The sequence below is a fragment of the Lutjanus erythropterus genome, chromosome 14 (genome assembly GCF_056507025.1).
Source record: "Lutjanus erythropterus isolate fLutEry1 chromosome 14, fLutEry1.hap2, whole genome shotgun sequence".
In the NCBI taxonomy this organism is placed as follows: Eukaryota; Metazoa; Chordata; class Actinopteri; order Lutjaniformes; family Lutjanidae; genus Lutjanus; species Lutjanus erythropterus.
Window position 1 is genome coordinate 33,426,582 of NC_139330.1, and position 60,948 is coordinate 33,487,529.

The 60,948-nt window shown below is 39.2% G+C and overlaps 2 protein-coding genes and 1 pseudogene across 2 annotated transcripts; 1 reads left to right on the top strand and 2 right to left on the bottom strand.

Moving 5' to 3' along the window:
* Nucleotides 1-18,343: 18,343 nt before the first annotated feature.
* LOC146315791 (G-protein coupled receptor 4-like) lies at nucleotides 18,344-20,275 on the bottom strand. The gene is made up of 3 exons (XM_084736213.1): nucleotides 20,054-20,275; nucleotides 19,266-19,450; nucleotides 18,344-19,156 (listed from the first exon to the last, which is right to left on the bottom strand). Exons 1-3 carry the CDS (start codon nucleotides 20,273-20,275, stop codon nucleotides 18,652-18,654), a joined length of 912 nt encoding a protein of 303 aa, XP_084592339.1. The 3' UTR covers nucleotides 18,344-18,651.
* Nucleotides 20,276-31,453: 11,178 nt separating this feature from the next.
* On the top strand, nucleotides 31,454-48,629 carry LOC146315792 (uncharacterized; annotated as a pseudogene).
* A 1,465-nt stretch (nucleotides 48,630-50,094) lies between these two features.
* LOC146315793 (G-protein coupled receptor 68-like) lies at nucleotides 50,095-54,885 on the bottom strand. The gene is made up of 3 exons (XM_084736087.1): nucleotides 54,680-54,885; nucleotides 50,856-51,043; nucleotides 50,095-50,746 (listed from the first exon to the last, which is right to left on the bottom strand). The coding sequence occupies exons 1-3, from the start codon at nucleotides 54,872-54,874 to the stop codon at nucleotides 50,233-50,235; spliced, it is 897 nt and encodes a 298-aa protein (XP_084592213.1). The 5' UTR covers nucleotides 54,875-54,885; the 3' UTR covers nucleotides 50,095-50,232.
* Between the last annotated feature and the right edge of the window lie 6,063 nt (nucleotides 54,886-60,948).

The following is a 60,948-nucleotide window of genomic DNA, read 5'->3' on the forward strand; positions in this document are numbered from 1 at the left end:
TGATGCACACACTCTACCAACTGAGCTATAGAGACGCCCAGTCATGTTTAAATTCTTTTATCCATTGTTTCTTATCACTTTAAGCTGCATATTACATATAATAACACATTTACAAACACTGAATACTAAGCAACCAAGATATGACCCAGGTCAAAAGACAAGGACATAACAGACACAAGTCATCTTGCTTTTATTTGCATTTTTCAATTTATTTTTCAAGTGTCAGGCAAAGGTAAAAAAAATGTTTGCAAAATGTTACTAAAGAACAGACTGGCTGTAGTGTATGGCAAGGCGTTTTAACATTAATAGCTAGGCTGGACAGTGGGTGAGAGGCGGGGTTCACTCTGAACAAGTCGCCAGTTCATCGCAGGGCTGACACACAGAGACAGACACACACTCACACTCACATTCACACCTACGGGTAATTTAGAGTCACCAATTAACCTAAAATGCATGTCTTTGGACTGTGGGAGGAAGCCGGAGCACCCGGAGAGAACCCACGCAGACACGGGGAGAACATGTGAACATGCACACCACCGTGCTGCCCGTAATTCAGTTTCGATTAGTCAAAACTGAATTACATATACCTTTTGTTGTCAACTGTCCTTTGACTGGTCAGAATGAGAATATAGTCAAAATGAAGTTGTTGATGATATAATGTTAATTCCGGATAGTGAAGCTGAGCCATTAAATGTTAAAACGGTTTGCCATATGTGGAATTGTTACTGGGGAAGACAATTTTTCAATTTAGGAGATTCTCTGTCATCAGAGATTATGGAAACATTCAGTACATACAAATAATGGAAAAAATCTTGATCATGATCTGCAAGTCACAAATGTGGTGCTGGTGGTGGACAAGTCAGGATTTCCAGAAAGGAAACCAATGTCTTGCCCTGCTCTTTCTGCACACATCTGCATCGAGTTCATCAGCCACAAGTCTGATTTTAGAAGCGCACTCTTCTGGAGTGTCATTAATGGACAGGCTTTCTCTCTGGACGACCTGGTCTTGATGAACATTTTTCATCTCCTCGGCTACTTTTTGAAGAGCTTCATGCTTTTGTTTCATGTCTCCTTGTCTATCATGCAGCTTCTTAAGGTCCTTGATTTCTTGTGTCAGGGCCATATTTTGCTTTCTCATAAATATGCCTTCATGGTTTTTGACATCATATTTATGTTTGAGGTCTTTCAGAGTGTTTCTGAGCTCCTGAGCCTGCTGCTGAAGAGCCTCAGTCTTTTGTTTACTGGCTTCTTGTCCATCACACAGCTTCTTGGTCAGGTCCTTGACTACGTTTTCCAGGTCCTTGTTTTGTTGTTTCATAGACAGAATTTCTTTAACCTTGACATCATAGTTATGTTGGAGGTCTTGCACAATGGATGTGAGCTCCACAACCTGCTGTTGAAGAGCCTCATTCTGTAGTTTACTGGCCTCTTGATCATCACACAACTTATTGGTAAGGTCTTTGTTTTGTTGTTCCAGGGCCTTGTTTTGTTCTTTCATAGACATAATTTCTTGTTTCGTGACATTATTGTAGAGTCTGAGTTCTTCCGCAATGCTTTTGAGTTCCCGAGCTTCTTCTTGAATAGCTTTGTCTTTCATTTTCATGGCATTTTGTTCATCACTCAACTTCTTGTTTACCTCCTCAAGTTCTTTTTCCAGGGCCTCATGCCGTTGCTTCATAGACTTGTTTATCTGCTTCAACACATTATAGTTGTGCTGAAAGTCTTTGAGGTCTTGCAGAACATTTAGTTCCACGGTGGTGATTTGTTGTATCACAGATGTGGCTTTTTGGGTCATTGCAGTATGGCTGTTTTCAGATTCTTGCAGAATATTTTTCATTTTCTGAGCTGCTTCTTGAAGAACTTCAGTCTTTTGTCTACTGGTCTCTTCTGCATGACAAATCCTTTTCTTCATCTCCTCAAGTTCTTGTTTCAGGGCCCTGTTTTGTTGGGTAATAGTCTCATTGTCATGATTGGTTGTTTGATATTTGTCCTGCATGACACGACGCTCTTGTGCATTCAGCTCTGTCTGACATTTCAGACTTTCATTTAGCTGCTGAACTTGCTTCTGCAGAAGGTCTTTTTCTTGCTCCATGGCCTCTATTTTACGGAACAAGGACTTCTTCTCGGTTTCCAGGCCCCCATTTTCCGTGCGCAGGGAGTGCAGACTTACATTTAGCTGCTGAACTTGCTTCTGCAGAAAGTATTTTTTTTGCTCCATGGGCTCTATTTTACGGTGCAAGGTCTTCTTCTCTGTTTCCAGGCCCCCATTTTCCATGCGCAGAGAGTGGTTTTCACTGCGCAGGGTGTCAACCTCCTGCTGGAGTTCCTCTTTTTGACGGCGAAAGGCTTCATTCTCTATTTGAAGAGCTCTTTTGGACATATTCTTAGAGCGGTAGACTTGTTGGCGAAGTCTCTCAATGTCTTTGAGGTAGCCCTCACTTTGTCTGGTGAGGTCGCTGTTTAACATGTAGAGGACACTGAGCTCGTTGTTGAGGGCTGCAATTGTGTCCTGTGACTCCTGCTCACTCATTTTTTAGCTTTCTGTCAATCCAAAAAGTCTGTATCAAAGTAAAACTGTGTTGTGTGTCTTACACGGTATATTCTCAGATGTATTACCTCGTTATGTCTCAACCCTACTTATTCTGCACTACTGGAAGACTGATGGATTCTGTGCCCCCTTACAAACTAAAAGTGATGATGTCATAGAATGCAGTGATGTCATCACAGACATCAAAAGCAATGTGTCATGCCCCCATGCAAATTCAGTATGATGTCATAGAATGCAGTGATGTCATCACAGACATCAAAGGCATTTTTTGTCATTTGCATATAACAATATGCAAATGAGTTGCTCTGTTCAAAGCTGATTAAATTTTTTATTTATTTATTTATTTATTCATATAATTTCATTATTCTCAAAAAGGATGAAACAAGTTGTAGCAGTTAACAACTTTTATGCTTAAATAATGAAAATAAATCTGTGTAGCTGAGACTGAAGAGCAGTTAGCTAATGGAAATGACAATTAGATTAGCAAAAAAAAAAAAAAAAACTCCAAAAATCATCTCCAAAACACCAAACATGCACAAAATTAATGAGGTCAATAATTGTAAAAATAAAATTGAGAAAATTCAACTGACATTCTACATGAATTATAAAAGGAGCAAATGAAACCATTCAGGTAGCCTGTAAAAATAAAATACACTGTCCAGACTGCCTTAAAATTTTAAGTTGACTGAACTTTAAAAGACAAGTTGAAATAATTTTGTAATGATTCAAAACAAAATCAAATATGCTGATCATGTTTCTGCAGAAATGTAATTTAATGAGTTAATTAAACTAAACAGTGCATTCATTCAACTCATCATTTCAAGTCAAAAGACTTCAGCTCAAGTTTATGAGTTTTGACGTGTTCTGACTGTAAAAACATACGCAATGTTAAGTTTAAAAAACTTGAACAAATAAAATTGAATATGGAATATTTATGTTTAGTTAATGAGAAAAGATTAGTTGATTTGTATAAGATTTTTTTTTACAGTGTATAGCGTTTTGACATTCACATGGTAAAAGTGTTAGATGTAGTTTCATTTTTTAAAATACATTTTGATGCTCATGGCACCATTGATAATTACTGCTCTGAGTCCAAAGCATCATCAGAATCTTTTGCCCTACAAGGAGCTGCAACAGGTGACATAAAGCAGATGTGTGATAAAGCGGGACAAACCACTGACCCCACCCCCGTCTCCCATCTAGGCCTATCACTATCCTCAAAACCGAGGACAGGCAGCACACCTCTGGACTCATGTCTCAACACGTGGCCTGTCTGAGATCCCCACTGTGTTTTCTACCTCTTTCCTGACCGTGGCGTCATCAGCTCTAAGGATGGTACCCAGACTCTCTGTCTCTATCAAAGGTAACGGTGGGACCCCAACTCCACCCTGTCTTATCAGGAACCATTAAGATAAGGCAAGAATGTGCAGAAGTACTGTAAGTCAAGTCAAACCTCCTTCAGGCTCATTTCCTCTGACAGTTTGACTTCCCATCCCATAAAAAAAGGACAGAACATACAAGTATAAGCAAACAATGTCCACTTAGGTTTTTCAGTGAGATGCTGAGCAAGGCTTGAACATACCAGAACACTTTGAAGTGATGTTGTTCTGTGAGGTGATGTTCAAGTAGAAATCTTCCATTCTTCAAAGTGAAACCTGTTTGAGAGATCAGGTTCAGTTCACACAAAACAACCTGTAGCATATTCACAATCATATGACAAAAGTGTCTTTTAAGTTTTTATTTCAGTTTCCATTGTTATTATAATATTTGTGATATCTGTTAATAATATTGACTGCAATAATTCAGTGTCAGATGGAACAACAAGTTGTGGTGATGTATACAGATATTTTTATGTGCTGATGTGAGTTCATTACTGCAGCTACAGAACAGTCAGTTTCATTAAAAGATTAGTTTTGATTGTTTCAAGTGATTTTGTATGGATCACAACAACAGACATAATAATAATAATAATAATAATAATGACAAATGTTGAGTCTGTGCCAAGATGTTTTTGAGATATTTGCTAAAAAAATAGACATGTATGAATATGGAAATGACATCAGAGGAACAGTCATGACGGTGGGAAAGAATTATTAAAAACATTTAGAGTTTATATGTTGTGTATTATTATATATTATTTATTACTCTCATTTTCAGCTCTATATTTTCACTCTGTGATGCCACTTGAGTAGGTTTGCATGACTCACTACTTACAATTCTTATTTCCTACTAAACTGTTCATGTCCTGTCTCATGTTCCTCCTTCATTCATTTCTTACCTCATTTGATTTAATTCTAAACAGTATTTAAGTTTTTGTTTTTTTTGTTTCTGCCAAACACATTATACATTAGAAAATAGTTGGAGATGCTCCTGTGGCTCAGTTAGTGGAGTGTGTCCCCCGTGTGCTGGGACTGTCTGTCCTCTGCAGTAGCCAGTGGTTGGACCCCTGCCTGTGGTTCTGTGCAAGCCTATTGGGAAATGCTCCACTTGTTTCAGTCATTTAATGTCATGTTTAATCTTCATGTAGATTGTTTAGGACATTTTATCCAAACATCTGTATATTTGATCTTTTGTCTACAGATTGTGCACTCTTCATTGTTGATGTTTATTCTGACAGAACTTTGGAGAAAAAAAACAAAAACATTTTAGCATTTATGACAATGTTGCAGAGATCTTTGCTGCATGTCATTCATCTCTCTGTGTCTCATGTCCTGTCTGTCTCTACTGTCTCCTGTCAATAAAGACTAAAAACTAACTACAACTTGAAGTTATTGTGTTGTGTTTAGAAGTGAGTGAGAAACAATGATTCATGTTTTCATTTCACTAAAACATCATGAAGTGACTGTAACCTGTCTTATGTTCCACAACTCCTGCTGGAGACTTTTCATCAATGATCACTTTGTCACAACACACAAAACTCTTTTGTATATCTCAGCTGTCATCATGTAAACATCTCTATAAATTACTCTTATTGTTGGATCACAACAACAGACATAATAATAATAATGACAAATGATGACTCTGTGCCAAGATGTTTTTGAGATATTTGCTAAAACTAGATATTCCAACATTTCCTTGAAGTCACTGAGTGTCATGATACCTGCCTGAATAGAGGTGGAGTTCACAGTCCACCTGCTATCACCATATTGTCCACTTGGAGATTTCAACCTGTGTCTTTATGGCTGCAGGACATATCTTTAGACCACTAGCCCATCAGGACAACACAGCTGTCCTGACATCAGCTGACACCAAACATGAACTTAGTTCTACATACAATTCACAAAGTGCTGCACCGAAGTAGACAGTGAATCATTTAATGATGTCTTAAACACTTAAACATGATCAAATATTCTGCTGGTGATCAGTAACATGCTGAGTTATATCGGCCTCTTATTGCCTGAGGAGAAGAGAAAGAGTTTCACATGGAATTCACCCAAACAGGCTGAGACCTAAACGAACCAGGTGAAGACACTTTCCTGGCGTCCTCTCTGACTCCGCCCACTGACTGCTGAGCCAGGAAGAAGCTCACAAGCAGAAAATCAGAGAGGGACGAGACAAAACTTTAAACATTCACACAAAATCTCCTGAAAATAAGAATTGTTGTATCTTCATAACCTTGAAATGAGTCCGCCCTCTTCCATGAAGGCCGCCATGTTGTACCGCCATGTTTCTGCAGCTGTCATGACATAGTGATGTTTAAGTTTTTTGTTTTTTTTTGTTTTTTTTTTTTAAAGATTATTTTTTGGCTTTTTTGCCTTTATTGTGATAGGACAGCTGAAGATATGACAGGAAATGGGGCAGAGAGAGAAGGGGATGACTCACAGTAAATGGGCTGCAGGCAGCAATCAAACCTGACAGACCTCAATACATGATGCACACACTCTACCAACTGAGCTATAGGGACGCCCAGTCATGTTTACATTCTTTTGTCCATTGTTTCTTATCACTTTAAGCTGCATATTACATATAAGAACACATTTACAAACACTGAATACTAAGCAACCAAGATATGACCCAGGTCTAAAGACAAGGAAATAACAGACACAAGTCATCTTGCTTTTATTTGCATTTTTCAATTTATTTTTCAAGTGTCAGGCAAAGGCAAAAAAATGTTTGCAAAATGTTACTAAAGAACAGACTGGCTGTAGTGTATGGCAAGGCGTTTTAACATTAATATCTAGGCTGGACAGTGGGTGAGAGGCGGGGTTCATGCTGAACAAACCGCCAGTTCATCGCAGGGCTGACACATAGAGACAGACACACACTCACACTCACATTCACACCTACGGGTAATTTAGAGTCACCAATTAACCTAAAATGCATGTTTTTGGACTGTGGGAGGAAGCCGGAGCACCCGGAGAGAACCCACGCAGACACGGGGAGAACATGTGAACATGCACACCACCGTGCTGCCCGTAATTCAGTTTCGATTAGTCAAAACTGAATTACGTATACCTTTTGTTGTCAACTGTCCTTTGACTGGTCAGAATGAGAATATAGTCAAAATGAAGTTGTTGATGTCTATAATGTTAATTCTGGATAGTGAAGCTGAGCCATTAAATGTTAAAACAGTTTGCCATATGTGGAATTGTTACTGGGGAAGACAATTTTTCAATTTAGGAGATTCTCTGTCATCAGAGATTATGGAAACATTCAGTACATACAAATAATGGAAAAAATCTTGATCATGATCTGCAAGTCACAAATGTGGTGCTGGTGGTGGACAAGTCAGGATTTCCAGAAAGGAAACCAATGTCTTGCCCTGCTCTTTTTGCACACATCTGCATCGAGTTCATCAGCCACAAGTCTGATTTTAGAAGCGGACTCTTCTGGAGTGTCATTAATGGACAGGCTTTCTCTCTGGACGACCTGGTCTTGATGAACATTTTCCATCTCCTCGGCTACTTTTTGAAGAGCTTCATGCTTTTGTTTCATGTCTCCTTGTCTATCATGCAGCTTCTTAAGGTCCTTGATTTCTTGTGTCAGGGCCATATTTTGCTTTCTCATAAATATGCCTTCATGGTTTTTGACATCATATTTATGTTTGAGGTCTTTCAGAGTGTTTCTGAGCTCCTGAGCCTGCTGCTGAAGAGCCTCAGTCTCTCGTTTACTGGCCTCTTGTCCATCACACAGCTTCTTGGTCAGGTCCTTGACTACGTCTTCCAGGTCCTTGTTTTGTTGTTTCATAGACAGAATTTCTTTAACCTTGACATCATAGTTATGTTGGAGGTCTTGCACAATGGATGTGAGCTCCACAACCTGCTGTTGAAGAGCCTCATTCTGTAGTTTACTGGCCTCTTGATCATCACACAACTTATTGGTAAGGTCTTTGTTTTGTTGTTCCAGGGCCTTGTTTTGTTCTTTCATAGACATAATTTCTTGTTTCGTGACATTATTGTAGAGTCTGAGTTCTTCCACAATGCTTTTGAGTTCCCGAGCTTCTTCTTGAATAGCTTTGTCTTTCATTTTCATGGCATTTTGTTCATCACTCAACTTCTTGTTTACCTCCTCAAGTTCTTTTTCCAGGGCCTCATGCCGTTGCTTCATAGACTTGTTTATCTGCTTCAACACATTATAGTTGTGTTGAAAGTCTTTGAGGTCTTGCAGAACATTTAGTTCCACGGTGGTGATTTGTTGTATCACAGATGTGGCTTTTTGGGTCATTGCAGTATGGCTGTTTTCAGATTCTTGCAGAATATTTTTCATTTTCTGAGCTGCTTCTTGAAGAACTTCAGTCTTTTGTCTACTGGTCTCTTCTGCATGACAAATCCTTTTCTTCATCTCCTCAAGTTCTTGTTTCAGGGCCCTGTTTTGTTGGGTAATAGTCTCATTGTCATGATTGGTTGTTTGATATTTGTCCTGCATGACACGACGCTCTTGTGCATTCAGCTCTGTCTGACATTTCAGACTTTCATTTAGCTGCTGAACTTGCTTCTGCAGAAGGTCTTTTTCTTGCTCCATGGCCTCTATTTTACGGAACAAGGACTTCTTCTCGGTTTCCAGGCCCCCATTTTCCGTGCGCAGGGAGTGCAGACTTACATTTAGCTGCTGAACTTGCTTCTGCAGAAAGTATTTTTTTTGCTCCATGGGCTCTATTTTACGGTGCAAGGTCTTCTTCTCTGTTTCCAGGCCCCCATTTTCCATGCGCAGAGAGTGGTTTTCACTGCGCAGGGTGTCAACCTCCTGCTGGAGTTCCTCTTTTTGACGGCGAAAGGCTTCATTCTCTATTTGAAGAGCTCTTTTGGACATATTCTTAGAGCGGTAGACTTGTTGGCGAAGTCTCTCAATGTCTTTGAGGTAGCCCTCACTTTGTCTGGTGAGGTCGCTGTTTAACATGTAGAGGACACTGAGCTCGTTGTTGAGGGCTGTAATTGTGTCCTGTGACTCCTGCTCACTCATTTTTTTAGCTTTCTGTCAATCCAAAAAGTCTGTATCAAAGTAAAACTGTGTTGTGTGTCTTACACGGTATATTCTCAGATGTATTACGTCGTTATGTCTCAACCCTACTTATTCTGCACTACTGGAAGACTGATGGATTCTGTGCCCCCTTACAAACTAAAAGTGATGATGTCATAGAATGCAGTGATGTCATCACAGACATCAAAAGCAATGTGTCATGCCCCCATGCAAATTCAGTATGATGTCATAGAATGCAGTGATGTCATCACAGACATCAAAGGCATTTTTTGTCATTTGCATATAACAATATGCAAATGAGTTGCTCTGTTCAAAGCTGATTAAATTTTTTATTTATTTATTTATTTATTCATATAATGTCATTATTCTCAAAAAGGATGAAACAAGTTGTAGCAGTTAACAACTTTTATGCTTAAATAATGAAAATAAATCTGTTTAGCTGAGACTGAAGAGCAATTAGCTAATGGAAATGACAATTAGATTAGCAAAAAGAAAAAAAACCCCTCCAAAAATCATCTCCAAAACACCAAACATGCACAAAATTAATGAGGTCAATAATTGTAAAAATAAAATTGAGAAAATTCAACTGACATTCTACATGAATTATAAAAGGAGCAAATGAAACCATTCAGGTAGCCTGTAAAAATAAAATACACTGTCCAGACTGCCTTAAAATTTTAAGTTGACTGAACTTTAAAAGACAAGTTGAAATAATTTTGTAATGATTCAAAACAAAGTCAAATATGCTGATCATGTTTCTGCAGAAATGTAATTTAATGAGTTAATTAAACTAAACAGTGCATTCATTCAACTCATCATTTCAAGTCAAAAGACTTCAGCTCAAGTTTATGAGTTTTGACGTGTTCTGACTGTAAAAACATCAGCAATGTTAAGTTTAAAAAACTTGAGCAAATAAAATTGAATATTGAATATTTATGTTTAGTTAATGAGAAAAGATTAGTTGATTCGTGTAAGATTTCTTTTTTTTTTTTTTTACAGTGTATAGCGTTTTGACATTCACATGGTAAAAGTGTTAGATGTAGTTTCATTTTTTAAAATACATTTTGATGCTCATGGCACCATTGATAATTACTGCTCTGAGTCCAAAGCATCATCAGAATCTTTTGCCCTACAAGGAGCTGCAACAGATGACATAAAGCAGATGCGTGATAAAGCGGGACAAACCACTGACCCCACCCCCGTCTCCCATCTAGGCCTATCACTATCCTCAAAACCGAGGACAGGCAGCACACCTCTGGACTCATCTCTCAACACGTGGCCTGTCTGAGATCCCCACTGTGTTTTCTACCTCTTTCCTGACCGTGGCGTCATCAGCTCTATGGATGGTACCCAGACTCTCTGTCTCTATCAAAGGTAACGGTGGGACCCCAACTCCTCTCTGTCTTGTCAGGAACCATTAAGATAAGGCAAGAATGTGCAGAAGTACTGTAAGTCAAGTCAAACCTCCTTCAGGCTCATTTCCTCTGACAGTTTGACTTCCCATCCCATAAAAAAAGGACAGAACATACAAGTATAAGCAAACACTGTCCACGTAGGTTTTTCAGTGAGATGCTGAGCAAGGCTTGAACATACCAGAACACTTTGAAGTGATGTTGTTCTGTGAGGTGATGTTCAAGTAGAAATCTTCCATTCTTCAAAGTGAAACCTGTTTGAGAGATCAGGTTCAGTTCACACAAAACAACCTGTAGCATATTCACAATCATATGACAAAAGTGTCTTTTAAGTTTTTATTTCAGTTTCCATTGTTATTATAATATTTGTGATATCTGTTAATAATATTGACTGCAATAATTCAGTGTCAGATGGAACAACAAGTTGTGGTGATGTATACAGATATTTTTATGTGCTGATGTGAGTTCATTACTGCAGCTACAGAACAGTCAGTTTCATTAAAAGGTTAGTTTTGATTGTTTCAAGTGATTTTGTATGGATCACAACAACAGACATAATAATAATAATAATAATAATGACAAATGTTGAGTCTGTGCCAAGATGTTTTTGAGATATTTGCTAAAAGAAATAGACATGTATGAAAAATGACATCAGAGAAACAGTCAGGACTGGCGGGAAAGAATTATTAAAAAACATTTAGAGTTTATATGTTGTATATTATTGTATATTATTTATTACTCTCAATTTCAGCTCTATATTTTCACTCTGTGATGCCACTTGAGTAGGTTTGCATGAGTCACTACTTACAATTCTTATTTCCTACTAAACTGTTCATGTCCTGTCTCATGTTCCTCCTTCATTCATTTCTTACCTCATTTGATTTAATTCTAAACAGTATTTAAGTTTTTGTTTTTTTTGTTTCTGCCAAACACATTATACATTAGAAAATAGTTGGAGATGCTCCTGTGGCTCAGTTAGTGGAGTGTGTCCCCCATGTGCTGGGCATCAGTCTGCTTTGTTCTGCCATCTTGCAGCACCACCATTGGTGGAACTGTGTGTCTGTCTCTACTGTCTCCTGTCAATAAAGACTAAAAACTACAACTTGAAGTTATTGTGTTGTGTTTAGAAGTGAGTGAGAAACAATGATTCATGTTTTCATTTCACTAAAACATCATGAAGTGACTGTAACCTGTCTTATGTTCCACAACTCCTGCTGGAGACTTTTCATCAATGATCACTTTGTCACAACACACAAAACTCTTTTGTATATCTCAGCTGTCATCATGTAAACATCTCTATAAATTACTCTTATTGTTGGATCACAACAACAGACATAATAATAATAATGACAAATGATGACTCTGTGCCAAGATGTTTTTGAGATATTTGCTAAAACTAGATATTCCAACATTTCCTTGAAGTCACTGAGTGTCATGATACCTGCCTGAATAGAGGTGGAGTTCACAGTCCACCTGCTAACACCATATTGTCCACTTGGAGATTTCAACCTGTGTCTTTATGGCTGCAGGACATATCTTTAGACCACTAGCCCATCAGGACAACACAGCTGTCCTGACATCAGCTGACACCAAACATGAACTTAGTTCTACATACAATTCACAAAGTGCTGCACCGAAGTAGACAGTGAATCATTTAATGATGTCTTAAACACTTAAACATGATCAAATATTCTGCTGGTGATCAGTAACATGCTGAGTTATATCGGCCTCTTATTGCCTGAGGAGAAGAGAAAGAGTTTCACATGGAATTCACCCAAACAGGCTGAGACCTAAACGAACCAGGTGAAGACACTTTCCTGGCGTCCTCTCTGACTCCGCCCACTGACTGCTGAGCCAGGAAGAAGCTCACAAGCAGAAAATCAGAGAGGGACGTGACAAAACTTTAAAACTTCACACAAAATCTCCTGAAAATAAGAATTGTTGTATCTTCATAACCTTGAAATGAGTCCGCCCTCTTCCATGAGGGCCGCCATGTTGTACCGCCATGTTTCTGCAGCTGTCATGACATAGTGATGTTTAAGTTTTTTTTTTTGTTTTTTTTGTTTTTTTAAAGATTATTTTTTGGCTTTTTTGCCTTTATTGTGATAGGACAGCTGAAGATATGACAGGAAATGGGGCAGCGAGTGAGGGGATGACTCACAGTAAATGGGCTGCAGGCAGCAATCAAACCTGACAGACCTCAATACATGATGCACACACTCTACCAACTGAGCTATAGGGACGCCCAGTCATGTTTAAATTCGTTTGTCCATTGTTTCTTATCACTTTAAGCTGCATATTACATATAAGAACACATTTACAAACACTGAATACTAAGCAACCAAGATATGACCCAGGTCAAAAGACAAGGAAATAACAGACACAAGTCATCTTGCTTTTATTTGCATTTTTCAATTTATTTTTCAAGTGTCAGGCAAAGGTAAAAAAATGTTTGCAAAATGTTACTAAAGAACAGACTGGCTGTAGTGTATGGCAAGGCGTTTTAACATTAATATCTAGGCTGGACAGTGGGTGAGAGGCGGGGTTCACGCTGAACAAGTCGCCAGTTCATCGCAGGACTGACACAGAGACAGACACGCACTCACACTCACATTCACACCTACGGGTAATTTAGAGTCACCAATTAACCTAAAATGCATGTCTTTGGACTGTGGGAGGAAGCCGGAGCACCCGGAGAGAACCCACGCAGACACGGGGAGAACATGTGAACATGCACACCACCGTGCTGCCCGTAATTCAGTTTCAATTAGTCAAAACTGAATTACATATACCTTTTGTTGTCAACTGTCCTTTGACTGGTCAGAATGAGAATATAGTCAAAATGAAGTTGTTGATGTCTATAATGTTAATTCCGGATAGTGAAGCTGAGCCATTAAATGTTAAAACAGTTTGCCATATGTGGAATTGTTACTGGGGAAGACAATTTTTCAATTTAGAAGATGGAAAAAATCTTGGTCATGATCTGCAAGTCACAAATGTGGTGCTGGTGGTGGACAAGTCAGGATTTCCAGAAAGGAAACCAATGTCTTGCCCTGCTCTTTTTGCACACATCTGCATCAAGTTCATCACCCACAAGTCTGATTTTAGAAGCGCACTCTTCTGGAGTGTCATTAATGGACAGGCTTTCTCTCTGGACGACCTGGTCTTGATGAACATTTTTCATCTCCTCGGCTACTTTTTGAAGAGCTTCATGCTTTTGTTTCATGTCTCCTTGTCTATCATACAGCTTCTTAAGGTCCTTGATTTCTTGTGTCAGGGCCATATTTTGCTTTCTCATAAATATGCCTTCATGGTTTTTGACATCATATTTATGTTTGAGGTCTTTCAGAGTGTTTCTGAGCTCCTGAGCCTGCTGCTGAAGAGCCTCAGTCTTTTGTTTACTGGCTTCTTGTCCATCACACAGCTTCTTGGTCAGGTCCTTGACTACGTCTTCCAGGTCCTTGTTTTGTTGTTTCATAGACAGAATTTCTTTAACCTTGACATCATAGTTATGTTGGAGGTCTTGCACAATGGATGTGAGCTCCACAACCTGCTGTTGAAGAGCCTCATTCTGTAGTTTACTGGCCTCTTGATCATCACACAACTTATTGGTAAGGTCTTTGTTTTGTTGTTCCAGGGCCTTGTTTTGTTCTTTGATAGACATAATTTCTTGTTTCGTGACATTATTGTAGAGTCTGAGTTCTTCCACAATGCTTTTGAGTTCCCGAGCTTCTTCTTGAATAGCTTTGTCTTTCATTTTCATGGCATTTTGTTCATCACTCAACTTCTTGTTTACCTCCTCAAGTTCTTTTTCCAGGGCCTCATTCCGTTGCTTCATAGACTTGTTTATCTGCTTCAACACATTATAGTTGTGTTGAAAGTCTTTGAGGTCTTGCAGAACATTTAGTTCCACGGTGGTGATTTGTTGTATCACAGATGTGGCTTTTTGGGTCATTGCAGTATGGCTGTTTTCAGATTCTTGCAGAATATTTTTCATTTTCTGAGCTGCTTCTTGAAGAACTTCAGTCTTTTGTCTACTGGTCTCTTCTGCATCACAAATCCTTTTCTTCATCTCCTCAAGTTCTTGTTTCAGGGCCCTGTTTTGTTGGGTAATAGTCTCATTGTCATGATTGGTTGTTTGATATTTGTCCTGCATGACACGACGCTCTTGTGCATTCAGCTCTGTCTGACATTTCAGACTTTCATTTAACTGCTGAACTTGCTTCTGCAGAAGGTCTTTTTCTTGCTCCATGGCCTCTATTTTACGGAACAAGGTCTTGTTCTCTGTTTCCAGGCCCCCATTTACCGTGCGCAGGGAGTGCAGACTTACATTTAGCTGCTGAACTTGCTTCTGCAGAAAGTATTTTTTTTGCTCCATGGGCTCTATTTTACGGTGCAAGGTCTTCTTCTCTGTTTCCAGGCCCCCATTTTCCATGCGCAGAGAGTGGTTTTCACTGCGCAGGGTGTCAACCTCCTGCTGGAGTTCCTCTTTTTGACGGCGAAAGGCTTCATTCTCTATTTGAAGAGCTCTTTTGGACATATTCTTAGAGCGGTAGACTTGTTGGCGAAGTCTCTCAATGTCTTTGAGGTAGCCCTCACTTTGTCTGGTGAGGTCGCTGTTTAACATGTAGAGGACACTGAGCTCGTTGTTGAGGGCTGTAATTGTGTCCTGTGACTCCTGCTCACTCATTTTTTAGCTTTCTGTCAATCCAAAAAGTCTGTATCAAAGTAAAACTGTGTTGTGTGTATTACACGGTATATTCTCAGATGTATTACCTCTTTATGTCTCAACCCTACTTATTCTGCACTACTGAAAGACTGATGGATTCTGTGCCCCCTTACAAACTAAAAGTGATGATGTCATAGAATGCAGTGATGTCATCACAGACATCAAAAGCAATGTGTCATGCCCCCATGCAAATTCAGTATGATGTCATAGAATGCAGTGATGTCATCACAGACATCAAAGGCATTTTTTGTCATTTGCATATAACAATATGCAAATGAGTTGCTCTGTTCAAAGCTGATTAAAATTTTTATTTATTTATTTATTTATTTATTCATATAATGTCATTATTCTCAAAAAGGATGAAACAAGTTGTAGCAGTTAACAACTTTTATGCTTAAATAATGAAAATAAATCTGTGTAGCTGAGACTGAAGAGCAGTTAGCTAATGGAAATGACAATTAGATTAGCAAAAAAAAAAAAAAAAAAGACTCCAAAAATCATCTCCAAAACACCAAACATGCACAAAATTATTGAGGTCAATAATTGTAAAAATAAAATTGAGAAAATTCAACTGACATTCTACATGAATTATAAAAGGAGCAAATGAAACCATTCAGGTAGCCTGTAAAAATAAAATACACTGTCCAGACTGCCTTAAAATTTTAAGTTGACTGAACTTTAAAAGACAAGTTGAAATAATTTTGTAATGATTCAAAACAAAGTCAAATATGCTGATCATGTTTCTGCAGAAATGTAATTTAATGAGTTAATTCAACTAAACAGTGCATTCATTCAACTCATCATTTCAAGTCAAAAGACTTCAGCTCAAGTTTATGAGTTTTGACGTGTTCTGACTGTAAAAACATACGCAATGTTAAGTTTAAAAAACTTGAACAAATAAAATTGAATATTGAATATTTATGTTTAGTTAATGAGAAAAGATTAGTTGATTCGTGAAAGTTTTTTTTTTTTTTTTTTTACAGTGTATAGCGTTTTGACATTCACATGGTAAAAGTGTTAGATGTAGTTTCATTTTTTTAAATACATTTTGATGCTCATGGCACCATTGATAATTACTGCTCTGAGTCCAAAGCATCATCAGAAAAAACCTTTTTTTTTTTTTTTTTACAAATTCTTATGTTTTGATTTTGTCACTCAATCACAAACTTGTAATTCTTCCAATTTAAAGGAGGACAGTTAAAAAAAAAAATCCAAATGATATCAAACATGTTGGTTTCACAGCAGTATTCTGTACACCTACAGTCCAAAGCTGTCTGCTTGTTACAGTTGAATATTCATTTTCATGAAAGTTTGCACTTCTTTTATTGTTTTTAATCATCTCTACATATAAGAAAAAAGTAACTTGACGTAATTTAACTGTGAAAGCTGCAAGATTCCACCTGGATGAGTTTCCTACACCAACGTCTGATGTGTCGTCCTCTGCATCCAAACAGTCTGTGCAGTAAATATGGTGTGTGACAACATGCAGCAGGTTAATAATAATCTATACCTGCTCTTCTGAGGAAGAGAGAAAAAATAGACATTTATGAATATGGAAATTACATCAGAGGAATAGTCATGACTGGCGGGAAAGAATTATTAAAAAACATTCAGAGTTTATATGTTGTATATTATTGTATATTATTTATTCTTCTAATTTCCAGCTCTATATTTTCACTCTGTGATGCCACTTGAATAGGTTTGCATGAGTCACTGTTCAATGTAAAACATGAGTTTCCTGAGAAAATCTGTACCATTTTACATTTTTTCATTGGTACTTACAATTCTTATTTCCTTTTAGTTTGAAAAATAAATTACATAAATTATGTCAACATGATCCTGTCATAAAGATGTCACTAAGTTTATTACTATGCTGAGAAATGCTTTCGTAGCTGTGTCATCAGTATACTGCACTTCAAGTGGTACCATTTTCTCTTCTACCAGGACGTTTAGGCTTCAGAGATTTGATTAGTGAGAACAGCACTGATGTCTGCACAAATATAGGAGGTGTAAGCAGAAGATGACCAGCGGCCCACTTGTTGCAGGGATGAAGGTGAGACTTTTCATCAATGATCACGTTGTCACATCACACAAAACTCTTTTACATATCTCAGCTGTTATGGTTGGGCAGTATGGCAACATTTTCATATCATGTTTTTTTTTAAAAAAAATCATATCAGTTTCACGGTATTTGACAGTATTTTTTTTTTCATGCAACAGTGTTCTTACCCACATTTTCTTCTAATGAGAAAAGAATTACTGCAGTTGACTGTCTTCAAACAGCCCATTTTACTGTCATAAGGACTGTATCATGTTTTTTCATGTCCAGACACAGGTAAAAGCATGACTGTCTGGATCCATATAATGTAAAAATGTAACATAATGTAATATAACAGCGGCACAAACTGTCTGCATCATGCTGTCATGGTAACCTCTGTTTGGTGATGCAGAGTCATTTTTCCCGTTTACTCCAGATCATATTAACACTTTAAATTTACATGGTATATAATCCACACAGTAAAATAATGATGAAGCAACTACAGACACTTTGAATACTTTTTACTGTTATCTGTTTTGTCTTGGTGATATTGCAGCTCAGATCACTGATTAGAAAATTCATTATCATTTATCACAGCCAATCTTAAATCAGTTACACTCATTTTATGTTGGTTTGGTTAAAAACTTAAGTGATCTCCATGTCTCTCTCATCATAGGACAGTGTCAGACTTCACAGGGTTAGGGTTAGTGACCTCTTCTAGTTATGTCATGAAAACACCTGCATGTTAACAGGAGGGTTGGACTTTATGTTTCTATCAGACAATAGATATTTATCAAGCAGCAGACATGTTGAACCTTTATTTCTCAAGTTTTAATTCAGTCAGTTAGTCAAAGGCAGACATTCACATTTTGTTTTGAAAGGGATTTTTAATTGAATTTCCAGAAAATGTACAATTCATTCAAAATTCCATACACTGTAACATAATATTTTATTCATATGACCAAGCAAACAGCTGCTCAGAATCAAATCCTACAATTTAGCATGTCTACCACTAAAACACCAAAAATAAACTTATATGAAAAAAACATAAATTTACCATTTACTTTAGTTTGATAAATGATAGGAATACAAAACAAACCCACTTTTGGCCATAGGGCCTACATTAGTTCTAACTATAAAAAACAAACCAATAAATTAAATTATATATGAGAGACTAAAATTACAATAAAAGTGCTAAAGACTTGTCAAGATAATCTCCCTGTGTCAAACGTACAAATAGATAAAATAAAGATTTTGGTTAAAATGAGCTCAGTTAATCAAATAATAACGTCTGATTCTCTATCCTTCTTATTTGTCTACATTTCTCCTTCTGTTTTCTCTCCTCTCTTTCTCCCTCTTTCTCTGCCTACATGAAACTGACTGTAAAGGCCAAAACACACCACCACCAGCAGGCTTGTGCCTGCCAGTGTGGGGCGTGCCCATAGAAAATAATAGGGGCGGCTGTTTTCCAGCTATGGTGTGTTTTAGCCTTAAATGTTGTCATCATTCATACTGATGGACTGTTGGTATCATCACTGTCCATTCTGCAACAACACACAGAGGACAAACACTTGTCTATGGTCCCTTTCCTCATGAAAACATACAGAATCAAGTCTGCAAGAGGATTCAACTTAAGAAGCAGTAAAGACATGCTTGAGAGGGTAAAGTTATGGTCATATCCGGCCATCCATTCCACGGAGTAAACAATGTTGGGCAGGAACAGCATTGTGTAAATAAGCAGCACCAGAACCAAAACTGCAACAATATGTTGTTTTTCATCAGAAGGGACAGAGATGGAAGCAGACAGGGCTTTGAGGGTCCCAACCAGGAAGAATATGAACAGTGGGAATGGAAGGAGGAGGAAGACAGTGAAGGTGTGATAGCCATAAGGGCTGAAAACGAGAATTGGCACAAAGACAAGAGCCATGGCCCAGACCAGGACACAGACCCCCACAGAGATCTTGATGGTTCGTCTGAAGCGGTACCACAGTGGGTGGGCGATGACCAAATACCTGTAATACAAGATGGACACAGAGTCTTTGAGAAGCTTCAGAATTATATAGTAATATAATGGTGAGACACAGAAGTAGCTTCACACATACTGGACAGACAGATAGCTACCTTTCCAGGGCGATGCACACCATGAAGCAAACACTGGCCACCAGAGCAGAGTTGTAGATGTTATTCAGCATTATAACATCTATCATATCAGATGGTTCCACCCAAACAATCATGCAACAGAGCTGAATGATGTCAGAGATGAGAAGGTTGATGAGGTAAATCGGAGCAACATGATCATTTCGTATCTGCAGGAAAACATTGATAAAAATAAACAAACAGTTGTAAACATGTTCTGAACTCCACCTCCTCCCACATATGTCTTCTTGATCCACTCAGCAGTTGTAGTCAGAGACATTTATGCATTTTTCATCAAACTTTCCTTTGTGATGTCAGAGATATCAGATCTAATGTTACCATGCTGATGTTTAGCAGATTATGTTTACCATGTTACTAAAATCTGATAATTTGCACTAAACTCAAAGTCCATCTGAGGCTGATGAAGCAACATATTGACCTGATGATGGCGCTAAATGAAAAGTCACAGGATCACAGAAGTTATTATGATTCAACCTCTGGACACCATGAATGTCTGTATCATTATTTATGTCAAACCATCCAGCAGCTGTCGAGACATTTCACTAAAAATGAAAAACATCAACCATGAATGTCGACATGATTTGAAATGTTTCTGGAATGTTCTTGAAGCCACACATTTAAACTACATGTGTTTAGTGTCCAATTAACTGCATGTAAACTTTAATTATGATGTCAGATCAACATCCTTTACAAACAGACAGTCAGACTGTACAACAGACACATGATATAAATCTCAGTCATAATCTACATACCTGAGAGTAAAGAGTGTAGATGGCTACGAGGGTCAGAGGAAGGCAGATACAAATGATGACACATGTCAGAACATATTTGATGAACCAAGGTGATGAGTAATACCCATCATTGTAGTCAGGGTAGACGTAGTAGCCATTGTTGATGTTGCTATAGTTGGAGGTGATGTTCCAGTAATCATAGCTGTTGTTCTGTGAGGTGATGTTCATGTAGAAATCTTCCATTCTTCACAGTGAACTGTAGTGAACTGACTGCTGACTTGACAAAACATTAAAAATTCACACAAATTTAACTGTTAGGGCCGCAACTCTGAAAAAAAAATCACACATCGACCTACTTCTCTTCACTGTTTTTCTTTCCTCAAATATTTTTGTGAAATATTTTCAAAAAAAAAAAAAAAAAAGATGAAATATAAAATGTTGTGCACACAACAAATTACAGGAAGATATTAAATATCACTGCAGTCTCAGTTTCACTGATCTGAACACAATTTGAACAGTTTGTTAACATTTAAAATAAAAGAGAGACATAAAAGAAATACAGATGTTAATTGATTTTTCATATTTTCATACACTTTTCAAATCTGTGGCGCTCAGTACAAGTAAAACACAATGCACTTGAGTACATTAGCTTAGTGAACAGTCCTGATATCAACATTTTCACGTTGATTTCTCAATGCATGTCTTGAGTTCTTGCAAATTTCTGAAAATCTGCTATTTTGACAAAAACCAGATTGGCTCATTAATTCCAAAAGGATTGAAAAATCAATATTCCTCTGATAACTTTACATCATCAAAGTCTGTAGATGATGCTGACTCATTTTTAGGATGATTGGTTCAAGAGTCTAAGACAAGTTTGTGAAAACCAAGACAGAAACCATAAAACTGATTAAAATGGTGAAAGAATTTTGAGTCTACGCTAAAATAATTGCAGAAACATAAACTTGTTTCTTTTTGCCTTGAGGTCAATGAGTGTCACTTTTTTAGCCCCAGCAGTGGGTGGAATTTGCATCCTATCTGCCAAGAATCCAAGAGTTTTTGTCTGACAGCTTTTGGTACACAAATCCTTTTTTTTTTTTTTTTTTTTACAAATTCTTATGTTTTGATTTTGTCACTCAATCACAAACTTGTAATTCTTCCAATTTAAAGGAGGAGAGTTAAAAAAAAATCCAAATGATATCAAACATGTTGGTTTCACAGCAGTATTCTGTACACCTACAGTCCAAAGCTGTCTGCTTGTTACAGTGGAATATTCATTTTCATGAAAGTTTGCACTTCTTTTATTGTGTTTATTGTGTTTAATCATCATCAAAAAGTAATCTGCCAAAATTTACCTCTAAAAGCTGCAAGATTCCACCTGGATGAGTTTCCTACACCAACGTCTGATGTGTCGTCCTCTGCATCCAAACAGTCTGTGCAGTAAATATGGTGTGTGACAACATGCAGCAGGTTGATAACAATCTATACCTGAGGAAGAGAAAAAAATAGACATGTATGAATATGGAAATGACATCAGAGGAACAGTCATGACCGGCGGGAAAGAATTATTAAAAACATTCAGTTGTCAGAGGTCTATAATGAGCTCTGTGCACATTCACTACACATTCGACACGTTCAGTATAAAAAAAAGTACCACTGAAACCCATTTAAACTATGATTTTTGATCCCATGACCATCACAGCATTAAAACAAGTATTACATGGTATTAAGCTTTCATTCTGAACTTTTTGCTTAAAAATTGTACTTTGTCCCATTCACCAATAGATTTCTGCCATAAAGGGAAATTACATGCTTTTTTTCCTTGATTCCTGTTAGGACATTATTGCTGTATAATGGAGCCCTATGAAGGCATCATTATGCCCACCAGGTGTAAGCCAGCTGGGAATCATGTTATCTCTACTGTGTGTGTGTATTTGTGTGTGTGTGCATGTGTGTATGTATGTGATTGCATGTGTTACTGTGTGTGAGTGAATGCATGCTTGTGTGATGCCTGGAACTACAGGTTGTCTGCAAGCTTATCTCAAAAACTAGCGGACCGATCACCCTAATTCTTTTTGTGCACATTCATGACTGTGTGCTGAAGTACCTCTGTGATTTAGAATTCGTGGAGCACCTTGAATTTTTTTTTCTCTCATTTTTATATGCTTTTATGCATTGAAGGCTGAGGGCCCTATCTTTCGCCTGGTGCAAAGCCATTGCGCTGCCACCGCAAGTGGTTTTGCTATCTTACGCCAGTGCAAGTGCCATTTTTGCCATGAGTGTAAGATAGCAAACGCACTTGCACTGGGTCTGTGCCGCTGTGGTCGGGAGGTCTAAACATGAAGGCAAAACAAAGGCGTGGTCGGTGCGTTTGCTATCTTGTGCTCAACACATTGGAGTAAAATGCACTTGTGCCTTAGGGCCGTGTCTTGTGCTGATTGAAAGCGTAAGTGGAAAGCGGGAGGCGCAATGGATTTAATTTATTCAAGGTGTGTCCAAATCCACCTTTGCTGTCTTGTGCCAGGGGCAGGAGTGATATATTGCAATGCCCCGCTTTAAGTCACAGGTGAGTTTAGGCCGAATTTGCAATAAACCAATCAGAAAGTCAGCTCTCATCACCTTTTAAGAGGCAGGTGAGCCAGCAGTGCAAGCGGTGTCAGCATGACAGCGGATTTACCAGGAGGAAACAAAGAGAAAAGATTTTTAAAGCAAAGAGACAGATCTCCTGGTTCGAGAAGAGAATGCACAATATGCACGCAATATATGGAGACAGCAGGACGTCTCCAAAACAGCTTCACGCTGAAATAGTTTACTTTACAGTAACGCCTGCAAAAACCAATACAATAAATATGAACTGCAGATGTCATGTAGATATGTAACTGCTTATGTTTTACACTGAAGCACCTTGAAATTGTGTTGTATTTTATAATTAATTATTATCATCATCATCATTATTAACTCTGCTGGCTGAGGAGCGGGGAGAGAGATGGTGCAGTAGAGAGGGGAGGCGAACAGATCCAGAAGCCGTGAAGCTTCCTGGTTCTGCTGGTTCACCTGAGCCAGGTGGAGGAGCAGATACGCGGCGGTCTGTGCTCCTCCTTCTTCTCCTCTCCCACCTAATCCTCATCTCCTCCTCCCATCCTCGCTCCTCTGACCCGCTGCGAAACAAGTTGTTCTGTTCTGAAGTTTGGAGTGCGCAAAATTACGCACAGATCTATCCAACCAGCTCTAATAGAAGCACACATAACTTTTTTCTCTGTGTCAATGTGACAGCTGTGATCACTTCGCAGGTCTATTTAGATTTATTAGGCTTTATTATTAGGCCGCTTAACTGCTCCTCCACCTGGCTCAGGTGGACCAGCAGAACCGGGAAGCTTCACAGCTTCTGGTTCTGTTCGCCTCCCCTCTCTACTGCACCATCTCTCTCCCCGCTCCTCAGCCAGTAAAATTAATAATGGTGATGATGATGATAATAATAATTAATTATAAAATACAACATACTTTCAACGTGCTTCAGGTTAAAATATAAGCAGTTACATATCTGCATAACATTTGCGGTTCATTTATTGTATTGTTTTTTGCAGGCGTTAATGTAAAATAAGTTATTTACACATGAAGCTGTTTTAGAGACGTCCTGCTGTCTCCATATATCATGTTTTCACTCCTGGAAACAGGAGATCTGTCTCCTCACTTTAAAAATCTTTTCTCTTTGTTTCTTCCTGGTAAATCCGCCGTCATGCTGACACCGCTTGCACTGCTGGCGCACCTTCCTCTTAAAGGTGATGAGAGCTGACTTTCTGATTGGTTTATTGCATGTTCTGCCTAAACTCGCCTGTGAATTAATGAGGGCACTTGGGCACATCTGATAGGTGTATCCCGCTTTGCTCTGGTGGCGCAAAGGGCGGGGCAGGGCAAATTATCACTCCCACCCCTGGCACAAGACGGCAAAGGTGGATTTGGACACGCCTTGAATAAATGAAATCCATTGCGCCTCACGCTTTCCACTGGCGTAAGACACGGCCCATAATGTATTTTGCTTATAGGTCATCCAATTCTTGTGAAGGCGATATCTCAAGAACACCATGAGGGAATTTCTTCAAACATTACACAAATGTTCACCTGGACTCAAAGATGAACTGATTAAAATTTTGTAGTCAAGGTCAAAGGTCAAGGTCACTGTGACCTCCTGCTCATCCTGTTATTAAATAAAATGCAACCTCTCAAGAACACCTTGAGAGTTCAACTGATTCAATTTTGGTGGTCAAAGGTCAAGGTGATGGTGACCTAACTAAAGACATTTTTGGCCATATCTCCAGATTTCATCAGCAATGGCAGTTTCCAGAGATTGAAACGATATTATGTAGGAAGTAGTTACAGTCCCCCCTACCTGTCTCTCATGGACATCCCTCCACTTACACACATGCACATGCATGTGCATGTACAGGCATTCAAACTCAAAAGTAGAGAGACAAAAGTTGAGCTTGACTTTGGAATAGAAGCTCAAAGCCCCTCTTTCTTTTTCTCCTCATCATATGCAACCATATGGCAGTTTTTTTTACAGTGACCTTTTTTTTCCCAAAGGTGCCGAGTGTGATTTCTTTTTTTTTTTTTTAATCTGATGCTATAAAATAATAATAATAATAAATAAATAAATAATGCATCAAAATCAAAGCTGTTGCTCACCACTGACACATCCAAGGCTGTGATAATGCCCTTCAAAGAAATCTGATTAGCATTTAGTAAATAGAAAATAATTCATTTTTTTGTGGGGGGAGTTTCATAATAAACAACAGGAGTATTAAGACACCAAACTGGCATTGAAAGGGTTAAAATTCTGAAAATGAATGAATATTTGGTATTAATTAGCAGTCAAAGTGGAAAATAATATTAATTTATAAAATGTTTATGGCAGTTTTTCAGCTGTGACCATTTTTTTTCCTGAAGGTGTTTGTGAACATTTCTGAATGAGTCCTGAGGGTTAAGAAGTCTTTTTGAATATTGTCTTTAAGTGTTATTTGTTCAGTTATATCATTTGAATGCAAAGCTAACATTGTTTGGGATGTCTTTGTTGACATTAACCAACACAACACACGAGCTGTCCAGATCTGTCGTAGACTCATGTGCAGTCAGTCTGCTGGTATCCAAACTGAAGTTTATCACTCATGCTCCAATAATATCATATGTGGCTGCACTTCCTGCTCCATACGTCAACTTTATCAAACAGAAAAAGAAGAACTTCATGAGTTTGGAGTTTGACATCCTGCTTTCAGATGTCCATGCAGGAAAACCTCTCATTTTAACAGCATCAGTCTGCTTTGTTCTGCCATCTTGCGGCACCACCATTGGTGGAACTGTGTGTCTGTCTCTACTGTCTCCTGTCAATAAAGACTAAAAACTACAACTTGAAGTTATTGTGTTGTGTTTAGAAGTGAGTGAGAAACAATGATTCATGTTTTCATTTCACTAAAACATCATGAAGTGACTGTAACCTGTCTTATGTTCCACAACTCCTGCTGGAGACTTTTCATCAATGATCACTTTGTCACAACACACAAAACTCTTTAGTATATCTCAGCTGTCATCATGTAAACATCTCTATAAATAACTCTTATTGTTGGATCACAACAACAGACACAATACTACTATTACTTAGAGGTGGTGAAAAAAAATGAATATTAATTAATCGCGATTATGTTATGGACGAGTATGAATCGATTATTAAATTTTCAAAAACTGTTGGTTTTTTTGGTATTATTTCATTTTGTAAAAATGTTATCCCGCCGTCAACAGAAGTTGAATGTCATGCGAGCGCGCCCAGTTCCAGTTCGCAAGTGCGTGCAGCGGCCAGAGCGAGTGAGCCGTACGAGCAGGTGTGTAAAATGGACGAGGAACAACCAGCAACGAGCAACCAACTAAGGGTGCAACGGATCGCAGTTGACCCGTGTCCCGTTCGGATCGCCCTCTACAGTTCGACATGCATGTGATCCATGGACCACATGTGAGCATCATAGTTTTACTGTCACTGTTACTTTTGTATAAGTTATAATACCAGAAATCTCAATGCAGAGTTGCAGTGAACAGACAGGACAGACGCTGCTGTGTGAAGCTCATCTCTGTGAAGAGCGACTGATTTAAAAGCCGTCACATCACCTTGAGTGAAATCCAGACCATAACTTTTTTCACTGATGTAACTATGCTATCACCAAAGAAACAGATCATAAAACTGTGATGTTCATTGAAACTTTGGTGATATCAGCTGTCTTAACTTCTACACAGCTCCTCTCTGCTCACCGGTGCAGCTCTGTCTCACCCCGTCTGTGACACAGTGTGTCTGCTGATTGATCATGACTTCTAACCAATCAGATGTGCTGCTGTAGGCGGGACATTGAGCCAGACCACAGAGCGTAGTTGTGTATTATACTGTACAGTGTATAATGATCTAATATATGTATGGTATATACATAGTACAGCACTGTATAAGTTTGAAGTTTTTAATATTATTACGATTATCATTATTATTACATTACATAACTATGGTAATAATTACAGACAGACAAAGATCAACGAAATAATTTAACCCTAATCCCACCATTTTTTTTTTTTTGCTGATCTGAAAAATTATAAGACTTCCATTTAATTGTTGTTTAATTGTTGTTGTTGTTTAGTACAACTTGATCAGTCACAACACAATGTGTTGTGTTCATTTCTGTCTTCTACAGTATATAAGCTAGTAAAGCTAATATATGTTTTGCCAAGTTAAAACAAGTTATTCTGAAGTTACAACTACACTACACAGGAAGTGCTTTGAGTTGTTACTCAATAAGAGTTAAGTAATTCAGCAACTGACTGTTTTTTTAATGGTGCAATAACTTTGTGGTGTATTTTGGGTTACTGTTGTCAAATGGAAAATCAATAATCGCTAATCGAGAATCGTTAATAATCGAAATCGGTTGGTAACCTAATTGGGACCTCACTAATTGTAAGTGAATCGGATCGGGAAATCAAACAGATTAACCACCGTTACTACTACTGCTAATAATAATAATGATAATGCACCATATACATCATATTTGGATTCCATTCTTGAAGTGTCTTAACAGTAGTTCTACTATGTTATTTATTGCTTTCCTACTTAAATGTGTATGCTCTGTCTCATTTTCCTCTTGAATTCTCTCTTTGCCTCATTTTATTTCATTATCAATATTTGTAATTCTTATAATTTGAAGGAAGAGAGGAAACAAAATCATCTGAATCAAAACATTTTGGTTTAACAGCAGTATTGTGTACACCTACAGTCCAAAGCTGTCTGCTTGTTACAGTTTCAATATTCATTTTATGAAAGTTTGCAGTTCTTTTATTGTTTTAATCATTTCTACATATAAGAAAAAAGTGATATGATCAAACTTTACCTCTAAAAGTTTCAAGATTCCACCTGGATGAGTTTCCTACACCAACGTCTGATGTGTCGTCCTCTGCATCCAAACAGCCTGTGCAGTAAATATGGTGTGTGACAACATGCAGCATGTAGATTATAATCTATACCTGCTCTTACATGGCAGAAAGAGGAAGTATTCAGACATGAATATGGAAATGACATCAGAGCAACAGTCAGGATCAGCAGGGAAGAATAATAAGAACAGTCAAATTCTATACAGTTTATATTAATCCAGTTTAAAGGTTTGTTTTATCTTTTTTATGTTTATGTTGCACCAAATATTTCCAACCCTGTTATTCTGTTTTTATTCAGACCTTAAGTTGATCACTTCCTGAGTTTAAGTGTGAGTCTTATTTAAAGTAAACAGTACTGATGTCATGAGAGCAGCGTAGATAAAGAACATAACAAAGAATATGTTAACACAAATCAAATGAAAAAACACAATGAGGTGTGGTAATCAGTGTGTGTGTGTGTGTGTGTGTGTGTGTGTGTGTGTGTGTGCACTCGTAATTGTTACTTCGTAGGGCCCTGTTGAAAGGAGCCCACCAACTGCATGGGGCCCACCGCAGTCGTGGGGCCCAAAATCGTGGACCCCACAACGGATTTTCATTTAAATCGTCTCAGAAGCCTCCCCTGACATGCCTCTTGCTTTTTTCTCACTTGGCCCACAAGGTAGCAAAATGTGGAAATGTGTGTAAAAAGTGTGTAAAAATTTTTTGCTCTGGAGCGCCCTCTGGGTCTTGGTCCCCGGTACAGCTGCAGATACACACTTCCGGAAGTGTGTAACATTTGAGCCAATGAAATCTCGCCCCAATTCTCGCGTGATATACAGAATCTCGCGTGATTTGCATCGGTATACAGACTCAGAAGCAACTTTTAAATGGATATAAGAGGTAGGTTTATTTTTTATTTAATTTTGTTAATGAAGTCATTTTTAAAATCAATTTATTAATTGTTTATTAATAGTTTACCCCTAAGGATAAACAAAGTACCATTTTATGTAATGCTAGCTAATTTGAGCTATTGCAGCATGTAGCTAATGTTAGCTACATATTGCTAACCGCTAATCTTAGCCACAGATGGCTAGGTGAAGTTTTCACCTAGATAGAGGTGGCCAGTCTGTTACTCTGTCACTCTGTCATACTATGTGGTGGACTCGAATAGGGCCTTCACATGATAAGAAATTTGTCTCGGCCTCACGGACATTTAGGGTGCAGAGAGTAGCACAGTGTTACAACCGCTACAGCCTGTCTGCCAGGTATACAAACAGCTGAGCTACCTTTAGCTCTGGAAGTGACTAAGTTCATAAATTATATGATTCACAAATTTTATAACCCAGTCTGACTGTTTACATTTCGCCATGCATTACATTTACTGGCGAGATCATATTCTGCTTTTAATGTTGTTAAAATTTGGGGAACCCTGAAACGCTTTTCTTCGATCGAATCTGAAGGGGAACCCTTGATTTGCGAAGTTCTCGCGAGATTTTTCAATGCAACGTCGTTCCTTCATTGAGACTATAAAATGATTACTCGCGAGATCTTCCGCCGTTCTGGGGTTCCCTTCAAGACTTGACCATCAGACACTGTCTCCTCTGTTTGTGTCACTTCGACACACCTGCGGTAACTTCTGCCCGCATCGTGACATTCAGCTGTTATGTCATTGGTTGCGCTTTGAAAGGTCAGTAACAAACGAGGTGAAAGTTCAGCGGTCAGTGGCAGATCCAAGCGGTGCGCCACGCCGAGGGTAGCTGTGCCACTTGGTCGGGAGACACTGCTCTCTCCATAGGAAAACAATAGGACAGGAAACGCAAAATGTTGTTACTGCTGATCATGTGTTGGGGCCTTCTAATTAATTAATTGGGATTTGGTGTATGTGACACATAGAATTATATTGTTAGGTATCAGAAGGTACCCGGAGTAGTTCTATAATCGTGCTTTGTGATAACGTCACTGACGTCATACGCCGGCGCCACAGGTGAATCCGATATGGCTGCCACCACAACATCGTGCGCCAGTAATCTCGTTACTTTGCAGCCGGCTGTGAAGCCGGTGAGATCGCATTAGGTTGCAGTGGTGTGTGGATATATGCCGCGTGCCGTGGTTGGTAAGTAAAATAACGTCATTGATCGTCAAATGTACCTACCAAATATGTACCTGCAGCAGGACGTCAGTCGGCTCAGAAAAGCTCCGTGACTCATGTATGTCAGAATAATATGCGATGCAGTTCTAGTATTCTTCACTCTCTAACTGCATGTTGATCTATCAGCTGTTAAACTTGTGTCTGTGAACTTTATTTGTCTTGTATTTGGCAGATCTGTGAGCCATTTTTAGCTCAGAGAGATTCTTGCTTGCTGACTTGGAAAGTTTCCCCTAGTATAGTGCTGTAACTTTAATACTAGATCATATAGAGCTTGTTTTAATAATGTCACGTTTAAAGAAACTCAAAGGCTTTAAAATGATTCTATGAAGTGTGTTTAAAGGTTACGTTTTTTTTTTTTTTGTCATGTGTTAGGAAAAACTTGCATTTGCATGCACATTGAGCAGCATGTAATTATTCATTATTGTCAGTCTACACATATTTCCTTATTTTTAGTTGTTTACAAAGTAATTTAATATGCAGTGTATAAGTGACAAGTGCAAATTTTATATTGTGAGGCTTAGAATATTTGTGTCAGGTGAAAGGCTTAATAAGTGTGAATGTCTTTTTTGGTTTTCACCGTGCTGTCAGTGATGCTGCTCATCATAAAGCCACCTGTTAGATCCTCTCTGTTGTCATAATTTTTGCCAGTGGCTGCTACATTGTTTATTTCATAGTTTACCTTTCAAAGACTGCATATCATTTGCTTCCATGGACCATTAATTGTTTGACAAAAACCCAAAGCAGTTACAAATATTTAAGTTCTTTGAAAGAGTTGAGCACATCACAATTTTCTTATCTGTGTAAATAAATGGAGGCTTTGAAGCTACCATTAATTACACTGAATTTGAAATTGTGTTTTAGAAAAATACACTGAAAAACAGTACGTATAGCAGACTAAGCAAAATATAGTAGAGCTATACTTATACAGTATATATCTAGTATAATAGGTTGTGAACTTAAGAGGGCTGACTGAGGCATGAAACTCTCAGGCTGAAAATGATTCCCAAAAGCCAAATATCTTGTACATTACATGTTTGTGTGATCTGAATAGATTTGATGTCAATTTTATTATTATTGTTATTATTATTATTATTATTATTATTATTATTATTATTATTATTATTATTAGTAGTAGTAGTAATAGTAGTAGTAGTAATAGTAGTAGTAGTAATAGTAGTAGTAGTAGTAGTAATAGTAGTAGTAGTATTTTTATTCTGTGGTGGGTCTGGAGCTGGACAGTCTAGAGCCAGTGGGTGAGAGGATGGTGAAGGAGAAGATCAGAGTTATACTGGTCAATCCCTCTCACCCCCTCCGTGGTGAACTGTGGCAGCTGGGCTCTTTCAGTCAGTGGCTGATAAAACTGTGTACTGAGTAAGACGGAACGTTTTGGACGCTCTCCTCCCAGGCCGTCTCCTCCCAATAACAAGGACATTACAATTAATATAGTGTCTTTCTTATGCTCTGAACTTACAGTTTTTTATTAATTTATTCTACTATATTATTTTTATTCTTAAGTTGCTGCAGATCATGAATTTCCTCCATGGGCATTAATAAAGGAATCTGAATTTTTATTATTATTTTTATTATTATTATCTTTGTGGTCCTTATGGTCGTATAATTATTTATACTTTAAGGGGATACTGCAGCATACATATTCTGATAGCCCAGGTTACACTGGAAAAAAAGATGTGTAACTTGATTGTGCATTACAGGACTGAGGTTATACTACCAGTAACCCAAAAACAGCAAAATTTAGCTTTGACCTCAGAGGTTTGAGGTTGGGAGAGGTTGGTTTCTCATGTTCGATGCTTGTGTAATGATTTTAAAATTATTTTCACAGAAACATAATGTTCAAAAGGAGGACAAGGATACGGCCTGTTGATGATGCAGCCTCATATATTTTGTCTTCGAGGGACAAGAAAGGGTTTATGGAACGATTTATTGATAATAACAAAGGTACAAAGATGTCCTTTTAAGGGCAGAATATCACACAAGTGCATATCTCACTACTATTCATTTACATACACATAAGGAATAAATATTTAGGCTATATGTCAGAAACAGAAATGTGTTGACAGAGAACTGCCTTTAATCCTTATCTTTGTAGTTGAAAAATTTTACAAGACTATATTGTCATTTCCAAAGAGGAAAGGTTAAGTTGACTCAATCTCCTAATCAAATGTAACGAATGAATGTAAATAACTTATGTGCCTTCATAGGAAGAGGAGTGTTTGCTACCCAGCCCATCGAAGCAGGTGCTTTTGTCTTGGAGTACAGGGGTGAACTCCTATCAGTGGAAGAATGCCAGTCAAGACACTACTCAGAGATTGAGAGTACATTTCTGTTTGAATTTGAATGGCAGAAACGTAACTTGTGGTAAGTACATGAAGATAAATATTTTGTAGAGATCAGGGAAATAAAAGTTAAAATGAATGAATGAATGAAAACAGGAATAATCTTGTAATCACACATCCTAGGTGGTCTGCAGCAGTTAATGCTGTGAATCAGTTTTTGTTTTTAACTTGATCTGACGCTGATGAGTGAAGTCTGTAGCTAATGATAAGAGCTCTTCTGATCTGGATCAGGCTGGATCACACTACACAGTTGGATGTGATGATATATACACTTGGTGTAATTTGATATTTTAGTAGTACAAAGTGTAATGGTCAATTTTCTTATACCTTATTACCAGTATCGATGCTTCCAGAGAAGATGGATCCCTTGGAAGATTAGTGAATGACAACCACAAATCTCCAAACTGTGTCATGAAGAAGATCGTAGTAAACAACAGGCCACATTTGTGCCTATTTGCTGTGGAGAATATAGATGTAGGAACTGAAATAGATTACAACTATGGTGATTCAAAGTGGCCATGGCGTCAAAAGGTGAGTTGTTTACAATATATACAATATACACCGATGCATTATATTACAAAAATGTGCCAATAAGTGCAGCTAGTTATCTTTCAGATATATAGCTACAGTATTGGCTCTTATGTTTTATGTGAATTGCAGGTGACAGACAAGCAGACTGATGCTGTGGCAGCAGAGAAGGAGGGATTCTCTATGGATCGGACTTCCTCTGAAGATTCAAGGAGTGATGAGGCTAAAACACAGGTAATGTTGACACTGAATTCATGTACTATTAATGTTAACTCTGCACTAAATAGTTGAATTACCAAGATCCATACGGGAGGGCCCCACAAGGGCCAGACTAGAAACATATGTGTGTGAGGTGACTTGAAAGATGTTTCTTAAATCAGCCCTGTTCTCAAAATCACACACACATATATGTTTCTAGTTTAGTCCTTATGGGGCCCTCTCGTCTGGATCTGACTGTCAGTGATTTTACATCTACTTAGCAACACCTTACAATATTTAAACTCAAGTTATTACAGCTGTAATTTTATACTTTCTGACCTGTTGCATGTTTACAAAGGGAATTTTGAACAGAATCCACTGCACTTCCTAGAAAAGACTATACCATGCACCTAGCTTTAATGTATATGCTGTTTCAGACATGGTTTTCTTGTGAGCTAATTGTTGTCACTTATGGATATGCTCCCATAACTTGAATATTATCAACTGCCAATGAATTCTTATGTTTTATGTGAATTGCAGGTGACAGACAAGCAGACTGATGCTGTGGCAGCAGAGACGGAGGGATTCTCTATGGATCGGACTTCCTCTGAAGATTCAAGGAGTGATGAGGCTAAAACACAGGTAATGTTGACACTGAATTCATGTACTATTTATGTTAACTCTGCACTAAATAGTTGAATTACCAAGATCCATACGGGAGGGCCCCACAAGGGCCAGACTAGAAACATATGTGTGTGAGGTGACTTGAAAGATGTTTGTTAAATCAGCCCTGTTCTCAACATCACACACACATATATGTTTCTAGTTTAGTCCTTATGGGGCCCTCTCGTCTGGATCTGACTGTCAGTGATTTTACATCTACTTAGCAACACCTTACAATATTTAAACTCAAGTTATTACAGCTGTAATTTTATACTTTCTGACCTGTTGCATGTTTACAAAGGGAATTTTGAACAGAATCCATTGCACTTCCTAGAAAAGACTATACCATGCACCTAGCTTTAATGTATATGCTGTTTCAGACATGGTTTTCATGTGAGCTAATTGTTGTCATTTATGGATATGCTCCCATAACTTGAATATTATCAACTGCCAATGAATTCTTATGTTTTATCTGACTTGCAGGTGACAGACAAGCAGACTGATGCTGTGGCAGCAGAGACGGAGGGATTCTCTATGGATCTGACTTCCTCTGAAGATTCAAGGAGTGATGAGGATAAAACACAGGTAATGTTGACACTGAATTCATGTACTATTTATGTTAACTCTGCACTAAATAGTTGAATTACCAAGATCCATACGGGAGGGCCCCACAAGGGCCAGACTAGAAACATATGTGTGTGAGGTGACTTGAAAGATGTTTCTTAAATCAGCCCTGTTCTCAACATCACACACACATATATGTTTCTAGTTTAGTCCTTATGGGGCCCTCTCGTCTGGATCTGACTGTCAGTGATTTTACATCTACTTAGCAACACCTTACAATATTTAAACTCAAGTTATTACAGCTGTAATTTTATACTTTCTGACCTGTTGCATGTTTACAAAGGGAATTTTGAACAGAATCCACTGCACTTCCTAGAAAAGACTATACCATGCACCTAGCTTTAATGTATATGCTGTTTCAGACATGGTTTTCTTGTGAGCTAATTGTTGTCATTTATGGATATGCTCCCATAACTTGAATATTATCAACTGCCAATGAATTCTTATGTTTTATCTGAATTGCAGGTGACAGACAAGCAGGCTGATGCTGTGGCAGCAGAGACGGAGGGATTCTCTATGGATCGGACTTCCTCTGAAGATTCAAGGAGTGATGAGGCTAAAACACAGGTAATGTTGACACTGAATTCATGTACTATTAATGTTAACTCTGCACTAAATAGTTGAATTACCAAGATCCATACGGGAGGGCCCCACAAGGGCCAGACTAGAAACATATGTGTGTGAGGTGACTTGAGAGATGTTTCTTAAATCAGCCCTGTTCTCAACATCACACACACATATATGTTTCTAGTTTAGTCCTTATGGGGCCCTCTCGTCTGGATCTGACTGTCAGTGATTTTACATCTACTTAGCAACACCTTACAATATTTAAACTCAAGTTATTACAGCTGTAATTTTATACTTTCTGACCTGTTGCATGTTTACAAAGGGAATTTTGAACAGAATCCACTGCACTTCCTAGAAAAGACTATACCATGCACCTAGCTTTAATGTATATGCTGTTTCAGACATGGTTTTCATGTGAGCTAATTGTTGTCATTTATGGATATGCTCCCATAACTTGAATATTATCAACTGCCAATGAATTCTTATGTTTTATCTGAATTGCAGGTGACAGACAAGCAGACTGATGCTGTGGCAGCAGAGACGGAGGGATTCTCTATGGATCGGACTTCCTCTGAAGATTCAAGGAGTGATGAGGCTAAAACACAGGTAATGTTGACACTGAATTCATGTACTATTTATGTTAACTCTGCACTAAATAGTTGAATTACCAAGATCCATACGGGAGGGCCCCACAAGGGCCAGACTAGAAACATATGTGTGTGAGGTGACTTGAAAGATGTTTCTTAAATCAGCCCTGTTCTCAACATCACACACACATATATGTTTCTAGTTTAGTCCTTATGGGGCCCTCTCGTCTGGATCTGACTGTCAGTGATTTTACATCTACTTAGCAACACCTTACAATATTTAAACTCAAGTTATTACAGCTGTAATTTTATACTTTCTGACCTGTTGCATGTTTACAAAGGGAATTTTGAACAGAATCCACTGCACTTCCTAGAAAAGACTATACCATGCACCTAGCTTTAATGTATATGCTGTTTCAGACATGGTTTTCTTGTGAGCTAATTGTTGTCATTTATGGATATGCTCCCATAACTTGAATATTATCAACTGCCAATGAATTCTTATGTTTTATCTGAATTGCAGGTGACAGACAAGCAGGCTGATGCTGTGGCAGCAGAGACGGAGGGATTCTCTATGGATCGGACTTCCTCTGAAGATTCAAGGAGTGATGAGGCTAAAACACAGGTAATGTTGACACTGAATTCATGTACTATTAATGTTAACTCTGCACTAAATAGTTGAATTACCAAGATCCATACGGGAGGGCCCCACAAGGGCCAGACTAGAAACATATGTGTGTGAGGTGACTTGAAAGATGTTTTTCAAATCAGCCCTGTTCTCAACATCACACACACATATATGTTTCTAGTTTAGTCCTTATGGGGCCCTCTCGTCTGGATCCGACTGTCAGTGATTTTACATCAACTTAGCAATAGACTTGCACCGATTTCAACTTTCTTGGCCGATTCCGATTTCCGATTTTTGAGAGGTCTGACCTACCGATTCCGATTTTGGTCGGTTCCGATTTTCAGTCTTTCTAAGAACTGTAATTGACAGCATTCACAAACATTTTTGCAACTTTTCTTGTAAATGTGTTCATAATAAGACACTGACTATTAAATATTCATTTAATACTACCTCCAAAATCATCCAGATTACAACCAGGCCTTATTATATTTTTTAATGAAATGGGTGAATTGGGTGAACGTGATCTCGCGAGATCATCTCGCGGGATTTAGCGGGACGCGATTTCACGTGATCTTTTGTGGAAGCGGATGTAAACAAACCGGAGACTAACGCGGTGCAACAGTTTGAAGTAAAACTTTGCCGTGAGAAAAACAGACACAGAAGTTAAAGGAGTCTGGATGAGAAAATGTTTGAGGAGACACATCAACACAGGTTGTTTATTCTTCAGCCAGAACAGGAGGTGAGATTTTAACTGTCCCTCTGTGAACAGCAGTCTGTTGCTAGCTTGCTAGCATTAGCCTGAAGTGCGAGAGAGTTTACGGCTGTTCTGCGTCATTGTCAGCTGCTCTGTCTCGTTGTAGACTGTCTGTCTTCTCTTTATCTTGTTCTTGGAATCTGTCTCTGACACCAGCTTCAAGCAGACGTGTCTGAGTGTGTGTAGCTGTTATCAGCACTGTGTTGACGTCACGGTCAGTTTGTCTGCTGCACGCATGACGTGACCATCGTGCAGAACATGTGTGTGACAATGACGGGCACAGAACCGGATTTGTGACGCTGACCGGCCGGTCACCGGTCAAGGCCAGTCACGTGAAAACCGGCCCGATTCCGAGCATTGCCGATTAATCGGTGCAAGTCTACTTGGCAACACCTTACAATATTTAAACTCAAGTTATTACAGCTGTAATTTTATACTTTCTGACCTGTTGCATGTTTACAAAGGGAATTTTGAACAGAATCCACTGCACTTCCTAGAAAAGACTATACCATGCACCTAGCTTTAATGTATATGCTGTTTCAGACATGGTTTTCTTGTGAGCTAATTGTTGTCATTTATGGATATGCTCCCATAACTTGAATATTATCAACTGCCAATGAATTCTTATGTTTTATCTGAATTGCAGGTGACAGACAAGCAGACTGATGCTGTGGCAGCAGAGACGGAGGGATTCTCTATGGATCTGACTTCCTCTGAAGATTCAAGGAGTGATGGGGCTAAAACACAGGTAATGTTGACACTGAATTCATGTACTATTAATGTTAACTCTGCACTAAATAGTTGAATTACCAAGATCCATACAGGAGGGCCCCACAAGGGCCAGACTAGAAACATATGTGTGTGAGGTGACTTGAGAGATGTTTCTTAAATCAGCCCTGTTCTCAACATCACACACACATATATGTTTCTAGTTTAGTCCTTATGGGGCCCTCTCGTCTGGATCTGACTGTCAGTGATTTTACATCTACTTAGCAACACCTTACAATATTTAAACTCAAGTTATTACAGCTGTAATTTTATACTTTCTGACCTGTTGCATGTTTACAAAGGGAATTTTGAACAGAATCCACTGCACTTCCTAGAAAAGACTATACCATGCACCTAGCTTTAATGTATATGCTGTTTCAGACATGGTTTTCTTGTGAGCTAATTGTTGTCATTTATGGATATGCTCCCATAACTTGAATATTATCAACTGCCAATGAATTCTTATGTTTTATGTGAATTGCAGGTGACAGACAAGCAGGCTGATGCTGTGGCAGCAGAGACGGAGGGATTCTCTATGGATCTGACTTCCTCTGAAGATTCAAGGAGTGATGAGGCTAAAACACAGGTAATGTTGACACTGAATTCATGTACTATTTATGTTAACTCTGCACTAAATAGTTGAATTACCACGATTCACATGAGAGATGACATATTTTAGTAATTATTATCAATAGTATTTTCAATGTGATCCATTGCAGCACTTCAGAGGTTGTTGTAACACTCTTTGAGACCTCTAGGAGAGACCACATGCACTTGTCTTCAAGTTACATGCTGTTTCAGAAACAGTTTTAATGTGATCTAACTTTGGTAACTTGTGTTTAGGTGTGTGCTGTCAGAGGGTTTTCCTTAGTGGATTATCCTGACACTGATGAAACTGATGAAGACTGTTTGAAAGACCAACCTCTGTCTGCACACTGTGATGTAAGTTGTTCAAAAGCTGAGGACAGAAAACATTCTTCTGTGTCTCAGATACATCTATTACACAGCAAAATATTAATAGACCTGTGATACAAAAATCCTTCCCTTGTCATTGATTTTCATAGCATCTATGAAAGTGGCTTACCATACCTTGACACAACTCCCTTTTGCAGATGGATAGAACACCAGAGTTTTCTGATCCTCTGTATGATTCCACCGAGAGTATAGTGGAAGAAACTGATAAAGAAGATCCTATAAAAGACACTTCGAGTCTGCAATCAGATGATGAACTTGTTCCAAAGTTGAGAAGGACAAAAAGCATTCTGGTATGTCTCTAACACTTTTAATATCAATAACTGGTACATAGGCCATTTCCTCCTAAATCATTCCTTCGCAATTGATTTTAATAGGATGTGAACAAAAATGGATAGTCATACCTTGACATAACTTCCTTTTTACAGATGGATAGAGTACCAAATGTTTCTGATGCTCTCTACGATTCAAGTGATGACAGTGTAGAGGGTCCTTCCACTTCTCTGTCTGAAATGGCTTCACAAAGGCCAAGGAGAGAGTGTTGCCGTCAAGTAAGCTTCTTTTTTGCTCCTTCATGTTATCACTTAAAGGGTAGAGCCACCAAACTCAACACCATGTTCACTAAGTAGTGCCAATGATACATATAGATAATGTAGATAGTAGTTTTTATGACTTGCTCTAAATTTGACAAATTCATCTAGTCTTGAATGTTACTTCCCTTACTCTAACATAACGTAACAGTAATTCCTTCTAATTTGATGGAGTACTTTTAATTTCATTTAGCCCTGTAAATGTACATCATTCCAACAGGCAGTAGACAGTTAAGAGTGAAGTCAGTTTTGGTCTTACTTATCTTAGTAACCTGCAGGTTGAGTTGTTAATTTAGGTCTTTTTTGTCTTCTAAAGACTCAAATGAGTCTTGTAGGATCAGATGACTCAAGTGTAGATAGCGAAGAGGAGTATATTCCAAATCCCAAGGACGAAGGCACAGACAGTGACAGCAGCTTGGAATTACATATTACATCTAACAGTCAGAGAAGACGCAAGTCTTCCAGTCAGAGCAGCTTCAAGTCTTCCAGTCAGAGCAGCTTCAAGTCTACCAGTCAGAACAGCGTCAAGTCTACCAGTCAGAGCAGCGTCAAGTCTACCAGTCAGAACAGCGTCAAGTCTACCAGTCAGAGCAGCGTCAAGTCTACCAGTCAGAACAGCGTCAAGTCTACCAGTCAGAGCAGCGTCAAGTCTACCAGTCAGAGCAGCGTCAAGTCTTCCAGTCAGAGCAGCGTCAAGTCTTCCAGTCAGAGCCAACTCAAGTCCAGTCAGAGCAGAAGCTTTGAAACAAGCCATGATTCCACACAGAGTTTTCCTGATATCAGAGATGATGTGCATGAAGAGGAAATGGTGCAGGCACATACTGACATGGAGGCGAGTGTTTCAAATCCCTCTGAAGAGGAGGCAACTGTCTTTGTCAACCCAGTTTTGAAGAAGGAGGATGGTTCAAGAAAATACAACAAGAAACATCACTGCTTGTATTGTGGACAGGTAGTTCAGAAAATGTCAAGACACTTGTTTCGTAAACACAATGATAAGGTTGATGTTGCAAAAGCATTTAGTTTTCCAAAGAACTCAAAAGAAAGGCATCTGCAATTAGAGTATATCCGAAATAAGGGGAACTTCGAACATAATGTAGAAGTTTTAGAGAGCCAGAGAGGAAAACTTATCCCATGCAAGCAACCAAAAAAAAAGACTGAAGGACAGGAATTTATGCATTGTGTGCACTGCTATGGCTTGTTCACAAGAAGAGTGATGTGGCGACATTTTCAGCTCTGCAAATTCAAGCCTCAGGACAAGACTTCCAAACCAGGTAAAAGAAGAGTCCAAGCATTGTGTGCTTTTGCTGAACCTGCTCCAAGTGGATTTAGTGATGCATACTGGAAGTTCTTAAATGATATGAATCAAGACAAGATTGCAATTGCTATTAAGAAAGACCACTGCATCCTAGAGTATGGTTACAGACTGTTCAGGAAGAATGAGAGAGTAGTCAGCCAACATCAATATATTCGACAAAAACTGAGAGAACTTGGCAGACTGGTACTTACAGCAAAAAAGGTTATACCTGTGAAGACTATCAAAGACCTCATAAAACCTGAAAACTATGGCCATGTTGTCACTGCTGCAAGATGCCTAGCTGGCTTCAGTGATGAAACTGGCCAATATGAATGTCCATCTCTTGCTCGCAAAGTTGGGCACAGCTTGCTGTCTTTGGCCATGTTTATTAAGTCTGAAGGACTGAAGCTGAAAGACAAAGAAACTGTTCAAAATGCTGAGGAGTTTGCACAGCTATACCAAGAAAGTTGGAAATTTGACATCGCAAGCCAAGCATTAACTCAACTTGACCAGTCCAAGTGGAACGCACCTCAACTCCTACCATTCACACAGGATGTCCAAAATCTTCATTCTCTTTTGTGTGACAAACAGCAAGAACACTTGAATGCCCTGAAAGAAGAGGCTTCATCCTCAAACTGGAGAGACCTTGCTAAAGTGACCCTGGCACAAGTTATACTTTTCAACCGCCGGAGAGAAGGAGAAGTATCCAGAATGCCCTTGTCTGCATACTTATCAAGAGACACATCAGAAACACATGAAGACGTTAACCTCGCCCTTACAGCACTCGAGCAGAAGCTTTGCAAGCATTTCGTCCGAGTAACCATAGTAGGCAAGAGAGGAAGGAAAGTTCCTGTTCTCCTCACCCCACTCATGAAGGAATCACTTGATACTCTGATAGAGAAGCGAGAAGAATGTGGAGTACTGAATGAAAATGGATTCTTGTTTGCATTGCCACATTCTGTCCACTACCTCAGGGGCTCTGACTGCATAAGGCAGTTTGTGAACGAATGTGATGATATCAAAAATCCCAAAGCACTAACCTCCACAAAACTCAGGAAACACATTGCTACCCTCTCAACCGTTCTGAATCTCAAAACTACAGAACTTGACCAGCTGGCAGATTTCCTTGGGCATAACATCGATGTCCACAGAAAGCACTACCGCCTTCCAGAGGGCACCCTCCAGCTGGCCAAAATAAGCAAAGTTCTCCTGGCATTGGAACAGGGACGGCTTGGAGAATATAAAGGGAAGAGTCTGGATGAAATTCACATTGATCTGAACGGTATAAGTCCTATTATATTTTAATGTAAGAAAAAGTGAAAAAAGGAATTGTCTGGCTATAAATCTGACTCTCCAAGAATATAAGTATTTGACCTTAATTAACATACTGGTGAAGAAGGTGACTTTATAGTTGTTAGTTTGACAATACCTACACAATTTGATTTCATCTGTTTATATTATAAGCCTTGCTGTGTATGTAGTACTTTTAGGTTCTATTGATTATCAGAGGTTGATCACAAGAATTTCAGCTTTCCACCTCATTCATACTCTTGTCAATTACTATTTTAGAGACTCTCAATGTGGAGGGATGTTCACAAGAGGACATGGAAGGTATGTGTTTGTGATTGTTTTTAATTGGTTATGAATAATTAGGACCACTGCATGTGCATTTTGTTTAGGTTTCTCCACCTACTGACCATTTTTGGGAACACACAATTGGTCAATTAATTTTTTAAGTGGGGGGTGTATTTGTCATGTTTTTAGCCATGGAAAACTGTCAGGTACTCCATATTAATGGGAATTATTGTCAATTCACAGTGGTTTCCAGTTAAAAGAAAAAAGCCTTTGGACTCCCCACTAACTTTAACCTCCATGACAGTGTTTATATCTTTGTTATGCTTTAACTGTAATTAGAGTTTTGACCTGTTTCAGCAAAGATTCAAAAGTGTATTGGGACTACATTACATTACAACCATTTAGCATATGCTTTTACACAAAAAGCTTACAGAGTAGGGGTTAAGTTTATTACTCAAGGATACTTGTGAACTAGGGACTTTCTGGTAGAATGATAGAACCACTAACTGCTAAGCCATCCTCTTGCCCTGACTAACAAACCACTGTGCTTAAATGGAAGGGGAAAAATAAGTACTTTCATATTGTTTCCATAGTTCTACTATACAGTGGGAGCTAGACAGTCCATACTTTACCTGTATACCTGTATGCAGAACCAGACTAATGCACCAGTGGTAGTGCATCAGCTTGAGAGTATCTCACACACACATCCGTTGTGATAGATGGCAAGTCTAAAACACAGAGTATGCTTGTGAGGATGCTCAGTCATCCAGGTCATGGAATGTGTTCGAATTCAGCCTAGGCAACTGGACTGGAAAAAAGGTAAGATGTTTCGTCTCTCATCCAAAAAGCTTCTTCAGTTCTGACTGGCTTGTGGGGAACTGCTTATATATTGTTTATATACCTGCAGCTCCCCACCAGCTGGTCAGAACTGAAGAAGCCTCTTGGATGACAGGCAAACACAACCTTTTTTAAGAAGTCCAGTTGCCTATACTTATCGTGAACATACAGCAAGTATGAGTTAAAACTGAAAGATCCTATCAAGACAATCAAATACCTTAAAGCCCTAACAGAGGAACTCCCTGTATTTATGTTTAAATTGCATTCTGGCACAGCACACCAAGCCATAATTGTGAAATGGAGGAAAAGGACAAATGTTCATGCTATTCACATATTTATTTACATGCTACCAACAACTGAGATAGGACAATGCAAACAGGAGATTCCTCTGTGTAGTTTGAGCATGTGCAGTAAGCGCATACGCCACATGCCACAGTGCTAGGAACTGTTTTTTGAAAACTTTAACTACTGAAAACACGCGAGAAATGTGACATGTCAAGTGTAGACGTTTTATCACACAACCTTCAGGACTCTCATATATTTGGTTTTGAACTAAAAGATTATAGAATCTTTTAGTTCAAATTATGGTTGCCATATTTTATACTTGCTGCCTATGCAATGGTGTAGTGTGCAATATCTCCAGGTGATGTGGCACCTGTGTTCCTGTGGCTCTGCATGAATTGGTGGGATTTCAGCCTGTGCCCTCAACCACTATATTGTAGATCTATAGAAACAATATGAAATTACTCTTAACTGTTGTTGTTTATTTTTAAGAGATACCCATGGCATATACTACGTTCTATTATTTTATAAAATCTATATTTCTAATTTCTGCAAATTGATTACTGTCACAGTGACAAGAAAATATATGCATGATAAAAATCCCAATTCTTCACTGGCAGGTTCTTTATATTTTAAGTGAATATACCTGCCTTTCATATTTGTCTAACCTATTTTTTGTACTTAGGATCTAGTATGCCGGAACCACAAGAGTCGGAAGAAGAGGTCAGTGTGACATCCCTGCAAGAATGTACTTCCACAGAGGATCCCCCAAACCAGAGGAAATCCACAAAAAGGAGAGGTGGGCTTATCAAATCAATTCAATTGAAATTTCTTTATTTTTTATTTTCCACAAGGAACTTTTTTTGTATTGTAAAGACAAATATGACAACCATCAACATGACACTTACTGCTAAGATTAAAATGTACACTTACTATTACAACAGTCCTAGGAGCAGTAGTGGTGTAGTAATAATAATAACAACAATAATCATAATAGTAGTTGTTTCCTTTGATACCTTAGATTCCTTAGATAGAGATAGACATGGGCACAAAACTAGATGTGGCCCTTTCTTTGGTACAGGGACCTATATCACAAGCAGGAGGCCTTCTCCTTGCTGTCTGTCTCAGTGGTTCCTCTTCCTGTTGGCAGAGAGTGGTGTGTAAACAATAATAACTAAATGTCTGTGATAGATATCAAGGTCTGAAGGATATGGACAACAGTTCAATGTTTAAGGAGCAATATGACAAAATAATTTCAACTGTTTTACACCAAACTGTATGCATGTACACTAGGGGTGTGTATCTCACTGACTGAGACGATTTTGATAAGTATCTCGATACATGCTCAACAATACAATATGTCTTATAAATCTTTAAATCTCCAATGATTTGGTTCGATATGATTCAGCTCTGTCATGATACGATACGATGCAGTACAAGACAATGCAGTGTGTCAGTCTTTACATTTTGATTCAATTTATGCTGCATTTGTAGAGTGCAAAGTTGCAAAAAACAAACTAAATATAGTAACAGTAGAGACAGAGTGTCTCATGTGTAAATGAGATCCTGTAGTCTAAATGATAATCTGTGAACAAACTTTAAAACTGTTTAAAATGTGAGTATTTGTGCAGTAAGATGATGAGCTGCTGTGTTTCATATTCAGAGTGCTGTGGTTTTGATTATTGTGGAGGAACAGTGAAGTGTTACCTGCTCTCACAGTGACATGACGTCTCTGTGGTCAGACTCGTGTCTCTGTTCTCTGCTGTCAGACATGTTTTACATAAATGACCTGCAACAGCGTTTCTCATCTTTCTTAGAACGCACAAACTTGCTCTACACTTGAGTGTTATGAAAGTTTGGTGGTGCGACGTGGTACAGTGTCACTTCTGTTGCTGTTTTCAGCACTGTCTGTTTTAAGTAAATGAAGAGGAGACACAGGAGAGGGAGGAGGGAGCGCTTGTTTTTGTGATGGCAGCAGCAGGCATCCAGTGAGAGTGGTGCAGGCAGGGACAGGAGGAGAGAGAAGAGGGAGGAAAGTTACAGCAGCAGCTCCCTGATGCCAAAAATGAAACACATGCACGTCCTAATGAGATGTATCGATACGCGAGTGTTGCATCGATTTGTTTCCGATGTTCGATGTTGATGTTCATTTTTTTTACCGATATAGGCCGTCTGAACCGATGCACTCGTATCTTACACATTAAAGTCCGATGCATCAAATGCATGAGTGAATCATTACACCCCTAATGTACACACATAACCACACCCCATGGTTTTACCACTGTTTTAGAGTCCTGGTCTAGTCTGAGAGGTACTCCACAGCCATCTAAACACATTCCAGTATCGCCACTTATCATCAACTCTCATCAACAGTCTCTGTGATGCGGATGAAATTTTCTTCCTTGTATCCATGTTGATATCTTAGGTTTGCCAGGAGTTCAAGTTTATTTCACAGCAATCTCACACAGGCAAACTTTATCAAGGGAAGCAGTGGATATGTTTGCTTACTGCTGGCTTTTTTGAGCCTGTACAGTACTTGTGGCTCGCTTCTTCTTTACTCTTGAGTTGCCATTAGGTCTGCATGTTTTTGTATAATTCGATCATTAAATCAAAACATAGTGTTTTAAATGGGTATTCTCTTTTTAGCTGCATTACTATCTCCTTTGTATATTGGATAATCTCACCTCCTCCTGGTCTTACAGGTTTAGTTGGGACTAGCCACAGGAGCCAAACACTCCTGTGTTTAACCATACCCAGTAACTGGTTAGAAAAAGAAAAAAACAGGTTGAATCACAGAACAATCAAAACAACACTCCACCTGTCACCATTACAACACCAACAAGATTTAAAAGAATAAAGCAGAATGAGGATATAAGTGTTTCCCATTCATCTTGACAAGACACATATGCCTTACAACAAATTCTAATACTTTATCAAATCTATCCTCTTAATCACTGCAAATGGATTGCTGTCACAATCTGTCTTTCATATTTGTCTAACCTATTTTTTGTACTTAGGATCTAGTATGCCGAAACCACAAGAATTGGAAGAAGAGGTCAGTGTGACATCCCTGCAAGAATGTACTTCCACAGAGGATCCCCCAAACCAGAGGAAATCCACAAAAAGGAGAGGTGGGCTTATCAAATCAATTCAATTGAAATTTCTTTATTTTTTATTTTCCACAAGGAACTTTTTTTGTATTGTAAAGACAAATATGACAACCATCAACATGACACTTACTGCTAAGATTAAAATGTACACTTACTATTACAACAGTCCTAGGAGCAGTAGTGGTGTAGTAATAATAATAACAACAATAATCATAATAGTAGTTGTTTCCTTTGATACCTTAGATTCCTTAGATAGAGATAGACATGGGCACAAAACTAGATGTGGCCCTTTCTTTGGTACAGGGACCTATATCACAAGCAGGAGGCCTTCTCCTTGCTGTCTGTCTCAGTGGTTCCTCTTCCTGTTGGCAGAGAGTGGTGTGTAAACAATAATAACTAAATGTCTGTGATAGATATCAAGGTCTGAAGGATATGGACAACAGTATAATGTTTAAGGAGCAATATGACAAAATAATTTCAACTGTTTTACACCAAACTGTATGCATGTACACTAGGGGTGTGTATCTCACTGACTGAGACGATTTTGATAAGTATCTCGATACATGCTCAACAATACAATATGTCTTATAAATCTTTAAATCTCCAATGATTTGGTTCAATACGATTCAGCTCTGTCATGATACGATACGATGCAGTACAAGACAATGCAGTGTGTCAGTCTTTACATTTTGATTCAATTAATGCTGCATTTGTAGAGTGCAAAGTTGCAAAAAACAAACTAAATATAGTAACAGTAGAGACAGAGTGTCTCATGTGTAAATGAGATCCTGTAGTCTAAATGATAATCTGTGAACAAACTTTAAAACTGTTTAAAATGTGAGTATTTGTGCAGTAAGATGATGAGCTGCTGTGTTTCATATTCAGAGTGCTGTGGTTTTGATTATTGTGGAGGAACAGTGAAGTGTTACCTGCTCTCACAGTGACATGACGTCTCTGTGGTCAGACTCGTGTCTCTGTTCTCTGCTGTCAGACATGTTTTACATAAATGACCTGCAGCAGCGTTTCTCATCTTTCTTAGAACGCACAAACTTGCTCTACACTTGAGTGTTATGAAAGTTTGGTGGTGCGACGTGGTACAGTGTCACTTCTGTTGCTGTTTTCAGCACTGTCTGTTTTAAGTAAATGAAGAGGAGACACAGGAGAGGGAGGAGGGAGCGCTTGTTTTTGTGATGGCAGCAGCAGGCATCCAGTGAGAGTGGTGCAGGCAGGGACAGGAGGAGAGAGAAGAGGGAGGAAAGTTACAGCAGCAGCTCCCTGATGCCAAAAATGAAACACATGCACGTCCTAATGAGATGTATCGATACGCGAGTGTTGCATCGATTTGTTTCCGATGTTCGATGTTGATGTTCATTTTTTTTACCGATATAGGCCGTCTGAACCGATGCACTCGTATCTTACACATTAAAGTCCGATGCATCAAATGCATGAGTGAATCATTACACCCCTAATGTACACACATAACCACACCCCATGGTTTTACCACTGTTTTAGAGTCCTGGTCTAGTCTGAGAGGTACTTCACAGCCATCTAAACACATTCCAGTATCGCCACTTATCATCAACTCTCATCAACAGTCTCTGTGATGCGGATGAAATTTTCTTCCTTGTATCCATGTTGATATCTTAGGTTTGCCAGGAGTTCAAGTTTATTTCACAGCAATCTCACACAGGCAAACTTTATCAAGGGAAGCAGTGGATATGTTTGCTTACTGCTGGCTTTTTTGAGCCTGTACAGTACTTGTGGCTCGCTTCTTCTTTACTCTTGAGTTGCCATTAGGTCTGCATGTTTTTGTATAATTCGATCATTAAATCAAAACATAGTGTTTTAAATGGGTATTCTCTTTTTAGCTGCATTACTATCTCCTTTGTATATTGGATAATCTCACCTCCTCCTGGTCTTACAGGTTTAGTTGGGACTAGCCACAGGAGCCAAACACTCCTGTGTTTAACCATACCCAGTAACTGGTTAGAAAAAGAAAAAAACAGGTTGAATCACAGAACAATCAAAACGACACTCCACCTGTCACCATTACAACACCAACAAGATTTAAAAGAATAAAGCAGAATGAGGATATAAGTGTTTCCCATTCATCTTGACAAGACACATATGCCTTACAACAAATTCTAATACTTTATCAAATCTATCCTCTTAATCACTGCAAATGGATTGCTGTCACAATCTGTCTTTCATATTTGTCTAACCTATTTTTTGTACTTAGGATCTAGTATGCCGAAACCACAAGAATTGGAAGAAGAGGTCAGTGTGACATCCCTGCAAGAATGTACTTCCACAGAGGATCCCCCAAACCAGAGGAAATCTACAAAAAAGAGAGGTAGGCTTATCAAAGCCAGTGCTGCAATAGATGACCTATGTGAACAGTCCAATAGGGTTTCAGTTCCAATTAAGATTTAAATTTGTTAAACATATAAGGCGTTCTCTTTATGCCTACTTAGGTAAACAAGCTGCAGTCAAGAGAACCTGGACACCAGAGGAATGTGCTGCAGTGGAGAGACATTTAAGAAAATGCATTGTTACAAACCAAGTTCCAGGAAAGGTGGACTGTGAGCGCTGCATCACTGCAGAACCCGAAGCCCTGAGACACAGAGACTGGAGAGCAGTAAAATATTACATAAAAAATCGGATTTCTGCCTCTCGAAGAAAAATACAATGAAAGTACTTCACACACACAAACACAGAAACTTAGAATAAGAGTAAGGTGATGTTAATAGATGTGTTCTGTATTCATTCCTTTGTTTTCTTGTCTATAAAGGCAGATTTAGTTAAGAAAAATGCTGCTCATTTTTATTTTAAGTGGTGTTTACAATTTTATACTGTTCAGCTCAATGTTGATGTGAGGTTATGACAGTCAAGATGCCTGACACATTTTCTTGTTTGTTTTTTTCTTGATGCAGATGTAGTCTGGCCATAACTTTTTTCTTGGAATTGAAATATAAAGAAGTTCACGCTCGTTGAAAACAAAGCATGTCCTAAGTTTATTTTATGCAGTGTTTTGTGTAAATTATTACTGATGATTAGCCCTAGAAAGAACTAAATAGAATTTATTTGGAAAAGTCTCTTTGGTTCGGTAAGTGCTGGGCAGGAGGTCATTATTTTAGTACCAGGATGAAGAGGATGTAAGTTAGATAGTTAGGTAATCAGTGACAAACCATTTAGCCATTAATATCTTCAGATAGTAATGTTGGTCCACGCTGAGATATAAAAACTAGAAACAAATGTGTGTGTGTGGCAGTGGACCTCACAAGTTCGGAATGGTAAAAATGGAGCCCCACAAGTAGCTAAAAAAACTGGTGTGGAGAAAAAAGTATTGAATTCTCTTAATTTCAAGTGATATTTCTGTTTGGGATTTTTTTTTTATCTTACCTGATTTTTTACAGAGCTGTAGAACCACTGGAAAGGGTGGACCCCACAATTGGCCAAAATTAGACCGGTCCTCGTAAGGGAGGAAAACGAGTATGTGTGTGTGTGTGTGTGTGTGTGTGGATGAGTGAGATGTGTGGTGTTAGGAGATCATGTTGAACTGTATGAATCAGACAAAGACGTGCAGGAGAGAAGAGCTCCACCTGGACTGAGGAAGAGAGCAGCATCACTACTGTGATGAACTCTGCCTCCAGCTACCTGCTGCATGACAGAAATACAACACATAGAACAGATAAATGAGCCAGAGGACCGTCACACTCTACCACATTTATTCGACTGCTGTAATTACTCCTTACTTTTCACATTAACATTTGACATAAAAAGGAACATCTGATCAGTTTTTAAAATATAATACATTGTTTGATATCAAACCAGTGATGTCTGGCATTTTTGTCTTATAACTCTTTATAATAAAACATCACAATCATTTAAATAACTGTCTGAAGCGCAAAGATCAGAACAAAGATTAGAAAAAGGTCTCATGATCCCTCCAGATTTATCGTGTGTCCCTCTGGAGGGGTCGACCTCTGGACTGGAAGCCACTGGACTGATGACCACATGCAGCTCCAGAGCCTCAGGTTGTTGAGCCCTGCTTTAGGTGATGTAGCTGGTTGTGGATGGGTTGGATTTTTTTTTTCTTTCTTTCTTTCTTTCTTTCTTTCTTTATTTATTTCTTTCTTTTATCCTACTATTTCAAATTTGATTACCTGGTTTGCACATCCAGCCATTTACAAACATAGGTGTATCCTTTTTATTTGTCTACATTTCTCCTTCTGTTTTCTCTCCTCTCTCTCTCTCTGCCTACATGAAGCTGACTGTGTGAATGTTGTCATCATTCATACTGATGGACTGTTGGTATCATCACTGTCCATTCTGCAACAACACACAGAGGACAAAAGCTTGTCTATGATCCCTTTCCTCATGAAAACATACAGAGTCAAGTCTGCAAGAGGACTAAATCTAAGAAACATTGAAGACACGCTGAAGAGGGTAAAGTTATAGTGTTTAGTGGTTCCCATTACCAGATACCAAATGATGCCAGGCAGGAACAGCAGTGTGTAAATAAGCAGCACCAAAACCAGAACTCCCACAATACGTTGTTTTTCATCAGAGGGGACAGCGATGGAAGCAGACAGAACTTTGAGGACCCCCACCAGAAAGAATATGAACAGTGGGAGGGGAAGGAGGAGGAAGACACTGAAAATGACAGCTGTGACCTGAGGATCAACACTGAAGAGGAAAACAAAGGCACTGACAAAAGGAAGGACCCAGACCAGGACACAGACCCCAACAGAGATCTTGATGGTTCGTCTGAAGCGGTACCACAGTGGGTGGGCGATGACCAAATACCTGTAATACAAGATGGACACATAGTCTTTGATGAGCTTCAGAATTATATAGTAATATAATGGTGAGACACAGAAGTAGCTTCACACATACTGGACAGACAGATAGCTACCTTTCCAGGGCGATGCACACCATGAAGCAAACACTGACCATCAGAGCAAAGAAGTAAATACAATAGGAGATTTCATTTATCTTCTTATATACACTTGGTGTCACGTTAGTGGTCAGGCAACAGAGTTGAATGAGGTCAGAGATGAGAAGGTTGATGACGTAGATCGGAGCAACTTGATCATTTTGTACCTGCAGGAAAACATCGGTAAAAGTAAACAAACAGTTGTAAACATGTTCTGAACTCCACCTCCTCCCACATATGTCTTCTTGATCCACCCAGCAGTTGTAGTCACAGACATTTATGCATTTTTCATCAAACTCTCATTCACTAACAAAGACCACACCAACGTAGATTTGCATATAAACAGTTTATTGATGATGATGGATGGAGGAGAGCTTGGATGATGAAGTAGTGGTCTGGCAGGGGGGTGTGGGTTGGAGGTAAGTAGGGGAGGGGGAAGGGGTTAGGGTTTGAGAGATGGTGAATTCAGGATAAAGGGATGTGGGATGAATGGAGGGAGATGAGCGTAAGGGATGCGGGATGTAGGGTGAGGAATGAGGGTAAAGGGATGTGAGATGAGGGATGGAGGGAGATGATGCGGGTAAAGGGATGTGGGATGAGGGGTTATTGGATGAGGGATGTATGGGATGGGAGGAACTGGTGGAGAGGATGAGGGGTTTAAGTTGGATGGACGGATGGGTTTGGTGGAGTTGACTGGTGGCTGGAAGACGGAATGGAACCAGGCAGGGTTGAGACTCTGGGTGAGGGTACCGTCTCTCTCAGACTCTTGAGCCCCCAAGAGAACTTCAGACAGAAAGGTGCATGTGGGCATTTCCAGTGTCTTTCAGGTCATGTCGGATGCATGAGAAGTAAGCTGGAGAGGACCAGTGACCAAGAATTTTGATGATGTGGTCAGGGATCCCCTGCTTGGATGTGGTTGAGGTGGAGGAAGGAATGCCTAGAGTATAGCTCAGGAGATATTCCTAATCTGTACAGGGTGGGGAGGAAATGGTGGTGGAACCAGAAGCGAGAGGCGGCCTTACCCATCTCAGTGATGCATAGAGGATCTTGTGGGGATGCTCGATTGGCTAGTCTTGAGTTAATGTAGTCACATATTGGTTCATATGGATTCAGGTATGAGTCTAGTCGAAAGAAGTAGATGGGTTGTGCTGGACCAGACAGGTTGGTTTAGCTGCATTTAAGGTGGCAGACCAGGTGGAAAACCTGAATTGTAATGTCTGACAAGGCTGCGTGTCATGATGGTTGGAAGAAACGTAGGAAGCCGAAGAAAGCCAGCAGGAACATTGATTCTAGGACCTTGTCTATGGGAAGAGACAGATAACCTGAATGGAGTGTTGCGATGCAGCAGGTGAGAAGGTCTGATGTGAGGGGCAAGCGTTTTGGTGTCTGGTGAGGTTCGGCCTTGTAAAGACCTTTAAGAAGCATACTGATGTGAGAATGAGACAGGACTGGGCATGGTGCTCCAGAAGACATTTTAATTAAGAAGTTAATACCACTGATGTAGACCTGAATGGTTGAAGACTTGATATTGAGGATGGAATGAGCAAAAGAAATAAAACTAGAGTGTCAAGTTGTCTAGAGTGGGGAATGGAAGATTATGGAAGGTGTGGAAGGCCTTGAAGCAGTTCCATCCTGTCAGGTAAGATGAGAGTGTTCACAGGGCGATGCTGTTGAGGATGGCATGGGGGAGAAGAAGGTAGCATGACTGTGAGAAAGTCATCCAGAAGATGTGTAATGAACAAGAGTTTGTAGTTGTTTGTCAGGGTCCAGCAGAGTGCTTCAGAAAGGGAGTCGAAGATTTTTGGGCTTCTCTTGCACCTGGAAGTCAGGCGCACTGTGAAATAGTAAGCACCCTTCCAGAGGATGCCGAAGAGATGCCAGTAGTCGGGGTGGATCAGAAAGACTTTGAAGGCGCTGGTGATATCTGCCTTTGACAGCCAGGCTCCTTGGCCTGCAATGTGGATAAGTGAGATGGCATGGTCGATTGGCGTATACTGCATTGAGAAGTCTGGGCTTGGAATGAGACTGTTAATACTTGGGATGGTGGAACCATGGGGGGAAGAGAGATCAATGATGAGTCTCATTTTGTCCTGAATATTTTCTGGTGTATGCCTAATGGACTGATCTTGAATTTGAGGAAGGGTAGGATGGAAAATGGGCCGATCATGAATCCTTGTTCAACTTCCTCATGCAAAAGTTCATCAACCACCATGGGCTCAGAAGTGGCGGACTGCAAGTTGTGGCATAATGTAAGGGTGTCTGACATGGCCTGCAAACAGGGATGGAAGCCGTGGGTGAAACCCTGAACAAGAAAGTCAACAAATGAAGGTCGAAGGGAGGTGGAAAAGAAGAGACAGTGGGAAGCTACAGGCTTTGGCCGATGGTGCCACCAATGATTGTTGACATAGGAGCAGTCTGTGGAGCTGTGGTGGTGGACATCAGGGTGGGAGGAGCTGGAGTGGCCAATGAAGATTGAATAGGAAAGGTAGAATGAAGGGAAGAGGAAAGGATGCTGGGATGAGGGGTTTCATGTGCTCAGGTTGCTAATGAAGGCTGGGGGTGGGTGGGAGAAGGGGTGAGATTGCTCGGAAATGGGGAGAGCTTGAGCTAGTTTCGATATGACCTGGCCCTGAGAGAGGGCTGATGCGGAAGGCCAGGCATCATTGGCTGTCATCAGCGTGGGCGTTGACGCAACGCTGGAAATCCGGAAGAGGTGAGCATGGCGAGAGTGAGTGGAGTTTTGCTGTGACTCTGTGAATAGTTTCAAGAGTTTTGCCTTGTTGTTGGTGCGACAGAAGGGGGTGCTTTGCTGGCTTCAGGTGTGCTTCAGGCGAACGATGGTCCACCTGGATATGACGGGAGTAGAGGGACGGCGTGAGCGTTGGCTGGGCGAGTGATGGTCTCAGTGGCTTCGCCTGTTGTCCGAGCACTCGGATTGTGAATGGGTTGAAGATGCCCGTCTTGGAAGAGGAATGTCCCCTGAACATCAATGCCAGGATCTCCCCCTGGAGCTGCTGGACGGCGAAGGCCCGATGACGTTGGAGGTATCAGAGGATGGATGCCAAGAGCGTGAGGAAACATGGATGGCTGACTGGAAACGTGGATGGCTGACCGCAACCATGGCTGCTGAGGTGGCAGGCAGTGAGGAGATGGGGAGGACTCAGGTATGATGGGAGTAAAGTTCTCTTCCTTGAACTCATTGCTGTCGCATGGATTCAGAGAGAGTTAGCTGGCTAGTTGTCTCTCATGGATGTGGAAACAGAGTGAAAGGGTGAGGAATGAGTGTGTGACTACTTGTACTCGTAGTACGGAAATGAATCCGTCAGAGGCGTGGTCTTTGTTCCTGAAGGTTGTTATAAAACTTAATTTTGTGATGTCAGAAATATCAGAGCTAATGTTACCATGCTGATGTTTAGCAGATTATGTTTACCGTTTTGCTAAAATCTGCTAATTTGCACTAAGGTCCAGTTGAGGCTGATGAAGCAACATATTCACCTGATGATGGCGCTAAATTAAAAGTTAGTTAGAAGTTATTATGATTCAACCTCTGGACATCATGAATGTCTGTATCATTATTTATGTCAAAACATCCAGCAGCTGTCGAGACATTTCACTAAAAATGAAAAACATAATTGAAATGTTTCTGGAATGTTCTTGAAGCCACACATTTAAACTACATGTGTTTAGTGTCCAATCAACTGCATATAAACTTTAATTATGATGTCAGATCAACATCCTTTACAAACAGACAGTCAGACTGTACAACAGACACATGATATAAATCTCAGTCATAATCTACATACCTGAGAGTAAAGAGCATAGATGGCTATAGGGGTTGAAAATAGGCCGATGCCAATGATGACATATGTCACCACATCCATAATGAACAGAACTTTTAAGTCATGCTCATAATCATAGTAGTCATAGAAGTGGTAGGTGATGTTGCTGTAATCATAGCTGTTGTTCGGTGAGGTGATGTTCATGTAGAAATCTTCCATTCTTCAGAGTGAAACCTGTTTGAGAGATCAGGTTATAGACAGAGAACAAGTTTTTAATATCTACCAAACATGGTTTAGTGACATCATTGAAGTTCACACAAAAACCACCTGCAGCATCTTCACAATCATATGACAAAAATGATTAATTTATTAGTAACACACAGTGCAACATACTCATACAGCATTATCACAACACTTATGCAACAAACAATGACCAACATGTGCAGCACAGAGGGCAAAATAGAAAAAAACAGAGTGAAAGGTAACAAACAGAGAAAGATAGAAAAAGCACAAAAAGGAATGGGGATCCAGACCATCCATTCCAGCTGAAGTTCATGCTGCAAGATTTTTTAGTCAAGAGCGACTGCCACATTTTTTCTTCTTTCTTCTTTACCCGTGTACTCAGGCCGTTGCATGTGGAGAGAGTTAGAAATTAGAAGCTGCTTGTGTTTACATCTCTAAGGAATCACAGACCTCATGTTTCAACAATTACTCCCAAGTTCAATGTTAAATCTTGCACCATCATCACTGTAAGAGAATGGAAAGCTTGTTCGGCTTGGCAACAGAAACTAAGGAGGGTGGGGCTTAGCGAAGGGTCAATTCCAAATAAAAAGAAACCACACATCAACCTGCTTTTTGAACATATTTTCCTCAAATATTTTAGTGCAATATATTCAAAAAATAGATTAAATAAAAAATGTTGTGCGTATACAACACATTTCCAGGAAGATATTAAATATCTCTGCAGACTTACTGTTTTACTGATCTGAACACAATTTGAAACACTTGATCTCTACCATCTCTAGAACGTCTGTGTCCATCTTGGTAGCATTTAAAATGAAACTTGTGGAGATGCAGATGTTAATTGATTTTTCATATTTTGAAAAATATCGAGTGATGAACTTTTAGCCAATTACGAGATATAAACTTTTGAGTTTGTGGCACCCATCAGAGGTGAAACACAATGAACTCTGAAACATTAGCTTAGTGAACAGTCCTGAACATGTGTTTTGATTTTCATATTGATATCTCAATGTGTTCATGAGTTATTGCAATTTAGTTATTTTGATAAAAAACCTGATTGGCTCGTCCAAACAAACTGATGGATCAATTTCCCCCTGATAACTTTAGATCAAAGTCTGTAGATGATGTTGAATCATTTTTAGGTTGATTGGCCAAACAGTCTGAGACAAGTTGGGGCTTGTATGTGGGTACTTATCCATAGTTGGTGTATATTGGATGAGCATGTGTCGGTGTTGTCCACGTCCGACAAAAGTCTCTGTCGTATATTGGCATTTTACACAGTTTTGAGCCACAAGCTCATGATTAAAAAGGAAATGAAAGTGAAAGGTTTTAGCAATCAGACCCTATGGATCGTTCACCAAAGCCAAGATTGTTCACCTGGATCACTCCTGTCTCTATGGCGTGCTGCCAGTCACTGGCTCGTCAAAACTCATAAAGACATTCCCACTACTATCCTGAAGACAATCCAAGGGAGCTCCATTCCTATCGCTAGGGGATGAAACAAAAACAGTACTACAAGAGCAGGAGACCAAAGCGGGCCCAAGTGTTGGGCCCTGGTTGGTACGTTTCATTCGGTTGAGACTTGATTGATAGTTGTCAGTGCCGAGGTGCAGTAGGCCTCGGTGTGTACTATTCAATCTCTGCGGGCTCTGGTTAGGAGCCCTTGTGTGTACGTGCTGGTGTATAAATTCTCCATTGTCTGTCATCTGATTTCTACTTATTTAAATTATTGCCTGTTACTTCCTCAACAATCCATACTGGCCGAAGCTGTCTTGTCTCCCTGCAGCTGTAGCAACCTGACATGCCTCCACTCACCACCATCTCCTCTGACTGCGAGAGCTGCAGCCACTTCAGCCTTAAAGTCAAGGCGCTAGAAGGAAGAATATCCACCTTGTATCAGATCCAGGAGGATGAGAGGCTCTTGGACACCCTTGTATCCATTGGCAGAACTGGACTCCACTGTTCTGTGTGCAGGATCCAGCCAGGGGCAAGGCCAAAAGCACCCGTCAGCTCCACACCGAACCCCTAGGAGCAGTGGACAAGAGTGTGCAATTCCAAAAGGCACAACAAATCCTTCTCCCAGTCCCCCCCATCATAGGATATCCAGCTGAGCAACAGGTTTGACGTCCTGAATGAAGACAATTTTCCGCCGCTATCTGGTCATCTGCAGTCGGTGGGATCCCAGGCATCGTGAATAACTACTCCTCTGTATGAAACAGAGTTATTCACATTGGAGTAAATGATATCCGCCATCGCTCAACTGAATTACTGAAACAGGATGCAAGAATGTGGGAAAAGTCTCAATTTCTGGGCCAATCCCCACCCTGAGAAAAGGCACTGAACATTTTAGCAGAATTTTAAGTCTCCACACCTGGCAGCAGTCAGCATGTAGTGTGCACAATTTCATATTTATTGATAATTTTAACCTCTTCTGGAACTGCCCCTCCTTTTATGGTCATGATGGTTTCCATCCCAGTAGTTTGGATGCCCGCATCCTGACAGAGAACATATCCCACTATTTTAAACCATATTCACAAATGACTTGCAGTGAAACATGACCCCTCTGCCACCCCAGAACCCCCACTACCTCCAACGAATCAGCTATTTCCTATCACCTCTTATGCCTCACATAACATTATACCCTTAAGTCCTATACATAGCTCTTTCAAAATATCAGCACTAATTACACCCAGACCTAAGCAGCTAAAAACCAACAGTGCAAATGTACAAAATCTAACTTACATCAAACCAGCCAGTCAAGTAGAACCTGTAGTGGTAAAATTTTCAACATGATGTAATGCCCATCCAGCACAAGGCTCATAAGGTTCATTCTCTTTAGTTTCATGAGGTTCATTCACTTTAATCACAAGTGATGTTTGGAGCTTTCCATGGTCACAGGTGCACACAATTCTGATAGGAAGTGCTGTTAGGAGATTTCCATGATCAACAAGTGCACACAGTTCTGATGTGAAGTGCTGTTTGGCACTTTCCAGAGGTAACTTTGGTACTTTCCAGCGCCTGGTGATCAGCATTCAGACTAATTGTCAGACCAGCTATTCTTTTCATTTGAAACATTGATTTGTTTTGTCATTAAACTATTTTAGAAAATATAGGGTTAATTCATGTGAATCTAAGGGAAGCAGCAATTTGTTAGAATATGAATGACATTATGATCCTATAAGGTAAAATTTAATACATAAATATGTTTGATTGTAAGCCAAAATGTTCAAAGTGGGAGGAGGCTCCTGCAGCCTCCTAAACAATATATAACAAGGTGTTTTGCACCTCTTCTTCAGTCTAACCCCGGGTTTGGCTCAGGCTTGTTGGTTTTTCTACCTAGAGAGATCAATAAACCTTATGTGGCAGAACTTGTTGCTCTTCCAGTGATTTTTCCAGACTTTGCCTGATTCTTCTTTTTGATGGTTTTGAACTTTGAAAATATACAAGTGATGACACTGTTTTTTTATTAAGGTTTTTAGGGTGTTGTGGCTTTAAGCCCAGACTTTACTGGCCTATTTTTCTGAGTCTTGTTGTCACAACAAACCTGCTAAATGTGCTTTGTTCAGTATACGGTCACTATCAGGCAAAACTTTCATATTAAATGACTATATCACCTCCAGTGGCTTAGGTTTTCTGTTTCTAACAGAAACCTGGCTTCAGCCTGGTGAATATAGCCAGCTGATTGAGGTGTGCCCCCCAAATTTTAAATCATTTACTTCTCCTAGGGTGAGTGGTCGTGGCAGACGTCTGGGTGAAATCTTCAACAGTAAATTTATGTGTAGCCCTATTGCTGTGGGTGATTTATCCAGTTTTGAGGCTCTAATGTTTAAAATAAATTGCACCTCTCCTATACTCTGCCTTCTTGTATATCGCCCACCAAAAACAAATCCTTCATTTTTAACAGAACTCCTATCTTCCATTGTTGTCAGTTATGACAAATTAATTATTGTTGGTGATTTTAACTTCCATATTCTTGATGTTTCGAATCACAGCTGTAAAGCGTTTCTAAATATCACAGAATCTTAAAACCTGGTTCAACATGTTAAAGGCCCAACTCATAACCAAGGCCACACATTGGATGTAGTGTTTACTTTGGGGTTGACTGTAAATATTTTTTCCATCATAGACCTTTCTGTATCTGATCATATATGCATCTTGTTTGACACTGTGGTCCAGACTGTGGAGACAAATCCCAACAGGAAGGTGCATTTTCGTGTTATTAATGAGCACACAGCGGGAGCATTCATTACCCTTTATAACAAAACAGCGCACTCTCTGACATGTAGTGTTGTTTTTGGCAGCCTGTTTTAATTTTAGTTTTAGCCTAGTCTTTGTGTCAAACTGTCATTTTAGTTTTTATTAGTTTTAGTCACCTTCATACTCTTTTTTGTCTAGTCAAGTTTTAGTCGACTAAAAGTCTGAGCATTTTAGTCTTATTTTTTAGTCAGAATAACCCATGACTATTTTCGTCTAGTTTTAGTCGACGAAAAGTGATGACATTTTAGTCTAGTTTTAGTCAATGAAAATTGTATTTTACTCTCTTTTTAGTAATGTAATTCTATTTAACCCAATCAATATAGTATAATTTCCTAGTATAGTATAGACCAGGGGTATTCAACTAAAATTCAAAGAGGTCCAGTTAGAGAAAATTTCCTAAAGCAAAGGTCCGGAACATCATAATGTCTAACTTGTGTTATGATTTAGAGTGATATATACTGAAGTAGTGTAGTAGTTGTATCAACGTCTACATCAGGGGTGTCAAACTCGTTTTGGTTCAGGGGCCACATACAGACCAATTTGATCTCAAGTGGGCTGAACCAGTAAAATTAAAACATAATCTATCAATTATTCTGGTGATTAATCGAGTAATCAGATAAGAAATATTGTGTGTGTAATAAGTAGAAAATGCTATATGTTGAGTTCATACTATGAAACAAACACCCCTTTATTTTTTTGAGATAACACTGTAAAGAACTATGCTAATACAGTTGACTTGAACGCATCGTGGATTTATTCCACCAAATCAGTAGATGGCGCTCGCGCGCTCCTGTGGATCAGGCCGAGTAGTATCTTCTCAAGCCCTTCCTAGCACGAATCAGAAATAAAATGGCGCTGGCTTGATTAAGACGGTAACCCTACGTCTCTCTTCATTGATCCACAGGTACTGTAAAAACACTTTATAAACTCACTAGTTTATGCTCACACAAAAGTGAATGGTTAAGAAACAACTACTCTGTGTTTTAGGATGACTGTGACTGATATATAGTGTTTCGGTGTGTAGTTAGTTGTGTATCTGCCGAGCTTTGTAGGCACAGCCGACATGCTAGTTTGCATGCCTCGTGGTAAAACAAGGTTGTAAATGTAATATTGTAGATCTCATAGTGATGATTTGAGACATGTAAATGTATTTTCAGGTCACTAAAATGTGTTATTGAGTTGTCAGTGTTTTTAGAAATGAGTTAACCATAAACTCTCTTGTTGAGAGTAGTGTTTGTACTGTTTATATTGTTGTTAAGCCGCTGCCGCCATGTTGTGTGTTTTGCCAACAGAGTGTATTGTGAATGTTTACTCTGAATAAGCGACATTAGCACAGGAGTCGTGATGCAGTCTTGTCCAAATTGTTTTTATTTTGTAATTTTGGCATTTTGTTTCTCAATCATTTATGTTTCAATTTAACAAGTTTAATTAATTTTTCTAATTAGTATTCTTTTATTTACACTTATTTTGTAATTGTTTATATTTTATTTTGCACATAATTTATTTTTACATGAACATTTATGCATCTGACTCATGCATACAATGCAGTTTATAGACCAGTATTGAAAATATTTTTTTTTCTACTGTTTAGTAAGTAATATTGAGAGCTGAGATGAAGGGAAATATTTTTGATATTGTCAGAAATAAAAATGGCGCTGTCTTGATTAAGATGGTAACCCTACATCTCTCTTCATTGATCCACAGCCAGTGCACCACAGATCCACACTGCTCTTAAGCCTGTGTATCACATGTTGAAGGTAACTCTTTATTTGCACAACTCTCGCGAGATTTGT

Excerpts from the sequence above, each read along its gene's own strand:
- LOC146315791 (XM_084736213.1), bottom strand. The coding sequence starts at position 20,275 with ATGGAAGATTTCTACATGAACATCACCTCACAGAACAACAGCTATGAT. Across the intron at positions 19,451-20,053 it reads TCTACACTCTTTACTCTCAG|ATACGAAATGATCATGTTGC; the intron begins GTATGTAGATTA and ends GTTTTCCTGCAG. Across the intron at positions 19,157-19,265 it reads GTGTGCATCGCCCTGGAAAG|GTATTTGGTCATCGCCCACC; the intron begins GTAGCTATCTGT and ends CTTGTATTACAG.
- LOC146315793 (XM_084736087.1), bottom strand. The coding sequence starts at position 54,874 with ATGGAAGATTTCTACATGAACATCACCTCACCGAACAACAGCTATGAT. Across the intron at positions 51,044-54,679 it reads TCTATGCTCTTTACTCTCAG|GTACAAAATGATCAAGTTGC; the intron begins GTATGTAGATTA and ends GTTTTCCTGCAG. Across the intron at positions 50,747-50,855 it reads GTGTGCATCGCCCTGGAAAG|GTATTTGGTCATCGCCCACC; the intron begins GTAGCTATCTGT and ends CTTGTATTACAG.